This window comes from Bos taurus, chromosome 21 (assembly GCF_002263795.3).
Source record: "Bos taurus isolate L1 Dominette 01449 registration number 42190680 breed Hereford chromosome 21, ARS-UCD2.0, whole genome shotgun sequence".
NCBI classification, from domain to species: Eukaryota; Metazoa; Chordata; class Mammalia; order Artiodactyla; family Bovidae; genus Bos; species Bos taurus.
The window spans coordinates 661,202-732,535 of record NC_037348.1 but is presented as its reverse complement, the minus strand read 5'-3'; the positions used below and the strand labels follow the sequence as shown (position 1 = coordinate 732,535).

At 45.7% G+C, this 71,334-nt stretch overlaps 4 protein-coding genes across 7 annotated transcripts; 2 read left to right on the top strand and 2 right to left on the bottom strand.

Annotated features, from left to right (window-relative positions):
• Window positions 1-2,999: 2,999 nt before the first annotated feature.
• Window positions 3,000-4,323, bottom strand: LOC112443210 (liprin-alpha-1-like). Its single transcript, XM_059879240.1, has one exon. The coding sequence runs from the start codon at window positions 3,627-3,629 to the stop codon at window positions 3,333-3,335; it is 297 nt and encodes a 98-aa protein (XP_059735223.1). The 5' UTR covers window positions 3,630-4,323; the 3' UTR covers window positions 3,000-3,332.
• A 9,991-nt stretch (window positions 4,324-14,314) lies between these two features.
• Window positions 14,315-17,703, top strand: LOC112443209 (uncharacterized). Its single transcript, XM_024982254.2, is given in 1 exon segment — window positions 14,315-17,703. A coding segment is annotated over 1 exon segment (2,139 nt). The 5' UTR covers window positions 14,315-15,477; the 3' UTR covers window positions 17,617-17,703.
• A 5,733-nt stretch (window positions 17,704-23,436) lies between these two features.
• Window positions 23,437-26,825, top strand: LOC112443207 (uncharacterized). The gene is given in 1 exon segment (XM_024982253.2): window positions 23,437-26,825. A coding segment is annotated over 1 exon segment (2,139 nt). The 5' UTR covers window positions 23,437-24,599; the 3' UTR covers window positions 26,739-26,825.
• An 8,753-nt stretch (window positions 26,826-35,578) lies between these two features.
• LOC112443211 (liprin-alpha-1-like) lies at window positions 35,579-53,971 on the bottom strand. Of its 4 annotated transcripts, XR_009492070.1 has the most exons (4): window positions 52,088-53,971; window positions 51,217-51,293; window positions 38,140-38,241; window positions 36,316-36,408 (listed from the first exon to the last, which is right to left on the bottom strand). XR_009492070.1 is itself a non-coding variant. In XM_059879242.1 (3 exons), the coding sequence occupies exons 1-3, from the start codon at window positions 37,617-37,619 to the stop codon at window positions 36,055-36,057; spliced, it is 246 nt and encodes an 81-aa protein (XP_059735225.1). In that variant the 5' UTR covers window positions 37,620-37,849; the 3' UTR covers window positions 35,579-36,054. The 4 variants fall into 4 exon arrangements, 2 of the variants coding, with proteins under 2 accessions (XP_059735225.1, XP_059735226.1); XM_059879242.1 differs by lacking the exons at window positions 38,140-38,241; window positions 51,217-51,293; window positions 52,088-53,971 and adding exons at window positions 35,579-36,087; window positions 37,509-37,849 and having other exon boundaries at window positions 36,310-36,411; XM_059879243.1 differs by lacking the exons at window positions 38,140-38,241; window positions 51,217-51,293; window positions 52,088-53,971 and adding exons at window positions 35,579-36,087; window positions 37,509-37,849 and having other exon boundaries at window positions 36,310-36,408.
• Window positions 53,972-71,334: the final 17,363 nt, after the last annotated feature.

Sequence of the window (71,334 nt, the reverse complement as noted above, 5' to 3'; positions counted from 1 at the left end):
CTTATAACTGCGTGCAGCTGCTGCTAAGTCGCTTCAGTCGTGTCTGACTCTGTTGGACCACATGAACCCCACCAAGCTCCTCCGTCCATGGGATTTTCCAGGCAAGAGTACTGAAGTGGGTTGCCATTGCCTTTGCCTGTAACTGCACTGTGATACACCAATTCAAATTACTGCTATGGGGGAAAAACACCATTTAATGAGACATGAAGACAAATCACAAACCTGACTAAGGGGACACACGCTGTGGACCACAGCACTGCTATGACCAGAGCAAGTGGGGGGATGGGGGAGGGGAGATGGATGGGCAAACTACAGCCTCGGGGGCTGGGGGGGGATCTGGATTGACGATGACTAAGCAGACAACAGGATGAGACAGGAAATCAAAACCAATGATGAAAGCAGACACACCGTCAGAGAAATCCAACAGCAAGGAAAACATACAGAACTGTTCTTTTCCAAATACTCAGAAAGAAATCAAGCATGAAACCACAGAGAAATCATCAAAGAATTTTAAATATCACCTAATTAGCCAATGACGCGAATTCCAAAAACAGTGTGTCAGAAGACCACAAAATGGCCTAGTTACCACTTCACAGGCTGCTAAAATGATTCACGGTTAATTTAATTATAAGCTGACTAACAATGCAGCTAACATGAAATGGGTGGTAACAGAAAAAAGAGATAATACAAGTCCAGTTACAAAGCAGAGTGTTGTACACGTGATTTCATGGGGTAAATAGCAATGCACTCACAACACCTAAGCTAAACATGCAAGAAAGCTGGAACATGTGCTTTAGAGCTGCACACTCTGTCACCAAAAGCCCTAGGTTGTCATCCCAGTTTTAGACTTGGAAAAGTGAGGCAGCCCGACGTCTTCCCTGGGGCCCTGGGGCACTGGGCTTTTAACCTGGTTTCACATGCAGAGCTGGCCTGAGTGCGTGGCCAGGTCCATCAGCAAGCAGACCAGTGTAGATTCTTGGTTTTGTTCCCACCGCATGCCCTGCACCCTGCAGCCAGGCATCCCCAATGGAAAATGTGCTGCACAGCTTTCCCACGCCATGAGAGCTGCCTATGGTTACTTTCACGAAGCTGTCTGCTCCCTGAGAACAGAAACTTCCATGAAGCTGCTGTGCCCAGCACAGGCCAGGCCCAAGGTTACAGAAGCAGGCTCTGGCTGAGTTCATGATGACATGCTAAGCTGGTGGTCCAAATATCAAGACTAATTTGTCACTGTGCCATTGTGGAATGATTAAAGACTAGGCAGTTCAAAAACTTTTAGACCTCTGAGTGTAGCAAATGTACCTGATTTTCTTCTGGGTATAAAGACAAAAAACAAAAACCAAACAAACAAACAAAAAAAGAGTTTGCTGGGGGAGGGATGTGGCAGGGAGGAGGCAGACAGATACCAGAGTCATGATGCCCAGCCGGTCTCCCTCCCCCACCGGGCTGTGCCGCCTCCTTCTGGGCTTGGGTTGGGGCGGGCAGGAGCCGGCATGCGAGGAGGTGGCAAGCAGGTTGAGGGAGCTCATTGATTTAAAACGATGGAGGCTGCCTAACCTCCCCCTGCCCTCCCTGCTGTCAGTCTCCTCGGCTCGCTGCTTCATGTTCTCCTCTTCTTCGATCAACCTAAAATAGAATAAAACCTGTCACCTGCCTTTGTCAGCAGAGGAACCTGTCTGGACAATAAATTTGGGCTGGCATTCTGTGTCATGATTAGCAAATTCCAGAAACAGTTGCTCAATTAACATCTCTGCCAAAAGTTTGTACTTTTCCTCTTCTGAATATTCTCAAACCTAGAATAACTTAGCGTTGAGTCTTACAAACTGGCCCTGATTATTGATGCTTGATTTTACTTATTTACTCTAACATTCTGAAGGGGCCCTGGTGGCGACTCTTTTCCTGTGAGAAGGTACCTCAAGTTGACAACCCTTACCACGCCTGCTCTCAGGGCAGAGATGCATGTCAGTGCCTCAAGTCTTTCCCACTGGGAATCGGGAACTCTGTACAATCAAAACAGCAATTCACGAACAAGCTGGAGTTTTGAAACACAAGTATTCAGACCAGATGAAGTGCTGAGTTGATTTTTTTTTTTTTTTAAGGTTGTGTATATACAAACGCATCACTTGATGAAGTTCTCCACCAGCTTTGTGTGAGTTTCTGGGTTCATGTCAATGTGCTGCATTAACCTAGAATTCACAGTTTCTGCTCTTCTCCCCTAATGTGTGGTGGATGTTTTTATATAGCAGTTTAAATACACGATTATGCAAATAAAATGATTTTCAAATTAAAATACAAGATTCTTACAGACAGTAAACTCTCCAGCTTCACTTCTACTCATACATCTTGAAAGTTTTTCACTGTTGATAACAAGTTGATGGACAGAATTTACCATTTACATCAAGTCAACTTGTTGCATAAGGAAAAATCACTTTTACCTGACAACTTGCTGTAAAAATAAAAATATTAATATATAACCATTCCATACTTCCTGCAGGGATGCAGAAAGATCATCTTTCTGAGCTCGTCTGTGCTCAAACACGGCCCACAAAGCTGTCTGTCTTGGCGTCAAATGGGCAGGCTGTACCACCTGCATTTGCTGGTTGTCCTGTTCACCTCCTGCCTTTCCCCAGGCCCCTCGCTCTCGGCCATCAGGAGCGAGCACCTTGGCCTGGGCTGACGTGACAAGAACAGTCTGAGCAGCAGCTCTGCCTGGTACTGTGCAGGGTCACCGGCCTGCGGCCACTCTGAATGTGGACTCGGGACATGGGCATAGCTGTGCGGGTGTGACACCAGGCAGGCCTCAGTGCCCCCAGCCACCCGACTGCACCCAGACCCAAGGCCCCCTGCTCACCAAGAGGCGGGCCTTTGGATTCTATCTCGTTTTGAAAATTGTTATAACTGCCAAGACGGTGTCTAAAGAAAACATCTTAAATATACTGATGAAATGAGAAAAACTCAAACACATGTCCTTGGACCACTGTTTTACAACAAGTCAATCTTCACACTGCATTAAGTTAAAAAGGAAAATGCAGATCTGAGTGGGAATTTGCCAACCCCAAAACCCCAGCTTTCACCAGGTGACTTTTCACCAGAACGTGGGGGGCTCCGAGGGACACAGGAGGGTGCACGGGCCACAGGGGACACCGCCTCGGCACCTCACCCACCTTGGGGCTCAGAGCTGAGGGGGGACACCCCACAACGCCCCCCCACAGAGTGCTGACACCGCACCATGGACAGAATGCCCTGGTTGACCGAGCTCTATAATCAAAGGCAATCTCAAAACTGAAAATTCTTGAAGCAGACCTGAGGTCAGGTTTCTTACTATGGAACACTCAGACGTCCCTAGGAGAAGACAGCTCCTCAGAGAAACCGAGTTTCTGGGGAGCTGACTTTGCAATCACCCACTGGATCTCTTCGTTGATGGCGTCCAGCTGCTTCTGCAGCATCACAGTCAGAGTCTCGGCATCAGCCTGCCCACTGGGCAACAGCTGAGTTGGCGAGCTGAAGAGGGTGACCCTGTCGCCCTCACCGTCAGACACGCCCTCGTCACTCTTGAATGCCTGAGCCACGTTGGCCAGCACGCTGGCTTGCTGAGCACGCTCCCAGTCCTGCTTCTTCAGGGTGTGCATCTGGGCATGAGAGGACCACTTCTCGTCAGCGACATTCAGGGCAGCTCAAGTCTATCAGGAACTGAACCCAATTTTACATGGAAGCCCTGACTGTGGATAAATGGGCCATGCTCATGAGACACTGCCATCTCTTAAGCGAGCAGGATTGAAGAAACAGGCACAGGGACAATCCAGTTCCTAGACGGCCTTGTGACACTCAGGTCTCAGGCATTCCTATGAGGATATTCACAAGGGTGGGCTGATGGAGTCAGAGACAGAAACCGAAAATTACAAAAATACATCCATGCCTCCATCAGCCAGGCTGGAGGAAAATAAGAAAAAAGAACACTTCAGCTTGGCAGCCACTGTGTTCCTATCAGTGGTCATCACTGGTACCAGTTCACCAGAGAGTCCCGTCCTCGCAGGCTCCCAGCCCTCCGTTTCCCAGGCTGGTCTGAACATCCACAGACAGGAGTGAGCAGGGGCAGCCAGGGGACGGGAGGGCCAGCCCCTCCACGGTTCTCCTCTTGGGGCACAGGCCCTTGGGCTGTTCTGGGGGATGGCTCCTCGCACCGCAGGGGTGGCTCTGTCATCAGAGACACATGGGGGAGTGACTGCGGGGCCCCGTGCCGCCCTCCTGCTCTCACACCTCACACCCTTCTCTCTGAAAACGTCCCCCCTGCCACACTGTCACCCAGGTCCTGCCTTCTTTCCCAGACATGACCTCAAAGGAACTGAGGGGCAGCCTCGAGGCGCTGGCTTGCTGGTTCCCTGTCCCCTGTGGCCAGTGCCCTTGCCTCCTGTCTTCATCATGACCCTGCCCCAGGGCCGGGCTACCCCCTTTGCTGGCTCCAGGACCACCTGCCATCATTCCTCCTCTGGTCCAGCAAACCAGCTGCCTATGGGTTCACCCCCATAAGCCTGGTCAGCACATCCTCTCCCTTCTCTCGCCTTCCAATCACACAAGGGGAACCAGCAGATTCCTCCTCCAGGGCTCCCTGCAGCACCCTCTGCTGGTCTCTGAAAGCTTCCTGGGAGTGGCCTCTACAGTCCCCCTCCCCGCCTGGTCTCCAGCTCTCTACCAGCAGGCAGTGGGCCCTGCCCTGCAGGGCAGCTCCCTGGGGGTTCCAGGAACGCATGTTATCAAGCCCCCTCCCCTCCTTGCCCTCCCCCATGCCTGCCCCAGCATGTCTCTCCCTGGGCTCCAGGCCCTGCCCTCCCTGCGGTTATTCCTCAGTCCCTTGTGCCCTTCTCATCCTTGGAATGTGGGGTGCCCCAGAGCTCTACCCTTGCAGCCCATCTCTCTCCACTGGCACCCGCCTGGTGACTTTACCATGCTCGTGGCTTTAAATGCCATCTGTATGCCCACGACCCCAAGTCCACCCTGAGCTGAGTGAATCCTCTCCCGGATGCAGGCCAGAACACTCAGACTGCTCTCCTGACATGTCCCTGGGACACCCCATGGGCTCGTCCACCTCAACAAGGCTGAGGTCCAGCTCTTAGCTCCCCGCCCCAGCAGCCCTCCTCACCTCAGGAAACAGGCTCTAGGCTCGAGCTGCTGAGGCCTGAGCCCGGGCTCCTCCCTGATGTGGCCTGCTCTCTCCCTTGTCCCCACTGGTTGACACGACCCTTTCTCTATCTCCGAGCAGCTACTTCTCTTCCTAACTCCGGGTCTCTGGTTCAAGGACACCCTCCTTGTGTCACCTCGCTGGCCACCCTGTTCACACATGATCATCCCCTCCTCCTCGGACAACTCGGGCACTCTGGTCTCCTTTCCCTGCTCATTACTGTCTGACAGGTTGCACCAGTTTAAAAAGGGGTCCACAAATTCTTGCATCCTCCTCCCTTCAAGAGGCAGAAGGGGCGACTCCTGCTCAGCCCCTGAGCGAGGCAGGACTTCGCAGCTCACTCTCACAAACAGAAGTGAAGGTGTGTGGCCTCGAGACCAGGGCGCAAAAGACCCCAGGCTACACCCCATGCTCTCGCTCTCAGAGGGTGTTCCAAAGAAAGCCAGGCCATGGGAAAGCCACACGGCAGGGACCTGGGCCTGTCCCTTGCAGCCAGGTGAGTCTGAAAGCCTGCCATCCAGCCCTGGGGGGCCTTCCCGTGTCTGTGCCCTCAGGAGGCCCTGAACCAGGCCTGCCTGCTACAATGCACAGGCACTGTGGACTGTGAGCTGCTCCCTAGGAAGTCACTAAGCTTTGCAATGATTCGTTACATAGCAGTGGATAAAGAACACACACAGTTTTTAATTCACTGCTGGAGTCCTACTTCTGACCATGTCTGGCCCAAACTAACTGCTCACTGAATATGGAAGCTCTAAACACAGACATGTATGAACAAATACATGCCATGAATGAGGTGGAAATATAAAGGCACTTAAACTTCCAATGAGAATTCTTCTCACTATAAGCTGATGGATATGTGTATCCATTTACTCGTAGGATGATTTCAAAACTATGCTAATTAGTACCATGCTGGGCCTCACAGTAGGCCACAAGTTATCCAAATTGGTTATTTTAAGAAAAAAAAGCATGCCTTAAAAGTAAACTCTTAGCCAGAAAAAGGAAAATGGGAAGACATAAAGTGACCTATCAGCGCTTTGTTCCAAACCCACCTCAGGACCACAGTGTGAGGGGGCAGGTGCCTCACAAGGTGCCCACCAGGGATGGGAAGGTGGCGGCAGGGTCCTTGCCTCGGACGGCTCATCGTGCAGCGCTGCCAGCTGGCCTTTCTGGGGGCATCGCAGCACTGCCCCATCTCCTGAGTAGTCTGCTGACCAGTCTGCCACAGGGAACCTGAGGTCCAGAGCACTGCCCAAGTGGGGTCGGCTGAAACACACGGCAAAGAGCAGCGCTGTTAGAAGAAAAGAGAGCTCACTCTGTCAGTCGAGCCAGAGCCTGTCCATTTGGAAGATTGGCAATTTCACAGCAAAAGGGCCCCCGGGAGGGCACTGCCCTCTGGCTCCAACAGCAACAGGCCACCCGCTGCTCCACAGACACTCAGGGCTCATCCCCAGCAGCTGGAAAACTCCCATATGTGGGGAAGGCAGTGCTGACGCGAGGGTGTGGAGCTGACTAGGACAGGATCGGCTGTCTGAGGCTGGGGCATCCAGGGTCCCCCTGGAGCCCACTCTCAGGTCCCAGGGCGGGGCCTGCACCTGCTCTGCTTTCCCCTTGGCACCCCACCTCCCCTTCGGCCCACGCCTGCTCTGACCTCCCTCTCCCACGTGAAGTCTGTGGATCACAATCACCAGTCTGCCTGGAACACTGTCTGCACTGCTCTCATTGTTTTTAAAGGTGTCTCAAACAACCCGCAGCAGAAAGGGCTCGGACCCACAGCTCGGAGCTGAGCACCACTGGTGTCTCCCATTAAAACAAAGGCGAGCGTGTCACTGGACTCTGGGCTGAACAAGGCCCAGCACAGATGCTCAGGCCCTGAGCTCTAAGGCCTGGGCCTGCAGCTACCAGGAGCTCACTCAGCAGGGGCCTGCTGAGAGGCAGGGTGGCCACGCCTTGACTGTGAGCCACCTGCACTGCAGGACCGCCCGGGCTCTGCTCAGTCTTGTCCCTGGGAAGAGGGTGGCGCCTTCACGTGCAGGAGTCCATAAACCCGGGAGATAGGGCCCTCCTCCAAGGACAGGACACCCCATACGTCTGCACGTGGTCAGGGCCAACAACCAGCTCAGCTTGCTCGGGGTCACACGCTGCTCTGCTCGATGGATTTGCGAGGAACATTGTGCTGCACAGGAGATGGAAGTCTGAAATCTCCCCGAGCCACACCTGTCTTCCCTCCCGTCTCCCCTCCCTCCTGACAGAATTGCTCCCTTCTCTGCTCCACTTCCACCCAAGGGCCTGGGGCCAGAACACCCTTGGGAACTGGGTAGGGGGTACGACACAGTCCCACTGTGGACTGCGGACCCTCGAGGGTCCTCTGAGGGCCACAGAGGCCTCCGGGTTGGGTCGCCCCCCAACCATCACCTCCCAGTCCCCTCGCGGGGTGCACCCTCCATCTCTTTCCCCCTCCTCACCCGAAGCTCTATCCTCCCGGAGAAGGTCTCAGAGACAAGGTAACCAGTTCCTCTAGGAGGTCTCACCAAATACGCCGTGCCTGCCCTGCCTGTGAGCCAGGTTTTCAGTCCCCACTCCCTTCCTCCTGAGCCAGCATAGTGCCCCCCACCCAGCCCAAACTGCCTGCAAGCCCCACTCCGAAGTCCCACCTGTGCTGCTAAGTCACTGTCGTGACCCCTTGAGAGCTGCCTCCTAGAGACATCCCTCCCTCACACCAGCCGCTGTGGCCCACTGTCTTCAGAGCACAGAGGCCCCTCCTGCCCCACGGCTTCTTCCTCTTCTCATCTCTCACTCTCACTGACACACAGTGGAATGGTGACCAGGCCCCAGGCTTCTCCATCTTAACCCCCCAATTGTGCCAGGCCTCGGGTCTTGGCACCAGGGCCCTCCTCATTACCCCAAAACCCCCAAGAGCAGGAGGCCGTGTCCACCTCCTCTTCCTCCACTGTCTATGCAGTCCTCCTCACACCTCATCCACCCGGGGAGCAGGGGTTCCCCACCTCTGACAGCACCAGCCCCTCACCCTGAAAGAGCTCTGCCACCAAGTCCGGCCATGTCCCCTCCCGTTCTGCAGGGCACGTGCTCTCCTTCAACTCCACCCGCCATGGTTTCAGACACAGGACCAATTTCTGGCTCTGCCTTTGTCTCAAATGACATCTCCTTTTCTCTACAAGAAGGCTGGGTGGGGGCCCTGAACTGCAAGGATCCCCTAAGCACACAAACACAGAAGTATGGGCTCCAAACTGTCTCCTAAGTCAGGATTCAAGCAGTAGTCGATTTCCTACAGATGAATGAATGTCTGCGGGGAGCCGGTGAGGCATTCCACTCGTGACAAAGGTCATGAGGAAGGAGGCTTGGCATACGCAAAGGCGGGATCGAGCCTCAGGAGTCCCCCCGGATATTCTCGAGCATTGTCCCCCAAAAAACCAGAGTCTGCCTACTTTATTGCTTTGTGCTCTCACCTCTGACTTTACTGGGGGCTGTCCCCTACCACCATCTCGCTCTCTCTGTGTCAAAGAGTTAACTTACAACTCCAATTAATAAAGTTCCTGGGCAATTAGGAGTGTTTAAATCCAAACCCCTCAGATGGCTCTCTAACTCGCCTGACAAGTTTACCCGGACTCCTGCAGCTATGCATACGATTGTTTACAGTCTCCTAGCCTCCAGAGGCACGGGAAGCTTAAGATATTCAAATAGCTTAGAGCCTCTCAGAGAGTTAAAAACTGTCAGAATAAACTAGTAAAGGATTTCATTGATGAGTCAATGTTTGTTGCCAAGTTTTCACATCCCCTGAATTGTATCCTTGAATATGTATTAATTAATAGTGGGTATGTAGAAAAAATAAGTAGTGGCCTTGGTGTTAGTAACTTTAGACCCTTAAGGTAATAAATTCTTTCCTTTGTTGTAAACCCATTACACATCCGCCCTATAGGAATGCAATTTTATCTTTGGAAGATGGTGCCAAACCTTAAAATAATTACTCTTAGAGAAAGTAAGTCTTTGTTGATAAGTCCTTGTCAAGAGTCATAAAATGTTAGTAGGCCTTCTGGCCAGAAGATGATGTAAATCACCTAAACCATTTGTATACGATAAATTTGCAGGAAAGAAACCTTGGTTTTTGATAAGAATCAAAGACTGCTGACTTTGCATCCCCTATTATCCTCTATGTGTAACTTAGGGTATAAAAGCCCCTGTTAAAAATAAAGCTATGGGCCTTGCTCACCAACGCTTGGTCTCCCCATGTCATTCTTTCTTTTAACTTCCAGCTGAGTCTCCATCTGGAGCGCGGAACCCACCATGCTTACTAATCATGCCTGGGCTTCTAAGACCCACTCGAGAAGGTGTCTAGGGTGAGACACCTTCCGCTATTCGAGAGGGCGCCTGCGGCCTATGTAAGTGGTGCAAACTTCTTGTCTTGAAGTTTTATTGGTCTCCCGCGTAAACCAAGCTACTCAGCTTCTTTTTTCCACTGAATTTTCCTACTGAGCTATCCTCATTCTATTGTTCTCTATATCTCTAATTAGCATATAAATAGTCGCCGACGCCGTCTCCCCTTCGAATACCCTGGATCAGCCGGGGCTGGTCCTCGGCAGGTGGCGCCCGATACAGGCGTTTCGAAGGTAAGTCCCCAACCCCATTCCCCCAGTGTTGAGTTTTCGGGACGGATAGGACCCCACTTAGGGTGCTGCAGACCCCCCTGTAGAATAGACAGGGAGAGAGGAGTGGGAAGTGTTGAAAGTGTTGAAGAGTTAGAGAGAAAAAAACGATTTCTAAAAAGGCTGACAAAAAAGGCCTAATCTTTTGATAGCTAAAAGCAAAATCTTTTACTATACTTAATTTTCTGACATGGGTAATACTGAATCAAATGAAAGACAGCTCTTTATAGGAGTAATTTTACAGTTATTAGGTAAAAGAGGAATTAAAGTTAAAAAATCTGCCATTCAATCATTTTTTTCCTTTGTACAAGAGCACTGTCCCTGGTTTCCAGACGAAGGTTCTGTTAACTTAGATGTCTGGGAAAAAGTAGGAAAACAGTTAAAAACTTACCATGCCGAACATGGCTCAGAAAAGGTGCCTAATGACGCCTTTTCCTTATGGAATATTATTAGAGATGTCTTAGACCCTGCCCCAGATTCAGAAAAAGTACATCTTAAAAGGGATAGTGAAGAAAATGCTGTAGTTAAACCTACCCCTGAATCTAAAAAAGTAACCTTTAAAGAGGAAAATGAAGTCGAAATTGTAGTTAAACCTGAAGAAAATGAGAAAAACGAAGACCCGCCTAACTATCAGCAACTAAGAAAAATGTTAGCAGCCATGACTACTCAGGAACAACTTAAAGATAGGGATGAGAAAGAAGATCAGCCTTCCCCAAAAGGAAAAGAGAATTTAGATGAGATAACAGCTAAATATCATTCTGATGAAGATCGGCATCTCTTAAACAAAGATGCCCCAAAAGGCCTAAGAGAAACTTCCCCTGTCAGGCCATCAGCTCCAAAGAGCTTAAGGGAAACGTCTCCCATCAGGCTATATGCCCCCAGGGATTCCCAAGAGAGCTTCCCAGTTAATCCATATGTAACTTCTGCATACCAAACAGTTCAAAGAGCTCCAGAGTACAGAGCAGAGAATATAAAACCTATGCCATTGCCACCTCCTCCCATACCACCTCCCCCCATACCACCTCCCATACCAAGCCGTACAGGTCCTATTAAACCCACATTATTGCTGCCACCTCCTTATCGAAGTGGGAAAATTCCAAAATCGATCCCACGGAGACAGACCTCTTCTGCCCCTGGCGAGAAATTTGATCCCCAGCTTCAGGCTTGTTTCCCTTTAATTTTTGACAATGATGAAAGAGAACAAAAGGCTATCGACTGGGAGCCTGTTTCTTTTCAATTGGTAAAAGAACTTAAAAATGCATGTATTTCATATGGGCCTAAAGCCCCATATACAATGCAGCTAGTAGAAAATTTAGCAGGTCAGTGCTTAACACCTCGAGAATGGAAATCAATTGCTAGGGCCTGCCTGTCCGGAGGACATTTTATACTTTGGAAATCTGAATATGATGATCTCGCTCGTATATATGCTTTTTCTAACCAAAATGGAGACTTTACACATATCACTGAACCTATATTACTTGGTCAGGCCGACTACCCCTCGTATGACGAACAGATGAAATTAGATAGAACTACTATACAACAGGTGGCTGATTGTGCCTTTACTGCCTGGCGCTCATTGCCCGATGGTAAAGCATCAGGTGCCGCTCTATCTGATATTAAACAAAAGTCAGAAGAGCCATTTGAAGACTTTGTCTCACGACTCTCAGAAGCTGTCCAGAGAATAATTTCTGATTCTGAGGCAGCTAAACTGTTAACAAAACACTTGGCCTTTGAAAATGCTAATTCTACCTGCCAGGCTATATTGCGCCCTCTTAGAAGAACTGGATCTTTAATTGATTATATGAAACAGTGTGCAGATGTAGGACCGTCAATGCTACAAGGTGTTGCGATAGCTGCAGCAATAACAGGGAATTCTTATCAGCAGGCAGTCCAGTCCTTTTTTACTAACAAGAATAAGCCATCACAAAGTGATCTCAATAACCAAAGCAAGAATGCATTCCCTAAAACTTGTTTCTCCTGTGGCCAGGAGGGACACACTTCTCGTTACTGCCCTCAAAGAACACCCGGTTCTTATCTACCTAATCCGGCCCAACCAGCTGTGTTTGCTCCGCAAAACCCTGCCCCCCCGCCCATGAATGCTAGGTCTCTTTGCCCTCGCTGCCAGAAAGGATATCACTGGGCAAGGGACTGCAGGTCAAGACTCCACAGAAATGGAGCCCTTTTAGGCCCTGACCAGCAGTCGGGAAACGGGTTGAGGGGCCAGCCCCAGGCCCCGACAACGATTGGGGCAGCCTCACTGAACCCATTCATTCCCTTCGTCCCGTCGCAGAGCTCATCAGAGCAACCCCAGGCAGCGCAGGACTGGACCTCAGTTCCACCACCTCAACAATATTAACACCAGATAGCCCCACTATAAAAATCCCTACAGGAGTTAAAGGTCCATTACCGACAGGCCTGGTAGGAATTATACTAGGCAGAAGTTCCTTAGCTATACAAGGTCTTACAATTATTCCTGGAGTAATTGACTCAGATTATACAGGAGAAATTCAGATAATGATTTCACCCCCGACTAAAACTTTCCAAATACATCAGGGACAGAGAATAGCCCAACTTTTACTTTTGCCTTATCATAATGCAATTGGGCCAACAGCCACCCAAAATGAAAGACAGGACAAAGGATTTGGGTCTAGTGACATGGTTTTTTGGGTAACAGAAATTACTAAAAAGCGTCCTATGAAATCTATTCTTGTCAGTGGCAAGTCTATTGAAGGGCTATTAGACACAGGAGCAGATGTTTCCTGTATTTCTGGGAAAGACTGGCCCAATTCCTGGCCCACACATACTACTGCAAATAACTTAGTGGGCATCGGGAGAGCTCCTGCAGTAGCCCAAAGTGCAAAAATTTTAGACTGGCAATTTGAGGATACCCGTGGAACATTCCAACCGTATATGATTCCTTCGCTGCCCTTCTTGCTGTGGGGGAGAGATGTGCTGTCTCAAATGGGCATGTTACTTTTTAGCCCTGATGATAAAGTAACTTTGCAAATGCTACAAATGGGCTATGACCCTTCAAAAGGGTTAGGTAAACAGCAGACAGGAATAACTGAACCAATTTGCCCTGCTCCTCTAAAGTTCCGTGCTGGGTTAGGGTATCCAAATTTTTGATGGAGGCCATTGTTTTTGCTGCCGACCCCATTACCTGGAAATCTCAGGACCCGGTGTGGGTAGAACAATGGCCTCTGACTAAAGAAAAACAACTGGCAGCCAAAGCGTTAATTTCTGAACAACTAGCACTGGGACATATTGAGCCCTCCAATAGCCCCTGGAATACTCCTATTTTTGTTATTAAGAAAAAATCTGGCAACTGGCGACTTTTACAAGATTTAAGAGCTATTAATGCCACTATGGAAGATATGGGAGCCTTACAACCTGGGCTTCCTTCCCCAGTAGCCGTCCCAGAAGGATATAATATTATTGTAATTGATTTACAAGACTGTTTTTTCACCATCCCCTTAAATGCTGAGGATAAAAAGCGATTTGCTTTTAGTTTACCAGCAGAAAATTTTAAGCAGCCTCATTTAAGGTTTCAATGGAAAGTGTTGCCCCAGGGAATGAAAAACAGCCCTACTCTATGTCAAAAATTTGTTAATGCAGCTATAGAAGATATTAGGGCTAAATATGAACAATTGTATATGATTCACTATATGGATGATATTTTAATAGCTCACCCTGATAGAGCTCATTTACAAACTGTTCTCCAGGATTTGACTCAGGCTTTAACAGACAGAGGCTTAAAAATTGCCCCAGAGAAAATTCAAGTCAATCCGCCCATAACTTACTTAGGACGGGTTATCAATTCAGAAACTGTGACTCATGCCCCATTAAAATTGAGAAAGGATCACCTTGTTACTTTAAATGATTATCAAAAACTTTTAGGCGACATTAATTGGATCAGACCTTATTTAAAATTAACCACTGCTGAATTAAAGCCTCTTTTTAACATTTTACGTGGGGATCCTGATCCAACTTCTAAGAGACAATTAACTGCTGAGGCTCAGGAGGCCTTAGAAAAAGTGGAAGCAGCTTTATCTGATAGCTATGTAAAAAGAGTTAATTTACAAACAAATTGGCAATTCCTCTGCCTGGCTACTCCAACAGCACCTACGGGAGTTTTGTGGCAAAACGGCCCCCTAGAATGGGTCCATCTCCCCGCCCAGGCTAAAAAAGTAGTGGCCTCTTATCCAGGACTGATAGCTACACTGATATTGAAAGGGAGAAAACGTAGCATTGAATTGTTTGGTAAAGAACCAGCAGAAATTGTAATTCCATATAATAAAGAACAACTTGATGCTCTTCTAATGTTTGATGAGGATTGGCAGATTGCTATAGGAAATTATTTTGGCCAAATTCTGCATCATTTACCTTCACATGTTTTGCTAAATTTTATGTCTAAACACCCAGTTATTTTCCCTGTTAGGTGTAAATACTCTCCCATCTCAGATGCTCAAATGGTATTTACTGACGGGTCTGCTAATGGCAGAGCTTCTATAGTTACAAAAGATCAGCGTAAAGTTTTACATACGCAGGAGACTTCGGCCCAGAGAGCTGAACTCACAGCTGTTATAGAGGCTTTTGTTATGTTTGCAGAGGAGGAATTTAACCTTTATTCTGATTCTCAGTATGTGGTCAGGCTGTTTCCACACATTGAGACTGCGATCCTGCCTGAGAACAAAACTGCAATATTTCACTTGTTAACTAAACTGCAGCAGCAAATTTGGAAACGAAGCCGAGCATATTTTATTGGTCACATTCGGGCTCATTCTGGATTGCCTGGACCTTTAAGTGCCTTAAATGACCTGGCAGATTCACTAACTAAGGTCACAGTGGCTTCTGCTTTTGAAGAAGCCCGAGCTTCTCATTCACTCCACCATCAAAATGCTACTGCGCTAAGATATCAATTTCAGATTCCTCGAGACTCTGCTCGGGAGATTGTTCGTCCCTGTTCTCATTGTCCCACTACTATAAATAGTTTACCTATGGGAGTTAACCCTCGCGGTCTTAAACCTAATGCACTCTGGCAGATGGATGTAACTCACATCTCTTCATTTGCAAAACTGTCTTTTGTTCATGTAACAGTAGACACCTTTTCTCATGTTATTGTTGCAACTGCTCGCACAGGGGAAGCAGTTAAAGACGTAATACAACATCTCTTTACTTGTTTCTCATATATGGGTCTGCCAAAAGCCTTGAAAACTGATAATGCTCCTGCTTACACATCTAAGTCTTTTCAGGAATTTTGTCTAAAGTTTCAAATTAAACATAATACAGGCATCCCTTATAATCCACAAGGACAAGCCATTGTGGAAAGAGCACATCAAACGTTAAAAACCCAAATTCAAAAACTAAAAGAAGGGGAGTTTAAATATAGTTCTCCCCATCACCTCTTGCAACATGCTCTTTTTGTAATAAATATTTTAAATACTGATTCAGCTGGAATGACTGCAATGCTTCGCCATTGGTGCCCGGAGCAATTGAATGCAAAACCATTAGTTAAATGGAAGGACCTCCTTTCCGGACAATGGAAAGGTCCTGACCCATTGTTAACCAGCGGTCGAGGATATGCTTGTATTTTTCCACAGGACGCAGATTCTCCAATTTGGGTTCCGGATAGATTGATTCGCCATGTCTCAGCCTCTCGGATACCGAGTTCCACGGCCGCCGCGACCCCGAAAGAGAAAAGGGCCTCCTCTGCCTTCGCTCCCCCCGCCAGCACGGGAAACACCACTGACATCGGAGCAACTGACATCAGGGATCCCGGATGAGCAGGGGACGGATCCGCCCACCAAACAGATGTCTCAACTTCACATACAGGATATCGCTCCCCCCAATCCTTTGCCTCACAAAAGGGGGTCAGGCCGCCTGACTCAGGCGACCTGGAATGCCTCCATACCTACTTGGGGACAAATAAAAACACTCTGCCATCAGGCACGGGGAATAACCTCTTTGCAGGGCTCTCCAACCTCCCCTGAGAAGATGTTTATTGCTATGCTTGCCTTATTATCTTGCCAGGTAAGCGCCTCCTCCCCCACTCCTGAAAAGTATTGGGCTTACTTTCCAGATCCTCCAACCCTTCAAGTAGTTACCTGGAACAGTGACCCCCTACGGGTCCACACAAACCAGCCTCAGTTACTGGGAGGGTCATATACTTCCTATACCACAGACGAATATCCTATTAATTTCAATTTTACCTTCAGGGGATTAGCAGACGACCTTCCTGTTTGTTTCAACTTTCCCAGTGATATAGAAAGCTTTATTATTCCCCCTAAAGAAGGATGTGTCGGAGCCTCTAAAAAGGCAGTTCTGACTCATTCTCCAGCCTCAGGTATTGAACACAGAGGGCGTCTAGCGCTTTGGGTTTTACAGGCTCGTATGCCCGGGGCCCTTGATCCCCACGAACTTATAATCCATAGACCCCCTCCTGGATATTCAAGTTGTTATAATACCGAGCCTTCAGATGCCATATGGAACACTATAGATGATCGTACAGGGTATCCGATTTGGAAATCTTGTACTTATCGTTTAAGAGCTGATTATAGAATACCGGGAGGAGGAAATTACATGATTCAAGATTGGAGTAACTCAGACCTAGATAGGAGCCCATTGCCCCTTGATGACTTTCCCAGCAGATTTTATAATTGGAAGAAAGATTTGGTTTCTTGGCCTTTAAGCATTACTAGATGGCATAATAATCAATTTGTTTCGCCTATATTGTCCTATACAACTAAGAACAGAACCTCTTGGCAGCCATAAATTTGGAGGGCCCTTGCTGCCACTGCTCCCATTTCCTTATTCCGTCCAAATAGCAATTCTACTTATTCTGTTTTAGCTTGTGTACCTTCGCCTTATGTTTTTCTCTTTACTAATGACTCCAAAAGATTAAATGTACACATGAATTATTCAGGTGGACCTAATATCGTAACTTGTGAACAATGTATGCTTTCATCTTGTTTGACCCCCCAATATAATGTTTGTTCTTTTGTTGTGTTGAAACGCCCACCCTATCTCATGATACCTGTGTCTGTGCATTCTTATTGGTATGATAATTACGGTTTGGCTGTATTGCAACAACTGCAGGATTTAATGCGAACACGACGGTTTGTGGGCTTACTTATCTTGGGAATAGCAGCTTTGATAAGTGCAATTACTTCTGTTACTGTGGCAGCAATATCATTGACTCAACAAGTACATACTGCTCAATATGTTGATTCTATGTCCAAAAATGTTTCTTTAGCATTGGCAACACAGGAAGCTATAGACAGAAAATTAGAGATGAGGGTAGACGCCCTAGAGGAAGCAGTAATACATATTGGGACTGAATTGCAGGCTTTAAAGGTGAAAATGGCATTATCCTGTCATGCTGACTACCGGTGGATATGTGTAACACCCCTGAAAGTAAATGAGACAGATTTTGAATGGGAAAAGATTAAAAACCATATTTCAGGTATTTGGAACAGCTCTGACATTAGCTTAGACTTAGGGAAACTTCACAATCAAATAGCAACCCTGGAACACTCCCGATTAGATTTTACTGCCGCTGGAACAGCAAATGATTTCTTCCATACTTTCTCTAACTACATTTCAGGAAAAAATATTCTGTCTACCTTCCTCGGCTATGCTACGTTGGCTGTTTTAATTTTATTTCTAATAATCATTCTTTCTTGTATTGTCAGGATTCTTCGGCAGAGCATTCAGAGGCTCGCGACTGAGCTACATCTGGCTGTTTTAAGAAATAAAAAAGGGGGAGATGCGGGGAGCCGGTGAGGCATTCCACTCGTGACAAAGGTCATGAGGAAGGAGGCTCGGCATACGCAAAGGCGGGATCGAGCCTCAGGAGTCCCCCCGGATATTCTCGAGCATTGTCCCCCAAAAAACCAGAGTCTGCCTACTTTATTGCTTTGTGCTCTCACCTCTGACTTTACTGGGGGCTGTCCCCTACCACCATCTCGCTCTCTCTGTGTCAAAGAGTTAACTTACAACTCCAATTAATAAAGTTCCTGGGCAATTAGGAGTGTTTAAATCCAAACCCCTCAGATGGCTCTCTAACTCGCCTGACAAGTTTACCCGGACTCCTGCAGCTATGCATACGATTGTTTACAGTCTCCTAGCCTCCAGAGGCACGGGAAGCTTAAGATATTCAAATAGCTTAGAGCCTCTCAGAGAGTTAAAAACTGTCAGAATAAACTAGTAAAGGATTTCATTGATGAGTCAATGTTTGTTGCCAAGTTTTCACATCCCCTGAATTGTATCCTTGAATATGTATTAATTAATAGTGGGTATGTAGAAAAAATAAGTAGTGGCCTTGGTGTTAGTAACTTTAGACCCTTAAGGTAATAAATTCTTTCCTTTGTTGTAAACCCATTACACATCCGCCCTATAGGAATGCAATTTTATCTTTGGAAGATGGTGCCAAACCTTAAAATAATTACTCTTAGAGAAAGTAAGTCTTTGTTGATAAGTCCTTGTCAAGAGTCATAAAATGTTAGTAGGCCTTCTGGCCAGAAGATGATGTAAATCACCTAAACCATTTGTATACGATAAATTTGCAGGAAAGAAACCTTGGTTTTTGATAAGAATCAAAGACTGCTGACTTTGCATCCCCTATTATCCTCTATGTGTAACTTAGGGTATAAAAGCCCCTGTTAAAAATAAAGCTATGGGCCTTGCTCACCAACGCTTGGTCTCCCCATGTCATTCTTTCTTTTAACTTCCAGCTGAGTCTCCATCTGGAGCGCGGAACCCACCATGCTTACTAATCATGCCTGGGCTTCTAAGACCCACTCGAGAAGGTGTCTAGGGTGAGACACCTTCCGCTATTCGAGAGGGCGCCTGCGGCCTATGTAAGTGGTGCAAACTTCTTGTCTTGAAGTTTTATTGGTCTCCCGCGTAAACCAAGCTACTCAGCTTCTTTTTTCCACTGAATTTTCCTACTGAGCTATCCTCATTCTATTGTTCTCTATATCTCTAATTAGCATATAAATAGTCGCCGACGCCGTCTCCCCTTCGAATACCCTGGATCAGCCGGGGCTGGTCCTCGGCAGGTGGCGCCCGATACAGGCGTTTCGAAGGTAAGTCCCCAACCCCATTCCCCCAGTGTTGAGTTTTCGGGACGGATAGGACCCCACTTAGGGTGCTGCAGACCCCCCTGTAGAATAGACAGGGAGAGAGGAGTGGGAAGTGTTGAAAGTGTTGAAGAGTTAGAGAGAAAAAAACGATTTCTAAAAAGGCTGACAAAAAAGGCCTAATCTTTTGATAGCTAAAAGCAAAATCTTTTACTATACTTAATTTTCTGACATGGGTAATACTGAATCAAATGAAAGACAGCTCTTTATAGGAGTAATTTTACAGTTATTAGGTAAAAGAGGAATTAAAGTTAAAAAATCTGCCATTCAATCATTTTTTTCCTTTGTACAAGAGCACTGTCCCTGGTTTCCAGACGAAGGTTCTGTTAACTTAGATGTCTGGGAAAAAGTAGGAAAACAGTTAAAAACTTACCATGCCGAACATGGCTCAGAAAAGGTGCCTAATGACGCCTTTTCCTTATGGAATATTATTAGAGATGTCTTAGACCCTGCCCCAGATTCAGAAAAAGTACATCTTAAAAGGGATAGTGAAGAAAATGCTGTAGTTAAACCTACCCCTGAATCTAAAAAAGTAACCTTTAAAGAGGAAAATGAAGTCGAAATTGTAGTTAAACCTGAAGAAAATGAGAAAAACGAAGACCCGCCTAACTATCAGCAACTAAGAAAAATGTTAGCAGCCATGACTACTCAGGAACAACTTAAAGATAGGGATGAGAAAGAAGATCAGCCTTCCCCAAAAGGAAAAGAGAATTTAGATGAGATAACAGCTAAATATCATTCTGATGAAGATCGGCATCTCTTAAACAAAGATGCCCCAAAAGGCCTAAGAGAAACTTCCCCTGTCAGGCCATCAGCTCCAAAGAGCTTAAGGGAAACGTCTCCCATCAGGCTATATGCCCCCAGGGATTCCCAAGAGAGCTTCCCAGTTAATCCATATGTAACTTCTGCATACCAAACAGTTCAAAGAGCTCCAGAGTACAGAGCAGAGAATATAAAACCTATGCCATTGCCACCTCCTCCCATACCACCTCCCCCCATACCACCTCCCATACCAAGCCGTACAGGTCCTATTAAACCCACATTATTGCTGCCACCTCCTTATCGAAGTGGGAAAATTCCAAAATCGATCCCACGGAGACAGACCTCTTCTGCCCCTGGCGAGAAATTTGATCCCCAGCTTCAGGCTTGTTTCCCTTTAATTTTTGACAATGATGAAAGAGAACAAAAGGCTATCGACTGGGAGCCTGTTTCTTTTCAATTGGTAAAAGAACTTAAAAATGCATGTATTTCATATGGGCCTAAAGCCCCATATACAATGCAGCTAGTAGAAAATTTAGCAGGTCAGTGCTTAACACCTCGAGAATGGAAATCAATTGCTAGGGCCTGCCTGTCCGGAGGACATTTTATACTTTGGAAATCTGAATATGATGATCTCGCTCGTATATATGCTTTTTCTAACCAAAATGGAGACTTTACACATATCACTGAACCTATATTACTTGGTCAGGCCGACTACCCCTCGTATGACGAACAGATGAAATTAGATAGAACTACTATACAACAGGTGGCTGATTGTGCCTTTACTGCCTGGCGCTCATTGCCCGATGGTAAAGCATCAGGTGCCGCTCTATCTGATATTAAACAAAAGTCAGAAGAGCCATTTGAAGACTTTGTCTCACGACTCTCAGAAGCTGTCCAGAGAATAATTTCTGATTCTGAGGCAGCTAAACTGTTAACAAAACACTTGGCCTTTGAAAATGCTAATTCTACCTGCCAGGCTATATTGCGCCCTCTTAGAAGAACTGGATCTTTAATTGATTATATGAAACAGTGTGCAGATGTAGGACCGTCAATGCTACAAGGTGTTGCGATAGCTGCAGCAATAACAGGGAATTCTTATCAGCAGGCAGTCCAGTCCTTTTTTACTAACAAGAATAAGCCATCACAAAGTGATCTCAATAACCAAAGCAAGAATGCATTCCCTAAAACTTGTTTCTCCTGTGGCCAGGAGGGACACACTTCTCGTTACTGCCCTCAAAGAACACCCGGTTCTTATCTACCTAATCCGGCCCAACCAGCTGTGTTTGCTCCGCAAAACCCTGCCCCCCCGCCCATGAATGCTAGGTCTCTTTGCCCTCGCTGCCAGAAAGGATATCACTGGGCAAGGGACTGCAGGTCAAGACTCCACAGAAATGGAGCCCTTTTAGGCCCTGACCAGCAGTCGGGAAACGGGTTGAGGGGCCAGCCCCAGGCCCCGACAACGATTGGGGCAGCCTCACTGAACCCATTCATTCCCTTCGTCCCGTCGCAGAGCTCATCAGAGCAACCCCAGGCAGCGCAGGACTGGACCTCAGTTCCACCACCTCAACAATATTAACACCAGATAGCCCCACTATAAAAATCCCTACAGGAGTTAAAGGTCCATTACCGACAGGCCTGGTAGGAATTATACTAGGCAGAAGTTCCTTAGCTATACAAGGTCTTACAATTATTCCTGGAGTAATTGACTCAGATTATACAGGAGAAATTCAGATAATGATTTCACCCCCGACTAAAACTTTCCAAATACATCAGGGACAGAGAATAGCCCAACTTTTACTTTTGCCTTATCATAATGCAATTGGGCCAACAGCCACCCAAAATGAAAGACAGGACAAAGGATTTGGGTCTAGTGACATGGTTTTTTGGGTAACAGAAATTACTAAAAAGCGTCCTATGAAATCTATTCTTGTCAGTGGCAAGTCTATTGAAGGGCTATTAGACACAGGAGCAGATGTTTCCTGTATTTCTGGGAAAGACTGGCCCAATTCCTGGCCCACACATACTACTGCAAATAACTTAGTGGGCATCGGGAGAGCTCCTGCAGTAGCCCAAAGTGCAAAAATTTTAGACTGGCAATTTGAGGATACCCGTGGAACATTCCAACCGTATATGATTCCTTCGCTGCCCTTCTTGCTGTGGGGGAGAGATGTGCTGTCTCAAATGGGCATGTTACTTTTTAGCCCTGATGATAAAGTAACTTTGCAAATGCTACAAATGGGCTATGACCCTTCAAAAGGGTTAGGTAAACAGCAGACAGGAATAACTGAACCAATTTGCCCTGCTCCTCTAAAGTTCCGTGCTGGGTTAGGGTATCCAAATTTTTGATGGAGGCCATTGTTTTTGCTGCCGACCCCATTACCTGGAAATCTCAGGACCCGGTGTGGGTAGAACAATGGCCTCTGACTAAAGAAAAACAACTGGCAGCCAAAGCGTTAATTTCTGAACAACTAGCACTGGGACATATTGAGCCCTCCAATAGCCCCTGGAATACTCCTATTTTTGTTATTAAGAAAAAATCTGGCAACTGGCGACTTTTACAAGATTTAAGAGCTATTAATGCCACTATGGAAGATATGGGAGCCTTACAACCTGGGCTTCCTTCCCCAGTAGCCGTCCCAGAAGGATATAATATTATTGTAATTGATTTACAAGACTGTTTTTTCACCATCCCCTTAAATGCTGAGGATAAAAAGCGATTTGCTTTTAGTTTACCAGCAGAAAATTTTAAGCAGCCTCATTTAAGGTTTCAATGGAAAGTGTTGCCCCAGGGAATGAAAAACAGCCCTACTCTATGTCAAAAATTTGTTAATGCAGCTATAGAAGATATTAGGGCTAAATATGAACAATTGTATATGATTCACTATATGGATGATATTTTAATAGCTCACCCTGATAGAGCTCATTTACAAACTGTTCTCCAGGATTTGACTCAGGCTTTAACAGACAGAGGCTTAAAAATTGCCCCAGAGAAAATTCAAGTCAATCCGCCCATAACTTACTTAGGACGGGTTATCAATTCAGAAACTGTGACTCATGCCCCATTAAAATTGAGAAAGGATCACCTTGTTACTTTAAATGATTATCAAAAACTTTTAGGCGACATTAATTGGATCAGACCTTATTTAAAATTAACCACTGCTGAATTAAAGCCTCTTTTTAACATTTTACGTGGGGATCCTGATCCAACTTCTAAGAGACAATTAACTGCTGAGGCTCAGGAGGCCTTAGAAAAAGTGGAAGCAGCTTTATCTGATAGCTATGTAAAAAGAGTTAATTTACAAACAAATTGGCAATTCCTCTGCCTGGCTACTCCAACAGCACCTACGGGAGTTTTGTGGCAAAACGGCCCCCTAGAATGGGTCCATCTCCCCGCCCAGGCTAAAAAAGTAGTGGCCTCTTATCCAGGACTGATAGCTACACTGATATTGAAAGGGAGAAAACGTAGCATTGAATTGTTTGGTAAAGAACCAGCAGAAATTGTAATTCCATATAATAAAGAACAACTTGATGCTCTTCTAATGTTTGATGAGGATTGGCAGATTGCTATAGGAAATTATTTTGGCCAAATTCTGCATCATTTACCTTCACATGTTTTGCTAAATTTTATGTCTAAACACCCAGTTATTTTCCCTGTTAGGTGTAAATACTCTCCCATCTCAGATGCTCAAATGGTATTTACTGACGGGTCTGCTAATGGCAGAGCTTCTATAGTTACAAAAGATCAGCGTAAAGTTTTACATACGCAGGAGACTTCGGCCCAGAGAGCTGAACTCACAGCTGTTATAGAGGCTTTTGTTATGTTTGCAGAGGAGGAATTTAACCTTTATTCTGATTCTCAGTATGTGGTCAGGCTGTTTCCACACATTGAGACTGCGATCCTGCCTGAGAACAAAACTGCAATATTTCACTTGTTAACTAAACTGCAGCAGCAAATTTGGAAACGAAGCCGAGCATATTTTATTGGTCACATTCGGGCTCATTCTGGATTGCCTGGACCTTTAAGTGCCTTAAATGACCTGGCAGATTCACTAACTAAGGTCACAGTGGCTTCTGCTTTTGAAGAAGCCCGAGCTTCTCATTCACTCCACCATCAAAATGCTACTGCGCTAAGATATCAATTTCAGATTCCTCGAGACTCTGCTCGGGAGATTGTTCGTCCCTGTTCTCATTGTCCCACTACTATAAATAGTTTACCTATGGGAGTTAACCCTCGCGGTCTTAAACCTAATGCACTCTGGCAGATGGATGTAACTCACATCTCTTCATTTGCAAAACTGTCTTTTGTTCATGTAACAGTAGACACCTTTTCTCATGTTATTGTTGCAACTGCTCGCACAGGGGAAGCAGTTAAAGACGTAATACAACATCTCTTTACTTGTTTCTCATATATGGGTCTGCCAAAAGCCTTGAAAACTGATAATGCTCCTGCTTACACATCTAAGTCTTTTCAGGAATTTTGTCTAAAGTTTCAAATTAAACATAATACAGGCATCCCTTATAATCCACAAGGACAAGCCATTGTGGAAAGAGCACATCAAACGTTAAAAACCCAAATTCAAAAACTAAAAGAAGGGGAGTTTAAATATAGTTCTCCCCATCACCTCTTGCAACATGCTCTTTTTGTAATAAATATTTTAAATACTGATTCAGCTGGAATGACTGCAATGCTTCGCCATTGGTGCCCGGAGCAATTGAATGCAAAACCATTAGTTAAATGGAAGGACCTCCTTTCCGGACAATGGAAAGGTCCTGACCCATTGTTAACCAGCGGTCGAGGATATGCTTGTATTTTTCCACAGGACGCAGATTCTCCAATTTGGGTTCCGGATAGATTGATTCGCCATGTCTCAGCCTCTCGGATACCGAGTTCCACGGCCGCCGCGACCCCGAAAGAGAAAAGGGCCTCCTCTGCCTTCGCTCCCCCCGCCAGCACGGGAAACACCACTGACATCGGAGCAACTGACATCAGGGATCCCGGATGAGCAGGGGACGGATCCGCCCACCAAACAGATGTCTCAACTTCACATACAGGATATCGCTCCCCCCAATCCTTTGCCTCACAAAAGGGGGTCAGGCCGCCTGACTCAGGCGACCTGGAATGCCTCCATACCTACTTGGGGACAAATAAAAACACTCTGCCATCAGGCACGGGGAATAACCTCTTTGCAGGGCTCTCCAACCTCCCCTGAGAAGATGTTTATTGCTATGCTTGCCTTATTATCTTGCCAGGTAAGCGCCTCCTCCCCCACTCCTGAAAAGTATTGGGCTTACTTTCCAGATCCTCCAACCCTTCAAGTAGTTACCTGGAACAGTGACCCCCTACGGGTCCACACAAACCAGCCTCAGTTACTGGGAGGGTCATATACTTCCTATACCACAGACGAATATCCTATTAATTTCAATTTTACCTTCAGGGGATTAGCAGACGACCTTCCTGTTTGTTTCAACTTTCCCAGTGATATAGAAAGCTTTATTATTCCCCCTAAAGAAGGATGTGTCGGAGCCTCTAAAAAGGCAGTTCTGACTCATTCTCCAGCCTCAGGTATTGAACACAGAGGGCGTCTAGCGCTTTGGGTTTTACAGGCTCGTATGCCCGGGGCCCTTGATCCCCACGAACTTATAATCCATAGACCCCCTCCTGGATATTCAAGTTGTTATAATACCGAGCCTTCAGATGCCATATGGAACACTATAGATGATCGTACAGGGTATCCGATTTGGAAATCTTGTACTTATCGTTTAAGAGCTGATTATAGAATACCGGGAGGAGGAAATTACATGATTCAAGATTGGAGTAACTCAGACCTAGATAGGAGCCCATTGCCCCTTGATGACTTTCCCAGCAGATTTTATAATTGGAAGAAAGATTTGGTTTCTTGGCCTTTAAGCATTACTAGATGGCATAATAATCAATTTGTTTCGCCTATATTGTCCTATACAACTAAGAACAGAACCTCTTGGCAGCCATAAATTTGGAGGGCCCTTGCTGCCACTGCTCCCATTTCCTTATTCCGTCCAAATAGCAATTCTACTTATTCTGTTTTAGCTTGTGTACCTTCGCCTTATGTTTTTCTCTTTACTAATGACTCCAAAAGATTAAATGTACACATGAATTATTCAGGTGGACCTAATATCGTAACTTGTGAACAATGTATGCTTTCATCTTGTTTGACCCCCCAATATAATGTTTGTTCTTTTGTTGTGTTGAAACGCCCACCCTATCTCATGATACCTGTGTCTGTGCATTCTTATTGGTATGATAATTACGGTTTGGCTGTATTGCAACAACTGCAGGATTTAATGCGAACACGACGGTTTGTGGGCTTACTTATCTTGGGAATAGCAGCTTTGATAAGTGCAATTACTTCTGTTACTGTGGCAGCAATATCATTGACTCAACAAGTACATACTGCTCAATATGTTGATTCTATGTCCAAAAATGTTTCTTTAGCATTGGCAACACAGGAAGCTATAGACAGAAAATTAGAGATGAGGGTAGACGCCCTAGAGGAAGCAGTAATACATATTGGGACTGAATTGCAGGCTTTAAAGGTGAAAATGGCATTATCCTGTCATGCTGACTACCGGTGGATATGTGTAACACCCCTGAAAGTAAATGAGACAGATTTTGAATGGGAAAAGATTAAAAACCATATTTCAGGTATTTGGAACAGCTCTGACATTAGCTTAGACTTAGGGAAACTTCACAATCAAATAGCAACCCTGGAACACTCCCGATTAGATTTTACTGCCGCTGGAACAGCAAATGATTTCTTCCATACTTTCTCTAACTACATTTCAGGAAAAAATATTCTGTCTACCTTCCTCGGCTATGCTACGTTGGCTGTTTTAATTTTATTTCTAATAATCATTCTTTCTTGTATTGTCAGGATTCTTCGGCAGAGCATTCAGAGGCTCGCGACTGAGCTACATCTGGCTGTTTTAAGAAATAAAAAAGGGGGAGATGCGGGGAGCCGGTGAGGCATTCCACTCGTGACAAAGGTCATGAGGAAGGAGGCTCGGCATACGCAAAGGCGGGATCGAGCCTCAGGAGTCCCCCCGGATATTCTCGAGCATTGTCCCCCAAAAAACCAGAGTCTGCCTACTTTATTGCTTTGTGCTCTCACCTCTGACTTTACTGGGGGCTGTCCCCTACCACCATCTCGCTCTCTCTGTGTCAAAGAGTTAACTTACAACTCCAATTAATAAAGTTCCTGGGCAATTAGGAGTGTTTAAATCCAAACCCCTCAGATGGCTCTCTAACTCGCCTGACAAGTTTACCCGGACTCCTGCAGCTATGCATACGATTGTTTACAGTCTCCTAGCCTCCAGAGGCACGGGAAGCTTAAGATATTCAAATAGCTTAGAGCCTCTCAGAGAGTTAAAAACTGTCAGAATAAACTAGTAAAGGATTTCATTGATGAGTCAATGTTTGTTGCCAAGTTTTCACATCCCCTGAATTGTATCCTTGAATATGTATTAATTAATAGTGGGTATGTAGAAAAAATAAGTAGTGGCCTTGGTGTTAGTAACTTTAGACCCTTAAGGTAATAAATTCTTTCCTTTGTTGTAAACCCATTACACATCCGCCCTATAGGAATGCAATTTTATCTTTGGAAGATGGTGCCAAACCTTAAAATAATTACTCTTAGAGAAAGTAAGTCTTTGTTGATAAGTCCTTGTCAAGAGTCATAAAATGTTAGTAGGCCTTCTGGCCAGAAGATGATGTAAATCACCTAAACCATTTGTATACGATAAATTTGCAGGAAAGAAACCTTGGTTTTTGATAAGAATCAAAGACTGCTGACTTTGCATCCCCTATTATCCTCTATGTGTAACTTAGGGTATAAAAGCCCCTGTTAAAAATAAAGCTATGGGCCTTGCTCACCAACGCTTGGTCTCCCCATGTCATTCTTTCTTTTAACTTCCAGCTGAGTCTCCATCTGGAGCGCGGAACCCACCACGCTTACTAATCATGCCTGGGCTTCTAAGACCCACTCGAGAAGGTGTCTAGGGTGAGACACCTTCCGCTATTCGAGAGGGCGCCTGTGGCCTACGTAAGTGGTGCAAACTTCTTGTCTTGAAGTTTTATTGGTCTCCCGCGTAAACCAAGCTACTCAGCTTCTTTTTTCCACTGAATTTTCCTACTGAGCTATCCTCATTCTATTGTTCTCTATATCTCTAATTAGCATATAAATAGTCGCCGACGCCGTCTCCCCTTCGAATACCCTGGATCAGCCGGGGCTGGTCCTTGGCAAATGTCACCAGTTAAGCACTTAATAACCTTTGCTAAAGTTTCTCTCTCACTTGTGACCATTTTCCGTGAAGAAGTCAAAGAAACATTTAAATACTTAAGAATTACTGCCCCTATAACAACGAGTAAGAAAAAATCAGGATGCTCAGTAATCTGCTCTCCTCATTCACAAGCCAGGTGATTCCTCCCACTGCAGTCAACAGCAAGTCATGTCTCAGTCTCCACTCACATAAAAAAGGCTACAGGTCATTAACCTTCTGTGACTCTTCAGAAACATCAGTGTCACAGTCTCTTAGGCCCCTCAAATGAATACACCCAAATATCAACTGGTCGGCCCCCCACTTCCAAACCTCTGCCTGTGGTTTTAAATGTTGTCAATCCTGTTACTACCACTCCATGGTACCAAGTTTGACCCTAAGGAACGATGCTTGTCTCTTCCCTCTCGCTGGCCACGAAGCTACAGGCTCCTTGAGGTGTGACCATGAGCAACACCCAGTCATACTGTCCACATACCAGACAGGCCCTTGTCACACTTGACAGTGCTGAGGGGAGCTGCCCGGGGGAGCAGCCTACCTGTGGTGGAAGGGAGCCCCTCACAGTCTCGTCTGGTCCACTTTGGCTCTCAGGGTTTCCAGGTTTAGAATCAGCTGGTCCTACGAAACAGCAAATGACACAGCCTGCACCGTTTGCTTTCTGGATATAAAATGACTTGCACCAAAATGTGCAGAACAGGTTACATGAGTAGGTATCAACTCCGAACATTTTAATTCTGAGAAAATGTTCTCTAAGTGTCCCTAGCAAATATAAACACTCAGAACAATATTAACCCTTATAAACCATAATGAAGAGGAAGTTCCATCTCAGGTGTAGAAAAGGTTTCTCTGGAGGAAACATCGTAAGCCATGAACAATGATGAAGTGGGTAGAGAGAAGCTGGACTTGGGGCGGGGGTTTGGGTCACGGGGACATGACTCACTCTATTGCCCTCACTGCTTTAAAGTGTCTCCATGGAGCTCACCTGCATTCCTCACATTCATTCCTCTACAGCCCACTTCACTTCCTCATGGGGTAAAACAAGTCAAATGGGCCAAGTTTCTGAGTCACTCAAGTCAACCTGGAAGCTCTGTGCTGTCGGCCACAACAGTCACCCGCCTCGTGCAGCCCCTGAGCACGTGAGACAGGCTGGTGCAAAGCTCGATGTGGAAATCACACAGAGGATTTCAAGATTCGCAGTGAAAGAAGGACGTCAAGTAGCCTATTTGTTTTTAGGAAATTTTAGATTGTGTAGGTGGCTCGTATTATCTTTCTGACGCACAGCACAGTCCATGTGAAAGGCTCACGCTTTGTCTCAGCTTTCGGGTGAACCCACAAAGGACTGCTCAGAATTCTGCACCACACACAATGGCCACACACTCTAAACCCATCTATAATGCAAACACATTCAGTGTTCAAAACCAGAAATGCTATATGTGTTACAGCACTGGATTAGCCATAAGGAAAATGTAACTCGACTTCCGCAAGCATCTGCTCAAACTCATGTCCATTGAGTTGGTGATGCCGACTAACCATCTCATGCTCTGTCATCTGCTCTCTTCCTGCCTTCAATCTTTTCCAGCACCAGGGTCTTTTCCAATATGAAAATTCATATTAAAAATGAAATAATTACCTCAAGCAATTTTTAAATGTAATAACAAAGTTGGAAAGTCTGTGTTTTATAAAATGAGCATCAATTTCAAGGTTTAAAAAGCTGTTTTAGGACTTACTGTATTAAAAAATAAAATGGAGAGAAGACAAGAGAATGATCTATTTGAGATTGGCTCTGTGTGAGAATTTGCTGAGATTAATTGACGGGATGGGTCATGGGTATTTATTATACTACTCCATCCACTTTTGTGCATGTTTGAAATTTTCCATTGTAATACATTTAAAAACAGTTTATTTTCTGATAAAGCAGAGTCTTCTCCAGCAACACAATTCGAAAGCATCAATTCTTCAGTGCTCAGCCTTCTTTATGGTCCAACTCTCACACCCATACGTGACTACCGGAAAAACCATGGCTTTGACGATATGGACCTTTGTCAGCAAAGTGATGTCTGTACTTTTCAATATGCTGTCTATGTTTGTCATAGCTTTCCAAGGAGCAAGCATTTTTTAATCTCATGGCTGCAGTCACAATCGGCAGTGATTTTTGAGCCCAAGGAAAGAAAACCTGTCACAGCTTCCACAATAAGGCATAGCATTCAAAGATTTTTAAAGCAAAACAAAAGTTGACTTTGAATTGGCTTAGTCATAAACAGCATCCTGATCTCAACAGCCTCTGAGCAGCAGTTCTGAAAGTAAGGAAGAGCACCCTTGATCGGGAAACATTGAGCTCTCTGCCTAAGCGGGGAGGGTGCCTCACTGTGGGTTTCACGATGGGAGTCAGAACCACTGCCCCCTGGGATCCCGCCTGTGAGGCTCTGCAGTCCAGGCCCAAGAACACAGGCATGGTGGGGACTGTACAGACACGTGAGGCTGGACCTGGGATCCCCACTCCATTTCCTGGATGGTCTGTATCACCATGTAGCCAACCTTTCCAGGAAACCTCTCTCAGGACTCGGTGATGCGAGCCTCCACCATCGCCCTTTCCTGATGCACCTTCTGTCGAAGCACAACTACGGTTCTCCTCCTGCCTAGGAGCAGCCATCCTACCACACACCATGTCTGGAACACCCGTTTGGCATTTGGGACTCCAGTGCCACGTCCGAGGCAAACAGGCTTCACACCTGGTCGCCATGCCTTCAGTTTCATAGGCCCCAGGCTGGCAACCTCAAGTTTGTTTGAGGGGCAGTCCTGAGGTCCACCTGTATCCCAAGCAGCTCCCAGACTGGCTGGTCAGAGCAACAAGCAGCCTCTTTGAACGTGGGGACGCCCTGGCCCCTGCCTACCACCTATGGGCGACCACCTCTGGCCCTGCTCCCGAGGAGGTGGATGCCCGGATCAGCAGATGGGGCCACACAGGCACACACTCAGCAGCAGAGATGGGAGTGGCGGAGAAAGGCAGCGCTGGCCCCCACCCAAGCCGTGTCTCCTGCCCAGACACAGCTTCCCTGTCAGCACAGGCACCCGCTGCAGCTCCTTGATCTTCTCCTCCATTTGGGCCTCCATCTGGCGCAGCCTATCTTCTATGCTGCCGTGACTCTGTCCCGCCTGTCGCCCAAGAACAGCATCGACCGCTTGCAACGACCCTGTCCTGACAGCACTCGGGCTGTGACTGCAGGGGCGGCAATTGGGCCATGCTCTATGCAGACCACGGGGCTCGGGTTCAAGGGGGGGCACATCCGCACACCTGCTCATGCAGCCTGCACGGCTTCATGTGTGACACATGGCTCACGGAGGGTGCTGGTGACCAGCTCGTGAGAGGAGACGTGCTCCCCCTGCCCCAGGCCCTGCACCCATGGCCGCTGCGCTCCCTCCTCGGACTGCCTGTGGTGAGCCAGCGTGGGCAGCAGCTGCAAGCACAAGGTACACGTTCTACCTTCCTAAGCTGGGAAAGAAGTTCAAATCGTTTAGCCTCCTGAGTGGTAGAGCTTCCGGAAGACAAAAGGTCGGACTACAAGGCAGACCGGGGACGGACAGCAGAGATGCCAGGGGAAAGGAGAAACCAAGCCTGGAGAGGAAGATCACAGGCAGAAGGGTGCCCCCTGGCGGCTGTTAGTGACCCTGCTCTGGCAGGGTCTGCGAGCACCCGACACCGCCGGCCGCCAGCGACCTGACGGCCCCTCAGGTGCTCACTGAGCCCCGGGCAACGCTTCCGACAGCCGCGCCAGCACAGACCCGGCCCGACTCTCCATGCCCAGCCAGTGCCCTCCGGCAGTGCGGGGCAACACCTTTCCCGCCAGAAGGACGGGGTGGCTGGCTGGCTGGCAGTGGGGATGGTGCCCCCAGCAGCGCCATATCCCAGGGACGCGGCCTCTCACCCGCGGGCTCCCGGGGACGGCGAGTGGGGAGTGGGGCCCCGGGTCTGCATGTGCCCTGCTGGGACTTCTTCAACAAGTGTATGGATAATGACTTAAAACTGTGTTCATTACAGAGCTATTTTGGCCATCTCTTAAACGAGAATGGGATTTTTCGATGTCTGTATCTTGCTAGGTTTTGAGTAGCTGACTGAACTCTGAGCAGCAGTGACTCGGAGCTGAAGCGTCCTAGGGACACACAGAACATGGGACAAAACTGGAGGGAAATTAACTTAGGGATGACACAGAAGCGGGGGCTGCCTCACACTCAGGGAGCGCTCCCATCTCAGACGGGCAGCAGGACCCCCGAGTCTGCGCTCCTGTGTGGACCAAGCAGCATGGGCAGGGGCACGGTGGGACAGCAGGGGAACAGGCCCTCCCAGCGCCCACCCCCCCAGGGACCCAGAACAGCACCTTGGAGAGAGAGGCCACCCTCTGCGCCTGCTCCGCCTCCACCTCAGGCAGCGTCTCCGCCCTCCGCAGCGTCTGCTGCAGCTCCTCTACCAGCTCCAGGCGCTCCTGCAACTGGCGGTTCTTATCCTCTGTCTACAAAGGGAGAGCAGAGGATCAAAACAGACCGAGAGGTGTAGCCACTGTCGCTTTAAGTAAGCTGAGACAAAACCTAAATGCACGTGTCTACTGGATTCCTTCTGTTTTGGAAGCTGCATCAGGGTAAATTTTGTCCCAGTGTTCCTGGGCTTGGTCTCAGCAGAACACCTCCTGCCAGAGTATTTGCTTTTCTTAAATGTTCCCCAAGGACGTATTAAAAAAAAAAAAAAAAAGTTCTTATATAGTAAAGAAGATCATTTTTCCGTAGTGTCTTATTCATTCTTATTGACAAGTTAAGGGAAGAAGGGTTCAGTACGGACCCTTCTTAAAACATCACCAGAATCATCATTTAGAGGGAACCCTACTGACAGCACATGGCCACGGGTGTGTAAGCCAAAATATGGCTTGCATCTCCTCTGAAATACAGACCTGATAAGAGCATGCCTGGGGAAATGTCAGTCAACTAATATTTGTAAATGCACGATTATTCTTTTAACAGATCTTCTTACTCTGAAAAACTTTCAATGTAGAACATTTAGACAGATTCGTTTTTAAAAAAGAAAAAAATTAAAGTATCTATAAGCTCAGGTTCCTGAGAGGTTAGCATTTGTTTCTAAGCAGCTTTATTACTTTTTCTGTGTGTGTATTACTCTATGTACATACACAAACAATATGATATGCTTTAAAACCCTCAGAAAACAATAGCATGTGGTACGCAATATTTTCTGATCTGCCTTTTACAGCCATTATTTTGTATATCGTAATGCTCTTAATTAGCATTCCCCATCATACATTTCAATGGCTTTCTAGTATTTTATTTTTGTGGTGGGGACAATGATACACTTTGGCATGTGGGGACAATGATACACTTTGGCACACACCAGACTGACTCATTTGTTTTGGAGAAGCCAGATTGGGTTTTCCTGGTTAAATCCTGATTATCTGAGACCACTTGGAACAGGAGTGAGTAAGGCTCACCAAACCACAGGAAGTACAAATCCTAATCAGACTGCAGCTCTAACCCTGCCTTTTTTCACAGTGACCCCAGTTCCCAACAGGCAGCCAGCTGCCATGAAGTTCCCTGCTGCACTCTGCTCTTTCAGTAAAAACCCTACCAAGCCACCAGATTCACGTTCAAGTAAAACAAAAGAGTCAGGAGTGGAATTCCACAAAATGGTTAAACTAAGTCCCAAATAATTCAAACCTGTAAGTTGCAGTCACCCCCAAATTTTTAAAAATGTATTTCCTTCCAGTACAGCTGATTTACAATGATGCACATCCACACTTTTGAACGCAATATTTTAGGGTCATAAGAACTTTGCACTGGGACTTGATTTCCAACGTGGGAGTCACATGAAAAGATCTTTACCTTCCTTCCTCAGGAATTCACTACTATAAAAGTCAGACACAGTTCATAAAGGCTGTCGATGCCTAGAATCCTTATTTGTAATTTCATTTTCAAGTTTATCACTGAGGTCATCCTAAGTTTCAAATCAAACATAAAGTTAATGTCCTCAAAATAAAAGTCCTAAACATGGCAGTTTTCTCAGAGGTGAGCAAAAATGTGCCTACCCCAAAGGTCACATTTGCCACGATTGGCACCCATCTGTCTTAAGGTTCTGTCCAGCCACTTGGTTTACCAAGCTTCTTTTCTACATAATAAGCCCAAACAGCAAACAAAAAGTATACTAAACTACCCTGTTATTGCAAGAATTCCAGGAGGGAAGGTATCTGGCATGAAGTCAGGACCTCTGTCTGCTACACCATACATGCGGGCTTGACCCAGAACAGGGAGGGACCTTCAACAGATCCAATGGGGAGCTCTGAGGCTCGTTTCCTTGAGGAAAAGTTGGAAAAGTCTCATGCAATTTCCTCAGAATTAAAGTAAGAATATTAAAGAGTGGAAACAGAAGTCAAATTGTACGCAACTGGGAGCAGCCTTCTCAAGCCTAGTTCTGCTAAAGCAGAGTTACACCACATGGATGAAACGCTCAAACCAGGACCAGAAATTGCTGCTGGTGCAACTCCTATCCGCCAGTTCAAAATCCATTTCAGGTCCCTCCCTTGTCACTAAGTAACCAATGTGGGCCAAGTCCTAACATTAGAAATGAAAGGTCTTAAAAATGCTTTTTCAAGAATTCTATATGTATTAAACTCTGATACCTAATCTCCTCCTGTTGCCAAAGAGTAGTGTGAATAGCTTATACAAACCTGTGCAAATATTTCTGTTTTGAGTTCTCACACAGAATTACTCACACCAAGCTACTGAACAAGGACACCTGCTGTACTACATGTTGGAGGGGTTCTCTCTGAGACGGTGTCATGGGGGAGGGGTGGGCAGGATGGGTGCTGTCTGTCTGCACACAGAGGAGAGGCAAGGCTCACAGGAGGAGGCCTGAGTCCCCAGCACTCTTCTGTTTTCACAGTGACTGCTAGAGAGTTTCTCATAAATCACGACACCTGCAGACACGACCGCCAGAAACATCATGATTCCACATGGTTACACAGCTCGGGCCTGAGGATCTGAGGGTGAGCAAATGCCACTCAACTTGTCTGACTGCCGGTATCACTGTCACAGCTCCCTTCAAGGAGCAGAACCTAAGAAAACTAGAGAAGATGGCCAGGCAAGCTGCCTCAGCAGAGCCCACACAGCATGCTCCCATCTCTCCGAGAGAACGAGCTCCACAGGTGTAATCAGACTCGCCTGAGTGAATCAGAAGGAAATTTCAGCATCATCAGGAACACATTCGACAGGCAGTTGTGGGGCGGGGGGCGGGGGGTGGTGGGTGATGAACCGGGAGACTCAGGTTGACATATATACAGCATTGATACTACACATAAAGTCAACGAGTAAGGACCTAGTGTACAGCACAGGGAAGTCTACTCAGTGCCCTGTGGTGAAGTAAAGGGGCAGGAAATATAAAAGAGAGGCAGATACATAAATAGATAGACATATGACTGATTCACTTTGCTGTACAGCAGAAATTGACACAGCAGTGTAAAGCCACTATATGCCAATAAATGAATGAATGGATGAATGAATTTTTAAAAAAGGAACACACTGGGCACCCTAGAACTTGTAGAAATGAGGAGTCCACACCCAGGGTGCAGCACAGCGCTAGGGCTGCCCTAACGTTGGTTCACTGCCAACGGAATGCCTGGACCAGGCCTCTTCTACCCCAGAGATCTCAATGCAGAGGCGGGGAGGCAGCCAGTTGCAGTCTCACCAGAGCTCTGCTCTTGCTCACACAGCCATGCCAAGGCTGAGATCACCGGGAGAACAAAGGACTCACAGTCCACCTCAGGACAACAGACACAGCTGCAGTCACTCACTTCGTGAACATCCTGCTGCAGTTTCCTGTTCACGTCCTCGGACTTGAGGAGGTCCTTCCTGGCCATGTCCAGGTCCTCCTTCAGTCACATGGGCAAAGAGGGCTGCCAGGCGCTCCTCCATCTGGCTCTGCTCCTGCTTGTCTATGACTTCCTGGAGGTCGATCACCTTAGCCAGGTCTTCCTCGTGGCTTAGAGGGTCTCTAAGGGGGAAAGGAAGCCTTAGACAGCCTTGTTTTGAGAGGGAGGGACCACAGCACTTCCGGGCAATCGGTGAGGTCAAAACTGCCTTCTGCACTCTGGGAGCTCACAAGACCCTCACCACCACTCAGACCTACATGGTATGTTGGTGAGAGGTCCCGACAGCCCCACACAGACTGGATGGTAAGACAAGAACCAGACAGAGAGTGAGACCAAGGACTTGCCTTTCCATTGGCGCTTGGCATGTTTTCTTGCTCATGATTTACATCAAGCACCCCGTGTGTTAGTATCTTTTCCTGGTTATTCTCCTCTTTAAGAATCATCTGCTAAAACCAAAAAGTTGAATTAGAGTAAAGAAATAAGTAAAGACAGCAAAACACCTGGAAAAATTCAAGTCTAAACTGAAAACGCAACATAAAAAGAAAATACATGGTGATGCTATCCATCCCGAATACCACCAGGTGATTAGAGTCAGAATTTGTCTTCTACTGGACAAAGGGGTACGTAAGAAATCTGCAGCTCTGAGCCACAAGTCTAGTTTACTAGTCATTAAAATAACCCAGGAGGGCGGGTCCTCAATCAGAAAGATAAATAACATCTAATGCCCACCACTACAGCCTTCATTCTTTTTTAAAACAAAAAGATTCAAATGACAAACCCTTCACGGAAACTACACAATGACTGATCAAACTTACCTCTTTATGTGTGGCACCTAATTCTTCTTCTAACAAACTATACCTTTCGAGTGCTACTCGTAATCGTGCTCTCAACTCAAATAAAAGGGGCCGAGTCACTGTGTGTTGATGTGTGTATATACATTAGTACACTTCTTAGTGTGTACTCACCCTAATACATGGATACTGTCACAGAATACCTTTAATGTCTCTCATTGATCTTAACGTCAAGAAAATCTGCTTGTTAATAGCTTTAAATTCTAAGTTTGAGAGAACAAAATGTTATCCTAAATTAATTCTATTACCCAGTTTTTAACTGCAAGTTGATATACAGAATATAATAAATCTTGAGACCTTCATGCCAACTAATACTTTTTAACTGGGGGTTTCCCAGGTGGCTCAGTAGTAAAGAATCTGCCTGCCAATGCAAGAGGGCAGGTTCGATCCCTGGGTCGGGAAGATTGCCTGGAGTAGAAGATGGACACCCACTCCAGTATTCATGCCTGGGAAGCCCCATGAAGAGAGGAGCGTGGTGGGCTACAGTCCACAGGGTTGCAAAGATTTGGACATGACTGAGCATGTACGCAGGCAACGCTTTTTAACCATATAAAACTCTGACTTCTTACAGAAAAAAAATGTATATACAAGAATTCAAGAAGCTCAAAAGTCAACTAGTTACATAAATAGGTGCATCATCCACCTAACAAGGCAGCAAGTGTACAAATCCAGGACGGCTGGGTGGCTGGTACCTTCTCGTCCAGGGCCTTGTGGTGCTCAAACAGCAATTTCAGTGCCCTGAGCACCTCCACGTCGCTGGTCATGCCGGCTGGGGACTGCGCCTGCTGCTTGCCCACCATCATCTGGAGGGATGGCACATACCAGGAAACCAGGCACTCCAGGTGCTCCAGCAGCAGCTGCAGGGCAGGGCCAAAGGAGCACCTTCAACCTCATGCTTGATTCAGGGCCAATAACTCCTCTCAGACTCACCCTATAGCGGAAAACATGCTAAGGCACATCGGAATCCCGCCAGTTCAGGCTAAAGTTAGAGTGGGACTTTCCCAGGGCCCAGTAGTCAAGACTCCACACTTCTGCAGGGGTCATTGGTTTTAATCCCTGATCGGGGAACTAAGATCTCACACAAAGTGTAACATGGACAAAAATGTAAGTTAAGAGAACTCCCCCAATTAAAAAAAATTACATTAGCTCTCATCATAAATTTGAAGCAAGGTACGAGAACCCCGAACTGATCCACCCTGGTTTGCTCAGTGGGAAGGTGTGAAAAAATGACTTGGAAATCAGACAGAGTTTAAAGACAGCACACGGAGGCCAGCGGTGACCCCTGCGGGGCAAATGTCAACACGTGAGAATCCCCCTACTGACCCTGGTATTGCTTCTTTCCACTCTAAGGTCAGTGATTTCTTCTTTTCTTTCAAGAAGCTGCTCCCTGCATATTTTTAGTTCTTCAGTAGGAGTTGGAAACTCCTAGAAAACAGTTAAAGGAGAAACTAAATGCAAACATAAATTAAAAAGAGAGTGAGACTGTGAAGACTGACCCTGTCAAGTCTCTCCAGGCTCCACACAAAGGATCTCCTTGCCCCTCCAGAGAAGAGGGGGTCCGCTGACCCCAAGACCACACAGACCACCACAACTCAGACTGGCCTTCGGCCTCCACCTCGACCTGGCAGGCATGTGGCAGGAGAGAACCCGGAATCCAAGCCCGCCTTCTCAAGACCCAGGGACATCTGAGAAGCTTTCCAAAACATAAGCCTAACAACAAAGTGGATAAAGAGATTCTTAAACGCCACAGAGACCAAGGACCTAGAGCCACTAGGGAGAGTGAAGAATAAAGGGAAAGTCTACAAGGCCATCAAGCTTTGGAGTGTTCCTCTGGGAGAACGGCGGATGGCACCTCAGGGCCATCTGTTAGCCTGACTCCACTGAAGCCACCCAGTCATTCAGTCAACTGGTTAAAATGTTAAATTTATGTTATATGTACTTCACCACAATTTGTGTCCATGTGGGGCCACCCATGTGGTGAACTTGCTCCAACTGAACCACACGGAGTCTTTTGTTCTTCTCTTTTTCTTTGCAGAAATTAAAAAATCCTGGGCTACGTATCCCCTACTACATACTGAGTGTTCAGCACCCAGAACAGCGCCCAGCACTTGTAACAGGCATGTAGTAGACATGTGTAGCTATGAGGGTGTATGTCATACATGTAAGCAGTAGGTACCCGTCATTAAAATACTGCAAACACTGGTCTGTGCTTTGTAAGATGGGAGACATTAACGGGCTTAGCCTTTCTACTTCAAGGACTGACTCTCTAGCTCGATCCTCATACCCCAGAGACTCCTCCAGCCAGTATATCCTTTCTTTGGAAGAAGGGAGACGTTAAGGGGCTTAGCCTTTCTGCTTCAAGGACTGACTCGATAGCTCAGTCCACATGCCCCAGTGACTCCTCCAGCCAGTGTTTCCCTTCTTGTGGAGCCTCCACCCATCCTCCACACAGCATCTGCACAACCTCTTACAAGGTAATCTGCTGGGGTCGATCCTGCTCACTAAGGCCAAAACACCCTGGCCGGCAGGGCCCACAGCCATGCTAACAAAATGAAACACAATCCCAATGCTTCACCGGGTGAGGGCCAATCTGACGGGCCCAGCCCCCAGCTGCTCTCACCTCAGGCCACTCTGCTTCCAGGACGTGGGCCGAGGCCACGTTCTTCCTTGTCTTGGCCTTTGCCTTGGGGTTGCAGCACTGGAATAACGCCCACAGGCGGGCCGTTCTGTGACCCATCCTCACGGATGGAGGCAGCCACCCACTCAGGGGCAACCGTTGTTTCACGGTAGGATACCTCCGCTCCTGACCTATCACCACCGATCTCACACTACAACCACCACTATTCACACTATGACCACCGCTCTCACACACACTGCTATCACACACCGCTCTCACACACACCGCTCTCACACTATGACCACTGCTCTCACACTATGATCACCAGCACCACTGTCTCAAGGAGAAATGGCATGAAGGCTCTGCCTCCAGCACGTCTCCCAGGAGCCCGGAACCGGAACCCACTCAGTCACAAGGGGCTCCGTGGTAACAGGGGGGCTGGGCTCAGGCCCACCGTCAAGGGTACAGAGAGGGGGGACGGGCTGCCAAAAAGATGACAGGTGAGTGTGGGGTGCGGGAGAAGGAAGGCCGTGCCCATGGCTCAGGCCCCCTGTCAAACATGACCCTGCAAGGTACTGGGTCACAGTCGAACCGACCAGTATAAACTCTTTCAGAAACCACCACCCCTGGGAATGAGTGAGAGAGTCATTTCCTAGGCAGGTTGATAGGGAGTCTAGGGGTCCCCAAGGAGAGAGGGGTCTGGAATTCTCAAGGAGGAAGAAAGGACAAACTTTTTTTCTTTCTTCACATTCCTTAGGATTATATAACAATAATGTATCCTGCCTAAGGACAGTCTTTGGATTCAACCTTCTGTTATCTTAAAATGTTGATTATGGGAGTAGACCTGGTCTTTACCAGGATATATCTTGCCTGAGGACAGTGTTATCTTAAAATGTAAATTATGGGAGTAGGTCTGATGAGGTCTTTACAACCTCCAGACATTCTTTGGATTATATAACCTCATTGTTAACACTAGCAAGCGGGTACTCTTTCTGCCCCCTGCTGAGGCCTATGTCAGAAGCTTTCTCTATCTCCTTTATACTTTAATAAAACTTTATTACACAAAAGCTCTGAGTGATCAAGCCTCGTCTCTGGCCCCGGATTGAATTCTTCTCCTCCGGGGGCCACGAATCCTGGTGTATTTGCGTGATTCAACAATAACCTTTCATGAGCACGTCTTCTAAGTGGGCTTCTGCCCCCTCTAACCCCCAAACAAGCCTCCAGTGAGGCTACTGAAAGGGCACCCATGAACTCAAGGGTGTCCCCAGAACCCACCCAGCTGAGGAGGACTCCCCGCATTAACTGCCCCTCACTCTCACCCTGAGCTCGGTCCTCCCTGACTGACTCCCTCACTCGAGCTCAGCAAGGGCTTGACCAACCTCCCTCCAGGCACTTAAAATGAACCCAGAGTGGGTACAGGGGTTCTTTCAACCTGCTGCGAACTTGCCCTCTTAACTTTGACCCTGGGCTGCCAGACAACTCTGCCCCATGGGGGCTGCAAGGTGGAGGTTCAGGGGTGTGCTTGCCTCGAGCCGTGACAGCCAGTGCCTCCCAGACCCCGCCTGAGTCTCCCACCCCTCTCCTGGCCCCACTCCCACCCTCGCGGCTCTCCACACTGCTCCTGTCTCAGCTCGGACCTCTGCTGTCACTTGAGGACCTTGGTCCCCAGGGTGCTTGGGGTGCTATATCCACCCATCTCAGCTATTACACACTCTGGGAGAGACAGAGTACAGTCTGGGGTCCCGCCCGCAGTTCACCCTGAACACGTTCTCTTTTTTTGGCTTTATCTACTGGAGTTCTCTGAGATGTGTTTTTAAAACCTCAACTGTTGCTTTCAAAAAGACTATAAGGTCTCTGTGCTCAACTTTACGAATAAAATCTTCATTTTCCACCTTAAAGTGAAACTGGAGGGAAGACTAAAAGCAGTCTTTTTTTCAAACTGAAAAAGAAAACCCACATGTGACCATGTCACAGAGTACAGGTCACGTAACCCCTCCCTCCTCAGCCTTCTCCTCCACCACCAGCAGCCCGTCATCGGAAGGCCTGCCCTGGGTCTGCAGGGGCAAGGGAAGAGGGGAGACCGGCTCCTCTGTCTTCAGCCTGCATGGGCTGCTTGCTCCACCTCCTTCCCAAGTTCATGTGGCACTGAAACAGCCCGGGCAACCTGGGGATTCTTATCAGAAACACAACCATGGGTACCAAGCAAGGAGTCCTGGTTCTTGTTTTCCCCGGTATCAAATAAACTTGATTTATACAATTACTGTGACTGTTACATGTGGCTTCAGATGACAGAAGACCCCAGGGTGTCTCCACTTCCAGTGACAGATGCAAGCAGCTTGTAGGTCAGCCTACCAATAGCTAGAAAAGCTAAATACAGTTTAAAAAGAGGTCCTTAGGCAGCCACAATCCAAGATTTCAAACAAAAGGGAAGCCCAGTGAGGGAGCTGAAGACTGAGAGGGCCGCTCCTTCCCTCGGGCATCTGAGCAAAGCCAACTCTGTGAAGAAAAGGCAGGGAAAAAGTCAAGTAGAAGGGGATAGCTAACACAGCTCTGGAGGGTTCCTTGGGCTGTGGAGACAAATAATGGAGCGCAGGCCTGACGAGTCAGTCCAGATGTCAGAAAACGTACCCAACACTCTGCCCAAACCGGCTGAGTGCTATCTGTCACGTCGTGGTGCTCAGGAGACAGACGGTGGGCTTCAGGACTTGCTGAGAAGGTGTGTGTGTGTGTGGGGGGGGTGGTGGGCTGGGAGGCAGCTGAGGCTTCCAGACCGAGATGCTGGAAAGCTCCTCCCTGGGGTGGTGGTGGAAGGTAGGTGAAGGCTGCTGAGACTGAGCTTACAAGAACACCGCCCCCTCCCCAGCCTCAAGTCCCTCAGGCCCTAAGTGAACAGACAGCTCTGTCCCCACTGGACGTGTGTGTCAGAGGAAACTCTGGAGAAGGCAGCATCACTCAGAACCTCTAGGGTTTTCCAAACATAATGTCCAACATGCAACCAAAGAAGCAAAAAAGGGTGTAACAACAAACAGGACCAAGAGAAAAAGAGCTGAACCAGATCCAGAGGTATCAGATGTATATCAGCATATCAGAAGTGTGCTAGAGGTATCAGATGCAAATGTCACCTGTTCAAAAATATACTTGACAAAAGGAAAAATTTCTGAGAATCAAAACCGACTCTCGAACTTTACAATAACAGTGACTGAATTTAAGAACTCAGTCTCTGGGCTTAACATCAAATTGGACGTAGCTGAAGAGAGGATCAGTGAACTGAAGGACTGGTCGGGTAAAAAATATATATAAGAGAGAAAAAAAGGATAGAATATATTGAAGGAGTCTGTTGTTAAACTATGTTGTTAAAAAGTATAAATGGGGACCCTCATGGTGGAGAAAAGACAGAAAGGGGAATAAGAAATGCCTCCAGGGGTTGAAACTAGAGAGCCTCTTGATGAAAGTGAAAGGGGAGAGTGAAAAAGCTGGCATAAAACTCAACATTCAAAAAATGAAGATCATGGCATCCGGCCCCATCACTTCATGGCAAATAAATGGAGAAACAATGGAAACAGTGACAGACTTTATTTTCTTGGGCTCCAAAATTACTGCAGATGGTGAAATTAAAAGATGCTTGCTTCTTGGAAGGAAACCTATGACAAACCTAGACAGCATATTAAAAAGCAGAGACATTACTTTGCCGACAAAGGTTCACTGAGTCAAAGCTATGATTTTTCCAGTAGTCATGTATGGATGTAAGAGTTGCCCCATGAAGAAGGCTGAATGCCAAAGAATCGATGCTTCTGAACTGGGGAGTTGGAGAAGACTCTTGAGAGCCCCTTGGACTGCCAGGAGATCCAACAAGCCAATCCTAAAGCAAATCAGACCTGAATATTCACTGCAAAGACTGATGCCGAAGCTCCAATATTTTGGCCACCTGATGCAAAGAACTGACTCATTGGAAAAGAACCTGATGCTGGGGAAGACTGAGGGCAGGAGGAGAAGGGGACAACAGAGGATGAGATGGTTGGATGGCATCACCAACTTGATGGTCATGAGTCTGAGCAAGCTCCGGAGTTGGTGATGGACAGGGAAGCCTCGTGTGCTGCAGTCCATGGGGTTGCAACGGGGCAGATACTGAGCGACTGAACTGGCTGACAGGGACAGTGGCAAGAGTTGGTTCAAGAATCAGACCACTGACTCAAAAATGATAACCACCCATTGGTTTCAGCAGCTCTGTGGGTGCCTAAGGCTAGAAGAACATGTTCAAGCACTCAGAGGAAAAATGGTGTGGCTTTTAATGGCACAGCAACACTGAGAGCTGACTTTTCAAGAACAAGGAAGTCAGAAAATAATGGACTGGCATCTGTAAAATGCTGAAAAACAAATAACCACCAACCTGGAATTCTATACCCAAGAAAAACACTCTTCGAAAATGAAAGCAAAATAAAGACTTTTAGGGCAAGTGGAAATGAGACAACTCATCACCCACACACATGCACTAAAAGAATATTCAGGCAGTGCTTTGGGAAAAAGAAAAGTAGTCTCTGATGGAAATATAAAAAACAAGTAGAGACCAACAATGAGGTAACTGTGAGGGTAAATACTAACTTTACAAAACAATGATGTTAACGCCAAATATACATCTAACAGTTTAAAGTGTAACAGTGACAAGGAGGAAACAGTCGTGTCAGGGAGGCAGTAAAAGTACTAAGTTAGACTTGAATGTAAAACACACGCTGTGTCTCTGAATGTGCACCCAACAACCTGACAGAGGAGCACAGAACTAGAGAAACACTTCAAACTTCTAAAAGAAGGCAAGAGCAAAGAACACAGACTAGGTGGGACAAACAGAAAACACACAGCAACATGGTGTCTACACACTGAATATCAACATTATAAACAGAGCAAACACTCTCATTAAAAGATAAAGTGTCAAACTGATTCCAATGAAAACTGTACACTATTCACAGAGCTACATGTTAAGATGGAATATCTTTTAGACAGGTGAACCTAAAAGATACCCAGGCCAACAAGGACAGAAAACCGATGTGGCAATATCACTGTCAGATAGTCTCTAAAAAAGAAGCATTTCTAGCAATAAAAAGGAGCATCTCATACTGATACAAGTTCAATCTAGCAAGAAGATGAGGATTCTAAACTTGAATGTACCTAATGACATAACTTCAAAATATCAATACATAAAAACCAACAGAAATAGAAAAGGAGTAACAGCCAAGTTCATAATCCCAGTGGGAGACGTTAAAGACACATCTCTCGTGGAACTGGGCCCTGGTATGTAGTCACCTGCAGCCATGAAGTACCTGAAATGCGGCTGGCTCTACAATCAGATGCGCTGCAAGCATGAAACTCACACTGGATTTTAAAGACTTAGCATGAAAAAAAGAACATGAACTATTTCATTAGGTTTTATCATGTTGATTACACACTGAAATGATAATATTTGGGGTGTGTTAAAATAAAATATATTACAGGTAATTTCACCTACTTCTGCTTTTATTCAACGTGGCTACCGGAATCTGAATTACATGAGTGACAAGCCTGATCTGACTGATACACATGGAACACTGCATTCCCACTGATACATATTCAAGAGCCCAAGGAACATATAACAGAAAGAATATGTATTGAGCCATTAGGAAAGCTTGAATTATTTCAAAGGACTGAAATAATGCAGAGGATACTTAGGGATTGCAATGGGCTGACAGTTTATGGGCCCTCAAACTTCACCCAGCACGTGGTGATGATCCGAGGAGGCAGGCACCCTGCGAAGGGTCAGGCCAGGAGGGAATGGGCTCCTGTGCTGTGAGGACAGGGAGAAGCAGGAGGCAGTCTAGGAACCAGGAAACAGGCCTCACCAGATGTGGCACCTGCTGGTGATCTTGGGACTCCCCAGCCTCAAGACTACAAGAAACAACTTTCTGTTGTTTATCAGCTAGTCTACGGGATTTATAACAGTAACCCCAAAAGCCTACAATGGGGCTCTTCATGGAATTAAGCTAGAAATCAAAAAAGGGTCACTGGAAAAAGCTCCCCAAACATTGCGAAGTTAAATGACACACTGCTTGAAGAATTTCATGAATAATAATTTTAAAAAACACAATGAAAATTAGAAAATACTTTTCCATAAAAGATAATGAAAATCTGGCTTATTCAAACCTGTGGGACACAGCGACTGTGTTTAGAGGGTAACTTAAAGTCTTAAACACATACACTGGAAAAAAAGGAAGGCTAAAAATCAATTAAGCCTCTCTCCCAAGAAACCAGGAAAAAAACATAGCAAACGAAACACAAGGTAGATGGGGGAAAAAAAAAAAAAAGGAGCAGAAAACAAGCAAACAGAAAGCAAATATGAAGTTTTTTAAAAACAAAGCCAAAAGTTTGCTCTTTGAAAGAACTGATAAACCCCTAGAGAGACTTATTAAGACAAAGAGACAAAGCTCAAATCACCAGCATCAGGGGTTTTTAAAAGGGGAGACAACACATCTTGCAGATAAGAAAGATACTATGAACCACAGTTCACTTACTAACTGGAGAGTCTGCTCGCTTCAATAACTTTCTAGCAGGAGGGAAATGCTTTACTGAAATAGACCCAAGAAGACATACAAAATCAGAAAATTTTATTTGCATGAAAAAAATTACATCTGAAATTAAAAGCCTCCCCACAATAAAACCAACTGGTTTTGCCAATCAATTCTTCCAAAATTCTAGGGAAGAAAACAGTAATCTCACAGGAATTCTTGCAGTAAACAAGGAACACTCTCCAACCTTGTTTTATAAGACTAGCATAACCTTGATACTAAATCCAACCAGGAAGAAGTACAAGAAAGTAAAATTACAGACTCTGAGTATAGATGAAATAACCCTAAATAAAACACTAAGAAATAAAGTCCAACTGAAAGAGAATACATTGAGATCAGGTTGGGGTCGTTTTAGAATCACAAAAATTTTTTAAAGTTAAATCACATAAAAGAAAAATAATCACATAAAAGAAAAATTACCTGTTTCAAAATCTGCAGAAAATAAACAAGAAAATGTAATGTAATAATTTTAGTTCACAACTAAGAAAAAACTCTTAGTAAACTAACAGAGAAGAATTTACATATTTTGATTAAACTATCTACAAAAAAGCTAATATCATGTGTGATGGTGAAATACTGAAAGCTTTTCCTCTGATAATGTGAAAGAGACAAGGATACTTATTCTTACTACTTCTGTTCACCAATGTACTCAGGACTGGAGATCCTAGTCCATACAATAAGGCAAGAAAAAGTAAAGGGTTATCACAGTTTCAAAGGGGAAAAAAGAACTGATTTGCAGACATAATTGTGTGTACATAAATAAATACAATTAGAATGATTTGAAATATATGGATTTACCAAGTGAATATAGAAAAGTAAATTCTGTATCTATTAGGAATTTATAATGGCACTGAAAATATCAAGATATCTAATCAAACATGTGCAAGACATACGGCAAACTATAAACTTCTAAGATAAATTAAAGAAGATCTTAAAAAATGGAGAGCTATCTATATTGTGTTCACGGATTATAAGAACAACATAAAAGACACACACACACACAGAGTTAACCGTGTGAGGTGATGCGTATGTAAGGCAATCATTCCATGATATCTATGGGCATCAAGTCATCGCAATGTAGACTTGAAATACACACAAACTGTATCTGTCAATGACTCCTTAGTGAAGCTGGGGGTCTAAAATCAGGGCCTGGCACCTGGTAGCTGGCAGGTGTGGGAACCCAGGTTCACATGCAGGCTGTACACACTCTTAATCACAGGTGAGACCTGAAGCAACCCAGCAACTCTCTATTTTTCTTTTTCTGTTTTGCTCTGTTCCCCTTGCCATTTGTGTTTAACAGATTCCCAGTATCGAGTGAGCAGTGTCAATGCAGCAATAACGTTTCCCCATCTAAGGCAGGAGCATGTAACACCAACAGACTTCCCATCACCCCGAGATAACTGGAGTGCCCCATCACAACAGAAAGCAAAGAAACACGACAGTCCCCGAGAGAGAGCTGCCCCACGGCAGGGGGAACTAGGTCCACCAGACGTCCCAAGGGGACCCCCAGGGGTTTGGAGCCCAGGCTGGGCCCCTCAGCTTGAGGCCACACTTGCCTTTCCACCATTCTGGGGGTCCTGGCAGAAGAAAGCCAGGCCAAGGAAGGGGCATGGTGTGGCCGGCCCGTGGGACTCAGGGCAGGACTGACTTGGGTCTGTGCTGGGCTCCACGTCCAAGTCACCACCCTTGGAGTGTACAAAGCTCTTGGGATCATTGTAGGTTTTTGGCAAAAAGCAATGGAGCTGAAGTCACTTATGATGGTTTTTTAAAAAAAAATCCTCACTGAGGATTCCCTCAGTGCCAGCCTCGGCCCCTAGTGAGATGCAGACTCCTTGTCATCCATGGCTCTGCCCGCAGCCTGCCATGGCAAGGGGAGGCTACCGGACACTGGGTGCCACATGGGGTTCTTCCCCCACTTTGAGTGAAGGGCTGCACCCCCCCAGGATGAACCCGGATCAACCCTCCACCTCTGATGCTGAGGCGCCCATGCCTCCCACGACCGGAGGATCCAGCCTCTCCCGGGGTCTCCGTGTCACTGCACAAGCCTTCTCCATGCGGCCCCAGCAGGCAGGGTGAGCCCTGTGTGGAGCCTCCCAGCTCGCTGGCCTCACTGCCCGCATCAGGGCCTTGTATGTCCACTGAATGAGTGGATGAGGGCCCCTCACAATGACGGTGATGGTGACGAGGAGGAGGAAGTGAAGCGGGCTGAGATCCAAATGTCAGTCCCTGATTCAGCCATCTGTGTGTATGAACTCATTTAACCTCATGACAAGATTGTGTGTTGGGGTTGGGGGGTAGGGGGTGGGTCCTGCCACTGTTCTCACCTTGGAGCCAGCAAGTTCACTCTCAGTGTCCAGGGGTGGCTGCAGCCACTGGCCACAGACTGGACAGCTTTAACACAAATTCATTCCCCCCCCCCCCAGTTCTGGAGTCAGAAACCTGTGATCAAGGTGTGGGCAGGGCTGAGCTCCCTCCAGAGGCTCCAGCGGAGGGTCCCTCTGGCCTGGTCCAGTCCTTGGGGGACGCCAGGCCACCCTGGGCTTCTGGCCACATCACCCCGACCTGTGCGTCCATCTGCACAAACCTTCTCCCCTGGGTGGCTCTGTGCCTCAGATCACCCCCTCTTTTCTTCCAAGGACATCTGTCGTTGGATTTAGGGTCCACATGCATCCCGGGTGATCTGGTGCAGAGGTCAGGAACTTACTTCCATCTGCCGAGACCTTTCATCGGAATAAGGCCACCTCTGGAGGCTGCAGAAGGATGGATGGCTTTCGGAGCCACTACTCAGCCCACCATACTTGTCATGAAGCCACAGGGCAGAGCCTCACTGGGCTTGGTGAAGGGAGCTTCGAAGAAGCAGGGCTCAGTCCTGGGGCTGCCTCAAGAAAACAGTTAGGATCAGGACACTCGGGCACAGAGACCAGATGGGCAGGGCTCGGAGGTGTGCTGGTGGGCGTGGGGCTCACCTGCAGGGAGCCTGGAGCCTGATATGACGGCCCAGGGCTGGGGGACACAGTGCATGGTTGGGAATGGACACATCCCAGCGCAGACAAGGGGAGGCAGGCCCGGGGGCTCAGGCCAGGGGAGCCCAGATCTTCCTGCTGCCCTCAAGGGGCAGGTCAGATGGGCACAGGAGGGAGCTGTGGTTTCAGCGACCTGGGTCGGAGTCCTGGTCTGCTGCTGTGTTGTCTCTGGTGAGTGACTCAGCCTCTCTGAGCCCACCGGAGAAGTGCTCGCTGGTGCCCGGGAAACAACGCATGCATTTTGGAACTGGGAGAAGAATCCTCGTCACTTATTGGTACAGCTCAATCTTTTCTGGAGGCCATAACCAATGTCTTTATGTTTGATGTTCATTTCAAAGTCAGAAGTTTTTAAAAAGATATGTGTGGCAAAGGATTTAATTGGACTTGGAAAGGCTCTTCTTTCTCCTTTATGAGCATGGCCATTTCATTATCATATGAGCAATAATGATATATGACTGAATATTCACATCACCAGTGAGAATTTCCCGAGTGCCAGACTCCAAGTTAAGTACTTTAGGATAACCCAGTTATGTAATGACTTGTTTCCCAGGTGGTTCAGCAGAAAAGAACCCGACAGCCAATGTAGGAGATGCAGGAGACCTGGGTTCAATTCCTGGGTTGGGAAGATCCCCTGGAGGAGGAAATGGCAACCCATTTCAGTATTCTTGCCTGAAAAATTCCACAGAGAGAGGATCTTAGGGGCTACAGGGCTGCAAGAGTTTGACACGTATGAGCCACTGAACATGCACACAGTCGTGTAAATACTGTTGTTATCTCTGACAAATGGTGAAGCTTCGGTGTTGTTGATTAGTCATCAGATTTTGTCCGATTCTTTGTGACCCCACGGAGTATACACTCCATGGAATTCTCTAGGCCAGAATACTGGAGTGGGTGGTGTTTCCCTTCTCCAGGGGATTTTTCTGACTCCCCACATATTGTAAGACTAAACTTGAGAATTCGTGTTTTTATTTCATTTCAAATAGCCTTTGGGAATCTGAAAGGACAGTGTAGGTACTTTCAAGATGTCTTCTGCAAAACAAAGCCCTTTCGGCAAATGTGGTCATTATATCCAGGTAGGTGTTGCTGTTGTAAGTGTCACATATCAGCCAGAGGCAAATTCTGAGCTCTTCCTCTGGCAGAAACAAATTGACAAAATAAGGCAAGAAAGAGAGCTGGGAAAACAAACCACATCAACAAGTGGAAAAGCGTTCCTCATGAGACAAAGCTAGAGAAAAACCCAACATCCTTGTGGCCCAAAAACCCTCTTAGAAATGAATGTTCCATAGGGAAGAGACGAAACATGTCAAGTTCCAAGGAGAGGCAATGCCCATGGCCAGTGTAGCTTAGAGACGGCCTGACCACTCGATGAAGACACACACCAACGTAAACCCTTTGCAGACAGCAGTGACGGTCATCACCATAGTAAGTGTTTAGTCTGGGGACAACCTGCCCTGGGCTCCAATAAGCGAGCAAACCTGGTTCTCTTCCTCTGCCCCCACACCATTCACTCATAATGGCAGCTCAGGTGCTTTCGTGCCCTGCCTGCCTGTCTGGCTCATCCATGAGCTTTGACCACCTCCAGGAAAGGACTCTGCCTTCTCTTCTCTATGCACCATGAATCTGCACACAGTGGGCCTTCAGAACCTCAGGAGACTCACCCCACCCCCACTATAGCCAGACCCTCCCCAGGCATTAAAACAGCTGTGGAATCACTTTGGCCCAAGTCCTACTTACGGATCCTTGGAGCCCACTACAGCCTCTACAGCATGATTAATCAGGCCCTTTACACACAGATTCCTGCCTGTCAGATCTGAGCTTTGGATTCATGGTCAGCTCTGTCCCTCCCGTGGCAGCCAGGTGGGTCACAATGCAGACAAAGGAGCTCAGGAGCTGAGTGTCAAGGGAAGCATTGAAAGGACAGTGATGGATGCAATCTGTTGCAAACTGAAGGAGGGTCCCTGCATGTCTCAGAAACGGCCTCTGGTGTGCAGGTGTCGAGAAGGCCCCCACAGTGCAAAGGAAAGAGGGGTACTCGGGGGCAAAGGCACTTGGCCTCTCCAGTAGCAGCTCCAGGTGGTAGCTCGTGAACAGTGGACAGCCAATGTGGTCACATGAGCGTGACGCTTATTCCCTCACAAAGAAAGAGAAAGGGGGCAGGGTGTGGGAGTACCTGGAGGATGTGGTGGGTTGGATGGAGGGACGTATCCTTCCTCTCTCCAGTGAAAATCGCTTTTTTGAGTCTCAGAGCTGCAAGAAGGCAGTTACCAAGTTAGGTCCCCACAGTATCCGGTGTGGGCTGGGTGTCTTAGCCCCCGTCACATGGACAAGCCACACCATATGGCTTCCCTGAGTTCTAACAGCAGGATCTGGGGGTTTTGTCTAGGTACACACTTCCTTGCTCTAGCTGTGTTACCCCCTTCTTTGAGCCCCAGTTTTGTCCTCTAGAAAAAGGACATCGATTGCTACCTTAGCAGGTTGCTACCTTAATCCCATGAAGACTAATTAGGGTGATACTACAATGAATAGCTGGCCTTAAGAGATACTGGGCTTCCCTGACAGCTCAGCTGGTAAAGGATTCTCCTGCCATGCAGGAGACCCCGGTTTGGTTCCTGGGTCGGGAATGCTGATCCGCTACAGAAGGGACAGACTACCCACTGCAGTATTCTTGGGCTTCTCTTGTGGCTCAGCTGGTAAAGAATCTGCCTGCAATGCGGGAAACCTGGGTTCAATCCCTGGACTGGGAAGATCCCCTGGAGAAGGGAAAGGCTACCCACTCCAGTATTCTGGCCTGCAGAATTCCATGGACTGTATAGCCCACAGGGTCGCCAAGAGGTGGACACGACTGAGGGACTTTCACTTCACTTTCAAGAGATATGACCTGAATCCAGATTAAACTGGAGTCTCCCAGTGTCATCTGGCATTTCTTCCCTGAAGCCAGCCAAAACCCACACAGGTGCATTTCCAGGGTCTTCACGTAGCCAGCTGGACAGAAAACCCAGCGTAGTCCAAACAAGCTGACAGTCAAGCAGGAGAGGACTCACGGGCAGACGGCTTCCCTCCGGTCTCAGGTGGAGCTCCGGGACCACAGCAGGAACTGGCGCTCTCAACCCCTGGGCTCAGCAGCACCCTCCTTATCAGGCCAGCGGCTCTGCCCTAACGGGCGCAAGAAGGTCACCAACTGCCCCAGGTGAACTCACGCCCCCTCCCACTGCTGCAGCCTGACCTCACAGGGCCCCACCCCTTCCGGCAGAGCCAGCCCTCCTCTTCCTTTGAATCCCCTTGAGGCCTGGTCCTGGGTCCCGATTGGTCAGTGCCAATCATGGTGGCCAGGGATGGAGCACACTGATTGGCCAGGTCCAGGTCATGTGACCATACTCTCCAAGACACGTGTGAGCTGCTCACGCTCTGGCAGGGATGGAGAGAGTGCAATGCCCCCAGAGCAGGGCTGAGAGTCCGGTCACTCTGTCCGTGTGCTCAGTGTCCTGGGACATGCCTGCACATCATCTCTACACACCACTTTGTCTCCTCTGCAGACCAAATATTCATGACATACCTTTTCCCTTCCCAAGCGCTGTTTCACGCACTGACATTCAAGGGAGCATGACCTCCTTTTGGAAGGTAGGTTTGGAGATCCTCTCTTAAACTCTGGGCTTGTTCCTTGTATCATGTTAGAATAGTTTATTCAGTCTAAAAACCCTCACTGAGCACCACCATATGCTGCTTTGCCTATTCAGGATTCTTAGCTGTTCTGAGTAGAGGGCATGGCCTAGGGGCCTCCCAAAGGGAATGAATTTTTTCCAAGGAAGTACCTGAGAGGCTGAATCACTGAATCACTTTGCTGTAAACCTTAAACAAATTATTGTAAATCAACAATACCTCAATTTAAAGAAAAGATATTCCCTCATCAAAAATGGTTCGAAATTTTGTAAAGCTTTTCCTTCAATTGTTGGTTTTTAGTATGTGTCTAATTGATTTGGTGCTGTCTTTTGAGGAAGGGATCCAACTTACTTTCCCACATGGATACCAAATTGTCCCAATGGGACGATTCCTTTGTCCTTTCTCCTGGAAATATCCTTTCTGCGTTTACACATTAAGAAGCTTCTTTTAACAATGCCAAGTATCAAGAACTTCAGATCTTTGGAAATTTGTACAGCACCCCAGAAGCATGTTTCCATTTCTGTGTCTTCTCTTCACACTTCACCATTGCCTGTTTCTAGTATACACAAGTACCCTCAGAGGGTTCTCTGTAGTGAACCATGTATGTTTCTGTGAGGACAGAGGATGTGAGCACAGAGGAGGGACTGAGTGACCCTAGTGACCACGTAACCATGCTCAGCAACCTCAATATTAAGTCTGGCTGAGACTTCCTAAGGCAAGGTCTGTGTTTCTCCCTCTTGCTGTCTGGATATGCAAAATGATGTTGGTGGATTGGGACTTGGGTCCCTGGGTCCAGCAGTGTAGAGATATACCCATAGCCTGCTTTTCCATTATATTTTCCTCCTGTGGGCTCTGCTGAGCTGGTGTGGAGATATTTCTGCTAAAGGCTTGAGAGGTAGTCAATCCTTCTGCTTCTCATCCCCTGCCCTGTCTGTACTTCTGTCATTTTTTTAAATATAGCTAATTTTCAATGTTGTTAGTCCTTGTGTCATTCTGACTCTCAGGCACCTGTGGTTTAATAGACCTCCAAGTCCCAAGAGCTCTTTGCCTGGTGGAGACCTGGAGAACTCAGGGAGCAGCACCACATCACACTGGAGCCCGGACCAGAGAGAAGGTTCTTGCCAGGAAGGCTCCATCCCTGCTGGGGGTGGGGTGGGGTCGGGGTTCACATCTGATTGTGCATCCCCCGGGCCTTCGGTGCAGGCCCCACTCTGAGATCTGGAAAGGAGGTGGCTTCCCTCCCTGACACAGAACTAGTATTTTTTTTGTCCTTGTCATTGTCCAGTCCCATTTGGCTCCCAGGCTCTACACTTGACCCTCACCCACAGGATCAGGAGAGCCCAGTTCTAGAGGAGTTTCATACAGGGAGAGGCTCCAGGAGACACTCCAATGCCCGGGCCTAAATAAGCATTTCCTTGGAGTTTCACAGCCCTGGGAGGAGATACTGGGTTTGTGTCCATTTTACAGTTGAATATGTTGAGCCTCAGATCATTGTGTGATTTGCCCTGGGTCACTCTGCAGGTCAGTGTAAGGTGGGATTTGAATCCAGACTCTATGTCTTGGAGCCTGTGACTGTACAGGTGTTTCTGCTCATCGGTAAATTTATTTCATGGTTGTTGTTGTTTGTTGTTGTTTGATGCATTTGTATATGGTACTGTTCTGTTCTCTCTCTGATGGCTCATATCCTGCTACATTGCTGAGTTTATTAGTTTTAATACTTGTTACTTGGTGGAGTTTTTATGGTTTCATATAAATCCTGTCATAATCGAATAGTGGCAGTGTAACTTCATTTGTTCCAATGGGGATGCTTTTATTTCCTTTTCTTGCCTAGTTATTCTGGGTAGGACACTTCCACTACTATGTTGAACAAGATTGGGGAGAGTGGGCATCCTTGTACTATTCCTGATCTTTTAGGAAAATCTTTCACCTCTTTACCACTGACTTGGATGTTAGCTGTGGGCTTGTCTTATATACCCTTTAGGATGTTCCATGTTTAACCACTGTATTGAGAGATTGTACCAAAATTGATGTTACACTTTGTTGAAAGCTTTTTCTGCAATTATTGAGAAGATCACATGATTTCATTCTTAATTTTGCTCATATTGTGTATCACAGTGATTGATGTGCAAATAATAAATCATGCTTGCAGGCACAGAATAAATTCCATTTGATCATAGTGTATGATTCTTTTTAATGTGTCTTCAATTTGGTTTGCTAATATTCTTTTGAGGATTTTTACATCCGTGTACACCAGGGTCAGGGTTCTCTGGTGGTTCATATGGTAAAGAATCTGCCTGCAATGCGGGAGACCAGGGTTTGACCCCTGGGTCAGGAAGAGCCCCTTGAGAAAGGAATGGCTACACACTCCAATATTCTTGCCTGGAAAATTCTGTGGACAGAGGACCTGGTGGGCTACAGTCCATGGGTCACGAATAACTGGACATGACTGAGTGACTCACACTTACAAGAGTGCTTCTTGACATTCTTAATATCTAAATTTAAGATTTTATCTCAGTCAAAAATTACAGCCTAAGGCAAAAATGTCAAAAGTCCAAGAGTCCTTAGAAGTAAATGAGAATACGGCATAACAGATGAAAGCAAGAAGGACTCGACATAATGTACTTTTCATAAGAATTTTAGATCTTCAGAGGAATTCTCACTGAACTGAATTAAAATGCAAGCTTTAGTTTAAAATGCAAACCTTTTTTGGTATTATGTTTCTATGTTGAGACTGAAATGTTATTATGTATGTGTGAGATATTAAGCAATACTGTGTAGCTATTAAAATCATATTTTCAAAACCTTTAATGACATTTATAAGCACTTATAGTGGAAAAATAGCTAGGAATAGAAGATGATCCCATATAGCTTTAGATGACAGTACAAATGTGTTGAATGATAGTTTTTAGATTGTATTTATTAATTTTTAATTGAAGGATAACTGCTTTACATTGTTTGGTTTGTTTTCCTCATACAACAACACGAATAGGCCATAAGTATATTATCCACTCTTTGGTGAGCCTGCCTCCCACTTCCCGCCATCCCACCCTCTAGGTCATCACAGAGGACAGTGCTGGGCTCCCCATGTTATATAGCAACTTCCCACTAGCTAGCTATTTTACATATGGTAGTAGGTGATGTTTCAGTGCTACTCTCTCAATTCATCCCACCCTCTCCTTCTCCAGCTGAGTTCACAAGTCCTTCCTCTACATCTGTGTATCTATTTCTGCCCTTCAAATATTCACCAGTACCATTTTACAAGATTCCATGTGTATGCATTCATATACTATATTTGTTTTTCTCTTTCTGACTTACTTCACTCTGTATCACAGTTTCTAGGTTCATCTACCTCAGTTAAACTGACTCGTATTGTTCCTTTTCGTGGTTGAGTAATATTCCATTGTGTATATGTTCCACGACTTCTTTATACATTGTTCTCTTGATAGACATTAGGTTGCTTCCATGCCCTGGCTATTTTAAATAGTGCTGCAGTGGACATTGGGGTACATGTGTCTTTTTAGAGGTATGGTTTTCTCCGGGTATATGGCCAGTAGGGGATTGTTGCATCATATGGTAGCTTTATTCCTACTTTTTAAAGAAACCTACATTCCTTCTCCATAGTGGCTGTTGGGGATTTTCTCCCCGGGACTTGGAAGTGACGAACCTGAAAGAAGGACACTCGGACAGTCTCTTGCAAGGACTGACAAGTTTATTTCTGCAGTCAAGCTTTTTTATAGAAGAAGGAACAAAGAGCTTAGAGTATACAGCCAGCAGAGTGCATACAGGGTTAACACCTAATCAGTAAAAATATTTCATGGACAGCGTGCTCTAAGTGACCCATGTGCTTATCCCATAACCTGTTTTCTCAAGCAACATCCTTAATATTTATTATTAAATCTTGGCGCCAAGCATATCCAAAGGCAGGAGATGTTTTTCTGCCCGAGCACACCAAGCCCGGGTATTTCTGGCCCTTCGCCATTTTCCCAAGGACTTCCTTCAACCGGCTATTTTGTACTGGGCTTCCCAACAGTGGCTGTATCCATTTACATGTCTACCAACAGTGCAAGAGGGTTCCCTTTCTTCCATGTCCTGTCCAGCATTTATTATTTGTAGAATTGTTGATGATGGCCATTCTGACTGGTGTGAGGTGATACCTCACGTAGTTTTGATTAGCGTTTCATTAATAATGAGTGATGTGGAGCATCTTTGCATGTGTTTGGTGGCCTTCTTAATGTCGTCTTTGGATAAATTTGTTCATGTCTTCTGGTCACTTTTCAGTTGGTTGCTTTTTATCTGATATTAGGCTCGATGATCTACTTGTGTACTTTGTAGATAATCCTTTGTCAATTGCTTCATTTACAATTGCTTTCTCCTATTCTGAGGGTTGTCTTTTCATCTTGTTTATAGTTTTCTTTGCTGCTTATATACTTTGAAGTTTCTCTAGATGCCATTTATTTTTATTTTTATTTCAGTCATTCTTGGAGGTCTTGCTGTGATAAATGGCAAAGAGTGTTCTGCCTATGTTTTCCTCTAAGAATTTTATAGTTTCTGGCCTTACTTTTGGTCTTTAATCCATTGTGAATTATTTTTGTGTATAGTATGAAGAAGTGTTCTAATTTCATTCTTTTACATGTAGTTGTCCAGTTTCCCAGCACCACTTACTGAAGAGGCTCTCTTTTCTGTCCTTTCTCCATTGTACATTCTTGCCTCCCTTGTCAAAGAAAAGATGCCTATAGGAGTGTGGGTTCATCTCTCAGCTTTGTGTCTTGTTCCTTTGCTCTCTGTTTCTGCTTTTGTGCCTGTACCATAGTGTCTTGGTAGTATAGTCTGAAGTCAGAAGGTTGATTCCTCCAGTTCCACCTTTCTTTCCAAGATTGCTTTGGCCCTTCTGGGTCTTTTTTCCCCCCATATAAATTGTAAAATTATTAGTCCTAGTTCTTTAAAAAAATGTCATTGGTTGTTTGATAGGGATGAATTGAATCTTCAGATTGCTTTGGGTAGTATAGTCATTTTCACAACATTGATTTCTTTCAAGTCAAGAACAAGGCATATCTTTCTATCTGTTTGTTTCAACTTGGCTATCTTTCATCATACAGCCTGTCTTTCTGCATACATGTGTTTTGTCTGTTTAGATAACTTTATTCCTAGCTATTGGGGAAGAAAAATGGAAACCCACTCCAGTACTCTTGCCTGGAAAATCCCATGTACAAGGAGCCTGATAGGCTACAGTCCATGAGGTCCCAAAGAGTCGGACACGACTGAGCGACTTCACTTTCACATTTCACTTTCATGCATTGGAGAAGGAAATAGCAACCCACTCCAGTGTTCTTGCCTGGAGAATCCCGGGGATGGGGGAGCCTGGTGGGCTCCCATCTATGGGGTCGCACAGAGTCGGACGTGACTGACGTGACTTAGCAGCAGCAGCATTCCTAGCTATGCTATTCTTCTTGTTGCAGTGGGGAATGGCACTTTTTTCTTAGTTTCTCTTTCTGATTTTTCTTGTTGTGCTGTAAGTCTGCAAAGGATTTCTGTGTATTAATTTTGTATCCTGGGCTTTACTAAATTCATTGATTAGCTCTAGTAATTTTCTGGTTCTATCTATAGGGTCTTCTATGAATAGAAACAGGTCATCTGCAATCAATGACAGATGGACTTCTTCTTTTCCAATATGCGTTCTTTCTCGTTTTCTTCTCTGATTGCTGTGTCTATGACTTAAAAAACTATATTGATTAATAGGAATAGAGTGGGCCCCATGATCTTGATGCTGATCTTAGAGGAAATGCTTACATTTTGACACCATTGAAAATAATGTTTGCTGAGAGATTTTCCTATATGACCTTTCTTATGTTGAGGTAGGTATCTTCCATGCCCATTTATGGAGTGCTTTTTAAACTGGTATTTAATTTTGTCAAAACCTTTCTCTGCATTGATCAAGATTATCATATGCTTTTTATCTTTCAGTTTGTTAATATAGTGTATCACATTGATTGATTTGCAGATAGCGAAGAATCTTTGAATCCCTGGGATAAACCCCACTTGAACTTGGTGTATGATCCTTTTCATGTGTTTTTGTTTGGTTTTTGCTACAATTTTCCCCAGGATTTTTGCGTTGATGTTCATCAGTGATGTTAGCCTGTAATTTTCTTTTCTGTGTGGCATTTCTGCTTCCTTTTGGTTCATGGTGATGGTGGCCTCGCAGAATGAGTTGGGAATGCTCCTCCCTCCACATTTTTCTGGAACAGTTTGACCAGCATAGGTATTATCACATCTCTACCATTTGAGAGCATTCATCTGTGAAGTCCCGGGCATTTCTTTGTTGGAGACTTTTGATCCCAGTTAGTAGTGCTTGTGATTGATCTGTTCATAGTTAGAGCTTGTGACTGGTGTTGGTGCTTGACTTATTCATATTTTCTATTTCTTCCTGGTTCAGTCTTAGAAGATTGTACTTTTCTAAGAATTTGTCCATTTGTTCCAGGTTATCCATTTTATTGTCATGCAGTTGTTTCTAATTGTCTCTTATGATCCTTTCTCTTTCTGTGTTGTCTGTTGAAACGTCTCCTTTTTCATTTCAGTTCATTTGAGTGGGCTGCCTTCTATGGGGTCACATAGAGTTGGACACGACTGAAGCGACTTAGCAGCAGCAGCAGCATATAAGGCTCAGTGACCCCGAGTGCCGAGGTCCAGCCCCAGCTGATCCAGGGTATTCGAAGGGGAGATGGCGTCAGCGACCTATTCAAATGTTAATTAGAGATATAAAGAGTAATAGAATGAGGATAGCTCAGTAGGAAAATTCAGTGGAGAAAAGAAGCTGAGTAGCTTAGTTTACACGGAAATTCAATATAACCCATGACACCAGGTTAGCTCTGACCACGGAGGCCGCAGGCGCCCTCTCGAATAGCGGAAGGTGCCCCACCTTAGACACCTTCTTGAGTGGGTCTTAGAAGCCCAGGCAAATAAATGGTCACAAAGGATATCCGCGCTCCAGATGGAGACTCAGCTGGAAGTTAAGGAGTAAAATGACATGGGGAGACCAAGCTCTGGTGAGCAAGGCCCGTAGCTTTATTTTCAACAGGGGCTTTTATACCCTAAGTTACACATAGAGGATAATAGGGGATGCAAAGTCAGCAGTCCTTGATCCTTATCAAAAACCAGGGTTCCTTTCCTGCAAATTTATCGTATACAAATGGTTTAGGTGATTTACATCATCTTCTGGCCAGAAGGACTATTAACATTCTATGACTCTTGACAAAGACTTATCAACCATAAGACTTATTTTCTCTAAGAGTAATTATTTTAAGGTTTGGCGCCATCTTCCAAAGATAAAATTGCATTCCTATAGGGCGGATGTGTAATGGGTTTACAACAAAGGAAAGAATTTATTACCTTAAGGGTCTAAAGTTACTAACACCAAGGCCACTACTTATTTTTTCTACATACCCACTATTAATTAATACACATTCAAGGATACAATTCAGGGGATGTGAAAACTTGGCAACAAGCATTGGCTCATCAATGGAATCGTTTACTAGTTTTATTCTGACAGTTTCTAACTTTCTGAGAGGCTCTAAGCTATTTCAATATCTTAAGCTTCCCGTGCCTCTCGAGGCTGAGAGACTGTAAACAAATGTATGCATAGCTGTAGGAGTCCGGGTAAACTTGTCAGGCGAGTTAGAGAGCTATCTGAGAGGTTTGGATTTAAACACTCCTAATTGCCCAGGACCTTTATTAATTGGAGCTGTAAGTTAACCCTTTGTCAGAGAGAGCGAGATGGTGGTAGGGGACAGCTTCCAGTAAAGTCAGAGGTGAGAGCACAAAGCAATAAAGTAGGCAGACTCTGGTTTTAGGAGGGTAGATGCTCGAGAATATCCAGGGGGACTCCTGAGGCTTGATCCCGCCTTTGCGTGTGCCGAGCCTCCTTCCTCATGACCTTTGTCATGAGTGGAATGTCTCTTGCCGGCTCCCGGAATCTCCCCCTTTTTTATTTCTTAAAGCAGCCAGATGTAGCTCAGTCGCGAGCCTCTGAATGCTCTGCCTAAGAATCCTGACAGTACAAGGGAGAATGATTATGAGAAGCAGAATTAAAGCAGCCACTGCAGCATAGCTAAGGACGGTAGACAGAATATTCTTTCCTGAGATGTAGTTAGAGAAAGTATGGAAGAAATCATTTGCTGTTCCAGCAGCAGTGAAATCTAATTGGGAGTGTTCAATGGTTGCTATTTGATTGTGAAGTTTCCCTAAGTCTAAACCAATATCAGAGCTGTTCCAGATACCTGAAATATGGTTTTTAATCTTTTCCCATTCAAAATCTGCCTCATTTACTTTCAGGGGTGTTACGCACATCCACCGGTAGTCAGCATGACAGGACAATGCCATTTTTACCTTTAAAGCCTGCAATTCAGTCCCAATATGTATTACTGCTTCCTCTAGGGCGTCTACCCTCATTTCTAATTTTCTGTCTATAGCTTCCTGTGTTGTCAATGCTAAAGAAACATTTTTGGACATAGAATCAACATATTGAGCAGTATGTACTTGTTGAGTCAATGATATTGCTGCCACAGTAACGGAAGTAATTGCACTTATCAAAGCTGCTATTCCCAAGATAAGTAAGCCCACGAACCATTGTGTTTGCATTAAATCCTATAGTTGTTGTAATACAGCAAGAGCATAACTCAACAAGTGGTTACATCATAAGATAAGGTGGATGTTGTAACATTACAAAGGAGCAAACATTATATTGAGGGTTTAAACAAGATGAGTGCATACATTGTTCACAACAACACCACAAAGGAGCAAACATTATATTGAGGATTTAAACAAGATGAACCAGGGAGCAGCTGTAGGCATCGGCCCAGGGGAGCAGTGTCCCCAGCAGCAGGAGGCAGAATGCGAATGGCAGGCTGTGGGCCGCGGCCCTTACAGCAGGTGGACAGGCGGGGTTTGCGGACTCGGGCTAGCCGCCGCTGCTTGGGCTTGGGGCGTTCCCCTCTTGCCGGTGGGGCCGTGCTGGTCTGGACGGCACTCTGCGGGCACACTTTTCTTTCTGGCCCTCACTCGCCACACAGATTTCTTTGCTCTTGGTCACAGGGTGCAGCGAGGGGGTGCGGGGCGCTGCTGGCGGCGCGGAGGCGAGAGCTGGCTGGGGGAGGGGGAGCGAGCGAGTGCACGCACCATGAACCTGGTCTTTGGGGAATGTGACATGATGAATTTTTCTGAGATCCAAATCGGAGAATCTGCATTCTGTAGAAATACACAAGCATACCCTCTCCCACAAGTTGGCAACACATCTGGCCTTTTTCACTTTCCAGTAAGGAGGTCTTTTTACTTGACCAGGGGCCGAGTCGTAGCCTGTAATTCAGGCATCTAGTGTCTCATCATTGTAGTCTGCCCCTGTGTGTTTATGTTTAAGCGATTAATTACAATTTGGACATAACTTTACTATTTGTCCAGCTGTTTTCCTAGGGATATGTTAATTTAAGTTTAATGTTTAGTTTAGGTCTCTATATAAATTTAAATAATAAATGTATAACCTCCTTATCTCATTTTGGTATACAGATATACCTAAATGCAAAATGTATTTATATATATATTTATATATGGCAACAAGTATAAACTTATTGACATATAATATATATAAATCAATATACTTGAATTAATCTTTATAATTAATATATTAATTAATATATATTACAGTAATACAGCACGTACACAGCTAATACCAACCAACACAAACCAATGTACTGCAATAATACATGTCACACATATATAATTATACAGTATATAGAACATATATCATCACAGCACATCAATCCATACCAATTAACATCAGCCACACACACATTATATTACTGCAATATATATTTAATTATACAGTATATATATGTATATATAGTATATATATTAATTTATATACAAATTAATTAAGTATAGATCTATAAATAGAATTAGTTATACCTTTATTATATTTTATTTATACCCATACCTAATTAGGCAAACTGTAATTAGGCAAATATATTTATATTATGTATTTATAACAATATATAAAGTATTGTTAAATGTACCACCTGTACAGCATCCCCACCCCACATACCACTTTCTCTAATCCCACCAACTCATTTTCAGTAGTATGTGTTGGCCAGGAGCTGGGCCAGTCTTTCCCAGCAATGTTAAAGACGTCTGTTCCTGTGTCTAATAGCCCTGGCATTTTATTCTCTTGAGTTAAAAGACCTTTTAAAGGCCTTGGAGCTGTAATTTCCTGCACCCAAAAGGCTAGATCACTAGATCCAAATATTTTGTGGCTCCTAGCTTGAGAAGTCAAGTTTTTTCCTATCTGATAATAAGGTAAAAGCAAAAGCTGTGTTACTCTTTGACCTTTATTAATTTGTACAGTTTAGGTAGGCGGTGAGATGAAGACTTTAATTTCTCAATATAATCAGAATCTACTACACCATGCACCACTGAAATTTCTTTCTTTTTTTTTTTTAAGAAAGCGAGCTACGCCCCAGGACAAATCTTACAATGTCCTCGGGTAGGGGGCCAGCCACTCCCGTTGGAATTGGAGTAAGTGGCAAATCAGGGGTTAATATTGTTGCTAAATCCCCTCACCAGTTCTTCTTTTCTCTTAGCCTGGGTGAGACCCCCCCACCGAGGGGGTTTTCTCTAAGGAGCATGCTCTGCATATTGTGCACACAGTCTGTTTTAAAAGCTCCTTTGTTTAAAAAACTTTTTATCTTCTTCAGGCTTAGGCAACGCTTTTAGAGGTTTTGGGGGCAAAGTGGGGAAATCCTGGGTCCTGGGAGGCACAAACGGAGGCAGTGGCGATCGCCTTAAATCAGAAAGTGGTGGATAAGTTTTTTAAAGGTTTGCACAGAGTGGGAGGGAGCTCGCCAGGGCGCTCGGCCACAGCGTCCTGTAAGCCCTCTCCTTCCTTGGGAGGTAGAGCAGTTTCTCTCTCCTTTTTTTTTCTTTTTTTCCAATAGCAGAAATTATGATCTGTGCAGAAAGTGGAGACTCACCACCATCTACCGCTATAGCCTCCCCCATAGGCTATCTAACAGCCTCATGACAAGGGTCTAGGACATTTCTAATCATATTTCACAGAGCCAATAAATATTTGTCTATTCTTAGATGCAGAGAAACCCATTTTTTAAATTTTTTTTTTTTGAGAATATTTTTATTTATTTTGTAACCTCTTTACCCTGGCTAAACTGCAGCAGGGACTAGAAAAGAAGCCTCAAGGTGAGGATCAAATTTATCCTCTGGACTAGAGAAAACCCTTCTCTGGGAAACTCCTAGCAGAGGCCCCTTACCCCGACATGGAGGAGGAGGCATGGGGGGATGGGAGCATCCCGTATTTCTCGTCTCCTGTTCCGGAGATCCTTTAACTGTTTGGTGACTAAATCTTACGGACGATCTGATCGGGGATGTTTCCCTCAAGCTCCTAGGAGCGGATGGTCTGATTAGGGATGTTTTTCTTAAACTTTTAGGAGCATCTTTAGCTAAAAAAGACCAATGCTCATCAGAATGGTATCGAGCTATTGTTTTTTCTGAATCTTTTTTATCCTGAGGGGAGAGTTGATCTTTTTTCTCATCCCTATTTTTTACATGCTCATTGGCAGTCATAGCGGCTAGCCATTTGTTTAGCTGCCAATAGCTAGGTATAGCCTCTTCATTTTCACTTTCCTTTATAACAGGTACCTTTTCAGATTCGCTTTTCTGTTTAACAGGTACTTTTCCAACTTCACTTTCCTCTGTAACAGGTACATTTTAAACTCATGAGCTGGATCTAAAGCATCTCTAGTCATATTCCACAGAGGAAAGTTGTAAGTAGGGATTTTCTCCAAGCCATGCTGAACACAATAAGCTCTTAGCTGTTTCCCTACTTTTTCCCAGATATCTAGGTTAACAGTGCCCTGTTGTAGAAACCAAGGGCAGTGGTCTTGTACAAATGAAAAAAAAAAAAAATGATTGAATGGCAGATTTTTTAACTCTTATTCCTCTTTTACTTAATAACTGTAAAATTACTCCTATAAAGAGTTGTCTTTCATTTGATTCAGTGTTACCCATGTCAGAAAATTAAGTATAGTAAAAGATTTTGCTTTTAGCTATCAAAAGATTAGGCCTTTTTTGTCAGCCTTTATAGAAACCGTTTTTTCTCTCTAACTCTTCAACACTTTCAACACTTCCCACTCCTCTCACCCTGTCTATTCTACAGGGGGATCTGCAGCACCCTAAGTGGGGTCCTATCCGTCCCAAGAACTCAACACTGGGGGAATGGGGTTGGGGACTTACCTTCGAAACGCCTGTCTCAGGCGCCACCTGCCGAGGTCCAGCCCCAGCTGATCCAGGGTATTCGAAGGGGAGATGGCGTCGGCGACCTATTCAAATGTTAATTAGAGATATAAAGAGTAATAGAATGAGGATAGCTCAGTAGGAAAATTCAGTGGAGAAAAGAAGCTGAGTAGCTTGGTTTACGCAGAAAATCAATATAACCCATAACACCAGATTAGCTCTGACCACGGAGGCCGCAGGTGCCCTCTCGAATAGCGGAAGGTGCCCCCACCTTAGACACCTTCTCGAGTGGGTCTTAGAAGCCCAGGCAAATAAATGGTCACAGAGGATATCTGCGCTCCAGATGGAGACTCAGCTGGAAGTTAAGGAGTGAAATGATATGGGGAGACCAAGCTCTGGTGAGCAAGGCCCATAGCTTTATTTTCAACAGGGGCTTTTATACTCTAAGTTACACATAGAGGATAATAGGGGATGCAAAGTCAGCAGTCCTTGATCCTTATCAAAAACCAGGGTTTCTTTCCTGCAAATTTATCGTATACAAATGGTTTAGGTGATTTACATCATCTTCTGGCCAGAAGGCCTATTAACATTTTATGACTCTTGACAAAGACTTATCAACCATAAGACTTATTTTCTCTAAGAGTAATTATTTTAAGGTTTGGCGCCATCTTCCGAAGATGTTAGATAAAATTGCATTCCTGTAGGGTGGATGTGTAATGGGTTTACAAAAAAGGAAAGCATTTATTACCTTAAGGGTCTAAAGTTACTAACACCAAGGCCACAACTTATTTTTTCTACATACCAACTATTAATTAATACACATTCAAGGATACAATTCAGGGGATGTGAAAACTTGGCAACAAGCATTGGCTTATCAATTAAATCGTTTACTAGCTTTATTCTGACAGTTTCTAACCCTCTGAGAGGCTCTAATCTATTTGAATATCTTAAGCTTCCCAAGCCTCTCGAGGCTGAGAGACTGTAAACAATCGTATGCATAGCTGTAGGAGTCCGGGTAAACTTGTCAGGCGAATTAGAGAGCTATCTGAGGGGTTTGGATTTAAGCACTCCTAATTGCCCAGGAACTTCATTAATTGGAGCTGCAAGTTAACTCTTTGACAGAGAGAGTGAGATGGTGGTAGGGGACAGCCCCCAGTAAAGTCATAGGTGAGAGCACAAAGAAATAAAGTAGGCAGACTCTGGTTTTTGGGGGTAGATGCTCGAGAATATCCAGGGGGACTCCTGAGGCTCGATCCCGCCTTTGCGTGTGCCGAGCCTCCTTCCTCATGACCTTTGTCATGAGTGGAATGTCTCTAGCTGGCTCCCAGCAAGTCATAATGATATACATATATGTATCCCCCCACCCTCTTGAGCCTCCTTTGCCCCGCATTCCACCCCTCTAGGGCATCACAGAGCTCCAGGTTGGGCTCCCTGTGCTATATAGCAGCCTCCCACAAGTTATGAGCATACATGGGGGTTCCTTGGTGGTTCAAATGGTAAAGAATCTGCCTGCAATGCAGTAGACTCATGTTTGATCCTTGGATTGGGAAGATCTCCTGGAGATGGGAATGGCAACCCACCGTAGTATTTTTGCCTGAGAAATCCCATGGACAGAGGAGCCTGGCGGGCTGTAGTTCATGAGGTCTCAAAGAGTCAGACACATCTGAGTGACTTTGAGAGTGAGTGAGTGTATATACATCAATACTACCTTCTCAGTTTGTCCTAGCCTCTCCTTCCCCCGCCGTGTCCACAAGTCCATTCCCTACATCTGCATCTCCATTTCTTCTCTGTAAACAGGTTCATCAGTACTGTTTTCCTAGATTCTGTATATATGTGTGGTGCATGCATGCTGAGTCACTTTGGTCGTGACTTTGGTCATATAGACTGTAGCCTGCCATAATGCATATCATACATGCGTTAATATACAATATTTGTTTTTCTCTTTCTGACTTACTCACCTGCTCTCTTTACTCCTTCTCTACATCTATCCTTGGGGGCCCACCTTCTCCAAGAAGCTTGAGTGTTTCAACCCTCAGGGACGGGGATTTTTGTCTCAGCTGCATTCCTGAAGCCATTATCATGCAGACCCCCAAACTCAGCACTGAACATATGCTCTTCAGGACTAGTTCTCTGATGAGATGTCAGCCCCTGGAGAATCAAGCTGGAGTCCCACATCCTACTGAATCTATGCTCCTGCTAGTAGATCCATGCATGTTAGCTGTGACTTTTCTGGGAAAGAGTAGGCAAAACTCTGGTTAAACACAGCCAGTCATTGGAATCCAAGAGGAAAGGGGGAAGGAGTGGGAATTTGTCTTCTTGTGTTGGAAGTTTTTCTGTTGTTTCAAGATCCACGTACAGTCAGCATATTCATGTTGCTCTAGGATTAGCACAAGGTAAGAGAACAAACAGAAGCCTTCCTTTGTGCTATTTTAGGAACAAGGAAAATAAAATAATACCTTCCAAATGAAGGAACAGCCTAGTTTTCTGTGACACAAGAATGGGCTCGTAACACCTCGGCTGTAACAGTTTCAAATGGAATCCAATTACAGTGCAGAGTATATTTATCAGTGTATTTGAGGAACCCTTTCTCCTAAGTCCCCCCAGGGGGAGATCCACAGGCCCAGGCAGGCTCCTCTCAAACTCTCCTATTCCACCCTGGCAGGTCCCAGGGATTCCCCCGCCCCACCACCTCTCCTCTTGGTAATTGTCACCACCTCCCAAAGCTGTCAAGTTTCTCACCCCTTCCTGAGGGGCTCTGGAAGCTGGTCTCTTTATGCCCATCTGTTGGACTGCACCTCACAGGGCTACAAAGCCTGCATTTGCCCAGCTTCAAGACTGAAGAAAGCCTGGATTGGGCAACAGAGGGCTTCCCTGGTGGCTCAGCAGTGAAGAATCCACTAGCAATGCAGGAGACACAGGAGATGGGGGTTCGATCCCTGCACCAGGAAGATCCCCTTTAGAAGGGAATGGCAAACCCACTCCAGTGTTATTGACCAGAGAATCCCATGAACAGAGGAATCTGCCGGGCTACAGCCCATAAAGTTGCAAAGAGTCAGGCCTGACTGAAGTGCCTTAGCATGCACACGTGCATCAGGCAACAGAGACATCAGTGGTTTGACAGATGGGGAGCTTCTGTGTCTGAAGCAAAGTCCTGGAACGACCCCCCACCCTGTGCAGCAGACACCTTCAGGATGTGGCAGCAGTCTTTGCTCCTGGTGGAGGGGGAGATTGCCAGTTACAGGGGAGTTGATGTCAGATGGGCTCATTGATTACCAGGGAAACCAAAAGAAGGGCATACACCTCACCACCCCTTTGATAAGAACAATCACTAGCTGGTGTCCAAGGCAAGTATGTAGGAAGGCCAGAGTAAGTGTAAATGAAGCAGGCACTGGTCGGGCAAGGGACGGACAGAGAGCAAGGAACAGCCATCTTGAGTGGGCTAGTCAGCCACCACCCTTCCTGGTTGTCCCTGAAAAAAAGCTTGTAGACCCTCATTTTAAGACTTTAATGCCCATCATGACAAGAGGAAAGACAAAATATGGGGAATTACATGAGTGTGTGTGTATGTCCAGTGGCTGAGCTGTGTCTGACTCTTTGTAACCCCGTGGATTGTAGCCTGCCAGGCTCCTCTGTCCATGGAACTTTCCAGACAAGAATACTGGAGTGGGTTGTCATTTCCTCCTCCAGGGGATCTTCCTGACCCAGGGATCAAACCTGTATCTCCTGCATTGGTAGGTGGATTTTTTACCACTTGAGCCACCTGGGAAGCCTGAGGAAATAGACAAAGAGTACAAATCTAACAGTCTTGAGCTTGTTCCAGAGCATCTGATGATCTGGTTGCAATAACTGGAAATTTCCTTTATGTCAACATTGGGTGTTGTAAGCAGATAGGGGAGGGGGTCCCTGGAGAAAGAGAATCAAGCATGACCTCATTTTGGTCCAAGACATTTTGTGATCTAAGCCTGGCCACAATGCTTGCCCTTAAACAGGTCTCAGTTATTTATGATCTTAAGGGAAGAAGGGACTGCAGGCATGAAGGGAAAGCAGTCAAGAAACAATGGGTCTAGGACTCCCCTGGTGGTCCAGTGGCTAAGACTCTGAGCTCCCAATGCAAAGGGGCTGGGTTCCATCCCTGTCAGGGAACTGTATCCTGCATGCCACAACTAAGAGTTTGCATGCCCCAACTAAAGATCCTGCATGCTGTATGATGTGGCCATTGAAAAAAATTGGTCCTCATTAAAAAATTATACCTTAAAATTTTTTTTAATAAATAGGTGAGCAAGTAATAATCAACACAGCAATGGCCGGTTTTTGTTCTTCATTTGTCTTTAGCTCTGGAGTAAAACTATCAGTTGTAGGGGAAAGGCTAAGCAGAAAATTCTAGCCAGGGCTTTGAAGTTTAACTCCAAGATTATATGATGGCACCATTCAGCCTCCCAAATACGTGACATAAAGTTGGGTTGTGCTGCCAAATGTGCAAAGGACATTGAATTCCTATGGTTCTTTGTTAGTAGGGACTATGAATTTACATTTCAAAGCATCCATGTCTGAACAAATTGGCTTCTAACTTAGTTTGCTGTAAAAAGCCAAGCTATTTAGTACAGAGGGTTGTACACATGCACATACATATAGAATACATATATTTTTTTAAAGAATTTTTTTGATGTGGACCATTTTTAAAGTTGTTTATTGAATTTGTTACAATATTGCTTCTGTTTTTTGTTTTGGTTTTTGAGCAGTGAGACATGTGAGATCTTGGTTCCCCCATCAGGGATTGAACCTGCAGCCTCTGCATTGGAAGGCACAGTCTTAACCACGGCATCACCAGGGAAGCCCCTTTTGTTTAACTCTTAAGTAAAAACAAGAAGCCATTTGGCCCCAGTCTAACTATTCAGGGAAAGAAGTAAGTAGAATTACTCCTGTTGGAAATGCCACGTTAATTTATTATGCATAGCATGATCAAACAAGAGGCCACAAGACAGAACAAGCAGACTATGCTCTTTCAGAGGTAAAAGAGTAATGCAAAGATGCTAAGTTGTAGTCCTTCCTGAGAATTAATTGTGCCCCCAGGATTCTTAGCAATTAGGTCTTTTCATCTTGGAGGTATCAGAGGCAGAGGAGGGTGCACAGCACCAAATCCATGGCACAGAGTTCAACACACAGTATTCTACCTGGGGGCGTGGAATCAAAAACCCAGCACTGAGAAGGAGTCATGCACAGACACAAGACTTATGAAGGCCGTGCAGGGAAAGAAAATATATGGGTTACATGTCATACCACTCTGGATGCAACCATTTTTCACACAGCAGAAACTGAGAGAGAAGATAAAGGAGAAAGACAAAGAAAGTGGGGAGGGGCTTTCCCTCGTTGTCCAGTGGTTAAAAATCTGCCTTCCAATGCAGGGAACGAGGGTTTGATCCCTGGTGGGGGAACTAAGATCCCACAAGCCACAGGGCAATTAAGTTTACAAGTCACAACTACTGAGCCTGGGAGCCAAATTTAGAGAGAAGCCCACGCCCCACAGTGAAAGATCCCACATGCTGCAATTCAGACCCACCAATGCGATGGTAAGCTGGAATCAAGATTGCCGGGAGAAATATCAATAACCTCAGATATGCAGATGAATACCACCCTTATGGCAGAAAGTGAAGAGGAACTAAAAAGCCTCTTGATGAAACTGAAAGAGGAGAGTGAAAAAAGTTGGCTTAAAGCTCAACATTCAGAAAACTAAGATCATGGCATCTGGTCCCATCACTTCATGGGAAATAGATGGGGAAACAGTGGAAACCCTGTCAGACTTTACTTTTTGGGGCTCCAAAATCACTGCAGATGGTGACTGCAGCCATGAAATTAAAAGACACTTACTCCTTGGAAGAAAAGTTATGAGCAACCTAGATAGCATATTGAAAAGCAGAGACATTACTTTGACAACAAAGGTCCGTTTAGTCAGGGCTATGGTTTTTCCAGTGGTCATGCATGGAGGTAAGAGTTGGACTGTGAAGAAAGCTGAGCACTGAAGAATTGATGCTTTTGAACTGTGCTGCTGGAGAAGACTCTTGAGAGTCCCTTGGACTGCAAGGAGATCCAACCAGTCCATTCTAAAGGAGATCAGTCCTGGGTGTTCTTTGGAAGGAGTGATGCTAAAGCTGAAACTCCAGTGCTTTGGCCATCTCATGCGAAGAGTTGACTCATTGGAAAAGACTCTGATGCTGGGAGGGATTAGGGGCAGGAGGAAAAGGGGACAACAGAATGAGATGGCTGGTTGGCATCACCCTCTCCATGGATATGAGTTTGAGTGAACTCCGGGAGTTGGTGATGATCAGGGAGGCCTGGTGTGCTGCGA

Excerpts from the sequence above, each read along its gene's own strand:
- LOC112443210 (XM_059879240.1), bottom strand. The coding sequence starts at position 3,629 with ATGCACACCCTGAAGAAGCAGGACTGGGAGCGTGCTCAGCAAGCCAGC.
- LOC112443211 (XM_059879242.1), bottom strand. The coding sequence starts at position 37,619 with ATGATGGTGGGCAAGCAGCAGGCGCAGTCCCCAGCCGGCATGACCAGC. Across the intron at positions 36,412-37,508 it reads ACAAGGCCCTGGACGAGAAG|CAGATGATTCTTAAAGAGGA; the intron begins GTACCAGCCACC and ends TTTTGGTTTTAG. Across the intron at positions 36,088-36,309 it reads TGCCAAGCGCCAATGGAAAG|AGACCCTCTAAGCCACGAGG; the intron begins GCAAGTCCTTGG and ends TTTCCCCCTTAG.